Raw genomic sequence first — 72089 nt, 5'->3', positions numbered from 1 at the left:
CTTCTTCATCCTTCTTCCATTCATCCCTTGCTTCGTTTATCCAATCTGGTTGGATAATAGAAATAGCACAAAACAATGCTTCCACATCCTCATCCTTTCTTGAGAGTGCATCTGCAACAAAATTTTGCTTCCATTTTCTGTAGATGATGTCAAACTCATAACCCACTATATTTGTGACCCATTTTTTCTGTTCTTCTATAGATAATATTTGTTCTAAAAAGTATTTAAGACTATCATGATCCATTTTTACCTTGAAGTGTCTTCCCATTCGGTAAGGTCACCATTTCTTAAGTGCATGTAGTATTTCCAACATTTCCTTCTCATAAATAGCTTGCTTGAGATGTAGCAGTAAAAATACCCAATCACCTACATCAAAACATTTTTCACTACAATGTTGATCTACCCGTTGTTTCATTTGATTTTGCACCAAAGTGGCATTATCCTTTAAAAGTTGGAGAACTTGTTGTTGATGCTCGATATGATCTTTCATTGCTTGAACCTTTTTCTTCTTGATATGTCCTTCTATCTTGACAGTTTGAGGAGTGGTAATTTCTTCCAATGCTTTACAAGATATGGTCGGATTCATTTCTTGATGCTCGATGTGATCTTTCACTTCTTGAACATTTTTTTTCTTGATATGTACTTCTATCTTGATAATTTGAGGAGTGGTAATTCTGGCCAATGCATTACAAGATATGGTTGGATTCATTTCTTTTTTCTCGATGTGATCTTTCACTTCTTGAACCTTTTTCTTCTTGATATGTCCTTCTATCTTGAGAGTTTGAGGAGTGGTAATTCTTTCCAATGCTTTACAAGATATGGTGGGATTCATTTCTTCTTTCTCTGGGGTTGGTTCCTAGTGTATATACTCTTCTTTTGATGTTTCTTGATCCTTTTCTTCCTCCTCTTCATAATCTACATAAAATAAATTCTTCTCAGCACACTTATGACCTTTAGTGCATTTGCTATCATAATTGTAAAAAAGCCCTTTTTCTCTTTTCTCTTCCAATTGTTGTGGTGTAACCCTTGTAGGTTGTGGAAGGCTAGGAGAAACAACACTTTCATTATTATAGTTGTGAGGGGTAGTCTTCCTTATTGCCATAATTTTACTTTCCACTATGTAACAAAGCTCTTTTACTCTTTCCAATTGTTGTGGTGTTGCTTTAAAGAAGGTGTTGCTCTTTGTATCTTCATAATGTGCTACCATTTCCTCTGTGAAAATTGACGACATAACAAGTTGTTTACGAGAAAAAAGCCCTTTATACCATAAAAATTGATTCGGTTCTAAATATGAAGATGCAATACATACCTTTTGTAATAGTGGTACACCATGTAGATCAAAATATTGCTCCATCTGAAGTATCCAATTTACCGGATCCTTGCCATCAAACTTCCTCATATCGCCTTTTCTTGATTTTAAGAGCTCGATCTTGAAACGACTATAAATCTGTAATTTCAGTTCTTCCAGTTTTGAAATTGCAACCTACAGTAGCCCTCTATGTCCTCTTTCCAATGCCACCAGTCTGATCCAAATTGGATTCTCCAAGGAAGAGTTATGTCAATCTCCCAAGATGACCTAATTATAGACCTTTCCAGAAGAGCGAACTTGTATGAAGTGCCACCTATCACTGTTTCAACCTTTGGCTATGAAAAATATATACAAGAAACTACAGTCTGTCCTCTTTCTGTAACTTCTTACAAAATTTCAATCCGATGCTCAGAGAGAAAGTTATGACGATTTTCCCCAGGTCACTTGTTTGGAATGTAATTCAGGAGTTTGCAAAAAGACCAACTTCCTTAGATCATATCTCTGCAAATATAGCGCGAAACGCTCTGAAATTTGGACCCGAGGTTTAGTGTGATTTCGTCTCAAATGGTTTTTTTTTTTTTTTGCTTCTGAAACGTCGCAGAAAAAAATTATAGCGAAAATGCCATGATGACCTATTTGGAGCAATGAAACCATAGAATCCAAAGCTCTGATACCAAATGTTATGAAACATGCTCATAAAAAGATAGAAAAGATGGTTGAATGCCTTATAATTCAGCCTCTTCGAGGGGGAAACCTCCTTTACATTACACAAATTAATAATTCTTGGATGATACAAATGACAAGACATCCTTTCTATATATAGGAGTTTAAGGAGTCATAATATAATCAGAGCCGACATAACAATAATAATGTAAGGGCACATTAATAACAATAGTGGGCTTCTATGGGGCACAATAGTAACAATATGGGGACTATATGGGTACAACAATATAATAAGGGGGTTGTACTAATAAAAATAAGGGGTTACACTAGTAGTATAGGGGCCTAACAATGTTCCTATAATATTATCATATTCTCATGGCTTGTTTTTCACAATAAAAATCTTACCTGGGACAATTTGCAAAAGAGGAACTGGTATGGCCCTGCTATCTGCTTAATTTGAAAATCTGAGGAAGAATACAATTTACACATCTTCTTAAAATGTGTTCATTCCTAGGAGCTCTGGAAGAATCTGGCCTCTTATTTTGGCTTCAATTATATTACTCATTCCTCAATAAAAGAAGCATTTGTATGGTGGAGTAAACAGAAAGCGATTTGGAGACCTATCCCTCTATTAGTCTTTTGGTCAATCTGGAAATGGAGGAATAAGGTTTTATTTCAAGATAGAAAGGATAGTTTTAAAACTGTTTTTGAACTTATCATTTCCCAGTACAATGCATTTCCACCCCCCATCCCTCAGCAGAAAAATGAAAAGTCAAAGGAAATATTTCCCTCCCAGAGGAGTTTTCCTAGAGCTTATTTTGATGGGGCTGCTCAAAATGGAATATGTGCTTGTGGAGTCTTCATAAGTATAAAGGAGGATCAACATTTTGCCATCTATTGGAATGGGGGAGAAGGTACAAACAACAAAGCGGAAGCTATGGCTCTATCAGGACTACTTCTGTTCTGTAACTTCCTAAATATAGAATCCCTGCAGATCTATGGAGACTCCAAACTCATAATAGACCATGTTAACGGTAAGATTTCCATAAAAAATCACAATCTATCTGGCTAGATGAACAGAATCGCTTCTCTCTGGAAAAATTCAAAGGATTTCTCCATTAACCATGTCGACAGATCCCAAAATATATTTGCAAATGATCTTTCAAAGAAAGGGCTCCATACACAGATTGGAAAATGGAATATGAACATAACTGTGGGGAACAAATCACATAAAATCCAGGATTTCTCTATTCCGGGTACATAGTGATCATACTACAGGCCCTGGTATGTTTCATGAACCTGTTTATTCAGATTTTTCTTCTAAAACTGCACATGTTTCTCAGTTATTACAAGTATCGTCGGTTGTGGGTTTTGTCTCCTATCCCCAGGATCTATCTATGGTATGGTTTCTAGAGATTTGTTTTTGTATCCTGCATCTTTGAAGCATAGATTGTTTATCGGGCTACAAGTTTTGGCTCTCTATCATACAGTATTTTGTTTTGGAATCAATGATTTATAATACTATCAAGATTTTTTTGTACTGAAAAAAGTTTTTGAAAGTTTTTTTAATTAATTTTTTGCTAAATCTCATTGTCCTAAAATATCTCTTATTTTTAAGATTTCCAATAGGTTCATAATCTTTCAGTTATTTTTTATTGAGCCAAACTAATTCATTTTTTTGGCATTTTTCTAGCAATTTTGATCACCACATAGGATCTCAAAAAGGTGAAAGATTACACTTTATAAAGAGTGTGGAGTAGCCGCTAGTTTTTGGAACATTTTAGCTTTAAATTTTAAAATAATTGCACCCCACCGAGAGGCATTCTAGGGTAGATGAGTAAGCCTTAGATGTGAGATGTAAATTCAATTTTTTTTAGATAAAAGAAAGTATAATATACATATCACATTGAAATATATAACATATAAATAGTACTTATAAATTAACATACATTTTACCATATAAATTAAAATAATGATTGCATAACCATATTTAAATTTAATTAATAAGCATATAAAAATTTAATATTTACAATATAACAAGATTTTTAATCATGAATATCTACCATGGATATTATTAACTTCTAAATAGGTTTTTTTACAATACCATGGGCTAATACCCAGAGAGAGGGAGGGAGAGAGGGAGAAGAGGGAAGAAAATCATAATACCATGGGCCATCTATGCTTTTGATTATTATGTTATGGAGCTAGGATTTTAATGATTTTGTTATAATACCATTGGGCAATACCATGACTTATCAATGCGGCATGTCCAAAAACCATAGCTTATTTCAAAATCAAAATATTTTACAAATACTTTATTTTAATTTAATTTTATAACATTTTTTAATTAAATCTAAAAATAAAAAGGTTATTATTACTTTTCAGATATATCTAAACCCTTCATCCTCACATGTACTAAAAATATTGTGAGAGAGATTAAATCGAGGATAGATGCATTTTAACCAAGGATCCAAGAAAAGAGAGAAAACAAAGTGACTAACAATGATAAAGGTAAGATAGTGTATGATTTTTTTAAGTTTTTTATTATTGTATTTTCTTTGACATGATTGATACAAAAATATAGGTTTAATATTTTACAACCAATTATATATTTTTTCATTTAGATACTCTCTTAAATACAATACAATGGGATCATATTTAAGAGAGAGAGAGATGGAGGGGGAATAGAGTGGGGGAGAAAGACATAGAGGTGGGAGAGACAAGGAGAGAGAGGAAGGAAGAGAGAGAGGGGGCGGGAGAGAGGAGGAAAGAGGGAGGGAGGGAGGGAGAGATGGATTTGGAAGAGGAAAGAGAGGGAGGGAAGAACAAAGACATTGAGAGCTAAAGGTGGAGACAGAGAGAAGGTGTGATAAGGGAGAGATGAAGATCGAATGAGGGAGAGAGGAGACTAGGGAAGGGAGAGAAAAGGAGAGGATAGAGATAGGGAAAGAAAGGGAAGAGGGAGATAGGGATACATAGATATGGAGGGGGGAGAGAGGGTGAGAGCAATAAGGGGAGAGAGAGGGGGATAGTGACAAAGTTGGAGGGTGGACAAAGAGAGTGTGTTTGGTGGGGGCGAGAGATAGAAGGAGGTGGGAGAGAAAGGGAGAGAGAGGAAGGAAGAGAGAGGGGGCTTGAGAGAGGGGGAGAGAGAGATGGAGTTGGAAGGGGGGAAAGAGAGGGAGGGAAGAACAAATACATTGAGAGATAGAGGTGGAGAGAGAGAGGGAGTGGTAAGGGAGAGAGGAAGATGGAATGAGGGAGAGAGGAGACGAGGGAAGGGAGAGAAACAGAGAGGATAGAGATAGGGAAAGAAGGGGAAGAGAGAGATAGGGAGACATAGATATGGAGGTGGGGGGAGAGTGAGAAGGAGAGAGAGAGGGAGATAATGACAGAGTTGGGGGGTGGAGAGAGAGAGTGTGTGTTATGGGGGGAGAGACAGAGGGAGGTGGGAGAAAAATGGAGAGAGTGGAAGGAAGGGAGAGAGGACATGAGAGAGAGGAGAGAGAGGTGGAGTTGGAAGGGGAAGAAAGACATAGAGAGAGAAAGGTGGAGAGGGAGAGTAAGTGACAAAGGAGAGATGGCGAGACGATGAGAGAGAGAGAGAGAGAGAGAGAGAGAGAGAGAGAGAGAGAGAAGGGGAAGAGAGAGGGAGAGAAGGGGAAGAGAGAGAGGGAGGGAGAGAGATATAGATACATATGGAGAGAGAGTGTATGTTTTGGGGGTGAGAAGGAGGGATAAGGGGAGATATATATACAAATGGAGGTAGGAGAGAGGGCAAAAGAGAGAGGCAAAGAGAGGGAGGGAGAGGAAGAGGGAGGGAGGGAGAGAGATAGATAGATAGATAGATATGGAGAGAGAGTGTGTATGTTTGGGGGTTAAGATACAGATATAGATGGAGAGGGTAGAGAGAGAGAGAGAGAGAAGAAGAGGGAGAGGTAGATAGATAGTGATCCAAGTGGATATTAGTGGCCACCAACCTATTCCACCTAGACCTCCATTTGGTTCTATCTATTTCCTTGTTTATTTAAGCATTTATTATTTTCAGTATTTTTTCAAGTCCTAAACTTCCAAAGCATTTTTGACCCCCTAAAAAATGTTTTTTTGAGGTCAGCTACATGATAATAAGCTGCCACAAATCTTGTATTATTTGGAGATACCTTTCCATCAAGGTATCGTATGCACCAAATGGAGATAATATGACCAAGTTACGACCCTAGGAAGTTGGTTTCCCAACTAACCCCAATAGGGTCCACAAACTTTTGGCGTTCCATCTCTTGGGGTTAGGGTTTTGGTTTTTTAGGGTTTTCCCTTGTTGTTTAATAATAAATAGGCCCATGAGCCTCATTGAACACAGTTCAGAGGCATTTAGCCATCACATCTCTTCTTAGAGATAAGCTACCATTGCATGAGCTAGTTTAATTTGATTCTGTTTGTAAGCATATTTTAGTATTTTGATGTTAATGAAATGTAATCTTATTTCTGCTACATCTCTATATTTATGGTTATTTTTGTAATTTTTTACATACATGTTTAAGTTTGGATCAGTGGTATCCAAGCAGTTTACTCTTTCTCTATTTTTCTTTGCATGTCCCCAATGAGGTTAGGGTATAAGGAGTTAGGGATCGAACTGGTTGAACCTTTGCAAGACCAACCTCACAAACCCCGAAGGCTTCCCATGGCGGAAGAAAAGAAAGATGAGGGAGCAGGAGATCTTTTCAAAATACTGCTCATGGAATCCCTCAAGCGACAGAGGAATGTGATGATGGATAAGTTTGCCCAAATCATTTGACAGTATCTTCATCCAATAGCCACTCTAGAGGTGCCACTCCTATTAAGGTACAAGTTAACTTAAATATTCCCATATTTGAGGGTCGGATATATGAAGACGCCATAGATAAATGGTTAAATTTGTTGGAAGTATATTTTTTAGTTCATGACTTTTCCAATCGGGAAAATATTACTTTTTCACTTCTCAAAGCTGCCCCACACATCAAGGACATGTGGGAATCCTACTGTGAACAAAAGGATGAAAGGGAATCCTTGTTTTTTTCAGCCGCACCCACTTGGGATTCTTTCTAAGATGCCATTAAAGAACAATATTACCCTATCAAGAGCTATGAAGATAAATACATCAAGTGGACCAAGCTATGGCAGGGAAGGGACCAAGATGTGGCAGAGTTCATAAATGTTTTCCATACTCTTCATATGAAGCTGGTTATTAAGGATTCTAAGTGGAATTTGGTACTCAAGTACTGCGACTGTCTACACAAGTACATCCAAGATGAGATGGAGTTCCTAGACATCTCCTCACTCGGCACAATGTACTGATACGTTGTCAAGATTGAGCAAGAGTTTAAATAGAAGAAGCGAGACTTTGGATCTGCGAATCCAAAGAAAGGAAAAGGAGCCCCCAAACCACAGAGAAAAGGAAAAAGCCAAGGCGGGTCAACCTAGGACAACCCGCCAAAGCCACAAGCAAATGAAAACACCAAGAAGACAAAGAAGAACATGGGAAAATGGTGTGATTTCCATAAGATCCATAACAAAAATGAGCGTCGAGCCAAGCAGTCATTAGTGACCGAGTTGAATTCTTCTGAATCAGACGCATGTTCCGACTCTGAGTTAGAACCGGACAAGGGGAATGACAAAGGGAAGCAGATCATTAATGTGGAGCCCAGTGCAAGATCCAAAATAATGAGCCTGAAGATCCAAAGGAGGGGGAACGCCTCTTCTGCTCATAGATGTGGGTGAAGGGTTCTTCATTGTAGTTCATTGTTGATAGTGGGAGCCAAAAGAACCTCATTTCAGTAGAGGTCGTGAAGCATTTGGGCCTCTCGACTGCAACACATCTGCAACAGTACACCATTAGGTGGCTTCATAAAGGATGAGATCTTCGTGTCAGCCAATAGTATCACCTTCCCTACAACATCAACCCTTCAAAGATGAGGTAATATGTGATGTTTCTCCTCTTGAAGTTTGCAATGTATTATTAGGACAACCATACTTGTGGAAGTGACATGTTGTATATGAGTCTAAACCTTGCTTTTTGATTATTACTTTGGGCAATAAGTTGTATAGGATACCGTAGGTAGCCTCGCCTACCACCATCTCTTTGATCACTGCAAAGAAATGTAGTAAGATCATTTCCCATACCAGGAAATTTGTTTTCCTTATGATTCACCCTCAGGGCAAGAAGAAGGTTGTGGCCACGGATTCTAGACAGGGCTCCTCCACACAACAACAACAGATGGACAAGGTCGTGGAGGAGTACAGGGACATTTTCGCCTCACCTACAGGGGTACCTCTACACTATCAGGTCAAGCACTCCATCGACTTGACCCTGGGCACGCCGCTACCCAATGGACTAATCTATCGATGCTCTGTTCTCAAGAACAATGAGATCAAGAGGCAGATTCAGGGGTTTTTGCAGAAAGGGCACATCAGGTCAAGCTCATTAGCATGTGGGAGCTTGATTATATTGGTACAAAAGAAGGATGGGACTTGGAGACTTTGTATTGACTATCGGAAACTAAACAATATCATTGTCTAGAATAGGTATCCAATCCCACGGATTGATGACCTTCTGGACCAACTCAAGGGGGCCAAATATTTCAGCAATATTGACTTAAATTTTGGTTATCACCAAGTGCCTATCGAACCCTTTAGTGTGTGGAATACTACCTTCAAATCCAAGGAGGGCATTTTTGAATGGTCAATCATGCCTTTCGGGTTAACGAATTCCCCTGCAACCTTCATGAGTTTGATGGACGCCATCTTATGACCCTTCACCAATGCATTGGTCGTGGTGTATTATATGACATCTTGATCTTAAGCCATAGTTGGGAAGAGCACCTCCACCATATTTGATAGGTCATTCAAACCCTAAAACAACACAAGTTGTGTGCCAATTTGGAGAAATGCACTTTTGGCATGACCTAGGTTCAATATCTGGGGTACATCATTGATGAGAAGGGTGTGTATTTGGACCCAGCCAAGATACAAATCATTCGAGATTGGCCAACCCCAACCACTTTAACATATCTTTGCATATTTCTGGGTGTTGCCAATTTCTACCACAGGTTTGTGTTGGGGTTCTCTCATATCACTTGGCCTCTAAGTCAAGTCACCAAGGGCGGAGCGAAAGTTTTTTTTTTTTTGGCCCGAAACCTAACAAAAGCCATTTTCCTTATTGAAGCATTGCCTCTGTTCTGCACTAGTTGTCACATTACCAGACCTGCAACAACCAATTGAGATTGATACATATGCCTCCAACTATGCTATTGGTGCAGTTATTACTCAACAGGGGCATCCAGTGGCTTACCACAGTGAGACACTTTCAGACACAGTTCGAAAGTATCCCACTTACGACAAAGAAATGTATTCCATTGTGCAGGCCTACCATCAATGGAAGCATTACATTATGGGGAAGGAAACAATCATCCACAAAGACCACTGACCCTTGCAGTTCATACAGACTCAAGGAAAGTTGCATAACGATCACCATCAGAAATGGTCCACATATCTGCTATAGTTCCATTGGAACATTAAGTACAAGAAAGGACGCACCAATAATGCTGCAGACTACCTCAGTCGACCATCGGTCATGGTGCGTATCAATATGCTTGACTCTTATGGGAAAGAGACTTCGGGGTGGTCGCATCTTTATAAGAGCGATCCAGAATTCGGTAGCACATACCAGAAACTCCTGAAAGGTAAGAAAGTTCTGAATTTTCACCTCCACGATGCACTGTTATGCCATCTTGGACACATCTATGTTCCTCCAAGCAAGCGTGCAAACATGATGTGGGAGGCGCACTACAGTCGGGTTGCTAGACATTTCTAAGTAGAGAAAACAGTGGTGGTACTGCAGAAGTATTTTTACTGGCTGAAACTTTTTTAAGATGTTTGGAAGTACATCAGATCCTACACTACCACCATCATTGCCATACCAACCATCAAGAAGAAAGGCCTATATACTCCTCTGCCTACTCCTAGTTGACCTTCAAAATCCATCTCCATGGATTACATGTCGAGCCTTCCTTCTACTATGCATGACAATGAATACATTTTCATGGTCATCCACAGATTCTCTAAGATGGCCATCATGGCGGCCTGCAAGAAGAGTATAACACCAGAGGCCACTGCTAAGCTTTTCTTTGAGCGAGTGTGGGTACACTTTGGGATCCCATAGTCCATTATCTCATATTGGGACACAATTTTCCTAAGTGAATTTTGGTCAAGTCTCTAGTTGATGTTGGATACCAAACTTACTAAGTCCATGACGTTCCACCCCCAAACTGATGGCCAAATAGAGGTCATCATCAGAATGATCATACACAATCTACACATGTGCAACTCAAAGCATCCATGAAAATGGGATGAAATCCTCCCCTATGTCCAACACAACTACAACAGAGCTCTCCATAGCTCAACAGGCTATAGCACCTTTCAGGTAGGGTTGGGATTTTAGTAATTATGTCCCATTGATGTAGCCATACCATTTGTAGCTACTTAAGTAGATTCATCTCAAGTCCAGTCTGAAGCCAACAGGGCTAAGAACTTCATTGATAACATTAAACACATCCACCAACAAGTCCATTATATATCAGATAGAGCCAATGCTAAGTATAAGCAACACCATGATCAACATTGAGTGTCACACAAGTTCCAGGTGGGTGACAAAGTTTGACTACATTTGTAGAAGGAGCGCCTCGTTGGACCCCACCGCAAGCTTCGTCCGCTTTGGTATGGGTCATACAACATCACCAAGGATATAGGGGACAATGCCTTTGATCTTAGCATCCCACCGTTCCTTGGTCTGCACCCAATGTTCAATTTAGACCGCCTTCAGCCATACTTTCCACCATTGCTAGACACATCCAACATTGCAGAACAACTCACACCAACAGAGATAAACCCAAACTGCATGGAATAAGACACAACTGATCCGATCATTGACACACAGATCAAGAACACTTGGCAGTAGAGGATCCATCTATATCGAGTTGCCAAAGTAGGCCAACTCCTTCACGAGGGCAAGCCGTTCACCAGGGACCAGGTTTAATAAAAATTTCCTCACCTTATGGAGGCTCTACACGCAATTGGGATCATTTCTTCCTAAGGAGAGGGGACTGATCCAGGTGAATATTGGTGGCCACTTGCCTATTCCATCTAGACCTCCAGTTGGTTTCATCTGTTTCCTTGTTTATTTCAACATTTACTATTTTTAGCAATTTTTCGGGTCCTGAACTTCTGAAGGAGTTTTGACCCCACAAATCTTGTAGTACTAAGAGAGACCTTTCCATCAAGGTATCATGCATGCCAAACAGAGATAATATGACCAAGTTACAACCCTGGGAAGTTGGTTTCCCAACTAACCCCAACGGGGCCCACAAACTCTTGGCATTCCATCTCCTGGGGTTAGGGTTTTGTTTATTTATGGTTTTCCCTTGTTGTTCAATAATAAATAGGCCCTTGAGCCTCATTGTAACACATTTTAGAGGCATGTAACTGTCACATCTCTTCTCAGAGATAAGCTACCATCGCCCGAGCTAGTTTAATTCCATTCTGTTTGTAAGCATATTTCTATATTGTCATATTAATGAAATGTAGTGTTATTTTTGCTGCATCTCTGTATTTATGGTTATATCTATAATTTGGTGCATTCCTATTTAAGTTTAGATCAAATAGATATATATGGAGAGATAGAGTGTATGTGAACTAATATAAAGAGATAAAGAAGGAGAGACAGAGGGAGTTAGAGATATAGATGGAGGGGGAAAGAGGGCGGAAGAGAAAGACAAATAAAGAGAGAGAGAGAGAGAGAGAGAGAGAGACATGTGTTTAGAGGGCTAAGATAGAGATACAAATAAGGATAGATGAAGGGAGGTATAGATATATATGGTAGGGGGGGAGCAGGAAGAAGATAAATATAGAGGAAGGGAGGGAGAGGGAAGAAGAGAAAGATAGTGAAAGGGAGGGAGAGGTGGAGAGAGAGAGTTGAGGAAGAGAGGGAATGGGAGAGAGAGGATATAGGGAGGGAGATAGACATAGAATGGAAGGTGGAGAGAGAGGGAATAAGAAAGAGACACACACAAAAAAATACTGACATAGAAGTTAGATATAAAAAGTCATGAATATTTTGATTTTTCACTAAAATATATGTGTTGATTTTGGTGTATTTGTTTATTTCTAATCCTATTTGATCACTTGCACTAGATGCATTGATTTCAATGTATACGTTGATTTCTAATCATATTTAATACCTTACACTAGATGTATTGATTTTAGTGTAGACGTTGATTTCTACTCCTATTTGATTGCTTGCACTAGATGCATTGGTTTTAATGTAGATATTGATTTCTATTCGTATTTTATCACTTGACCTAGATGCATTGGTTTTAGTGTAGATGCCAATTTCTAATCCTATTTAATACCTTATACTAGATGCATTGATTTCATTTTAGATGTCGATTTCTACTCCTATTTGATTGCTTGCACTATATGCATTGGTTTTAGTGTAGATATTGATTTATAATCCTATATGATCGCTTGCACTAGATGCATTGATTTCAATGTAGATTTCAATTCTAATACTATTTAATACCTTACAGTAGATGCATTGATTTCAATGTAGATGTTGATTTGTACTCCTATTTGATTTCTTGCACTAGATGCATTGAGTTTAGTGTAGATGTTGATTTCTAATCCTATTTAATACCTTACCCTAGATGCATTGATTTCAATGTAGATGTTGATTTCTTTTCCTATTTGATTTCTTGCACTAGACGCATTGGTTTCAATGTAGATATTGATTTCTAATCATATTTGATCGATTGCACTAGACACATTGATTTTAGTGTAGATGTCAATTTCTAATCCTATTTAATACCTTATACTAGATTCATTGATTTCAATGTAGATGTTGATTTCTACTCCTATTTAATTTCTTTCACTGGATGCATTGTTTTTAGTGTAGATATTGATTTATAATCCTATATGATCACTTTCACTAGATGCATTGATTTCAATGTAGATGCCAATTTCTAATCCTATTTAATACCTTACACTAGATGCATTGATTTCAGTGTAGATGTTGATTTCTATTCCTATTTGATTGCTTGCACTGGATGCATTAGTTTCAATGTAGATATTGATTTCTAATCCTATTTGATTGCTTTCACTTTATGCATTGATTTTAGTGTAGATGTTTATTTCTAATCCTATTTTATTGTTTGCACTATATGCATTGATTTCAGTGTAGATGTTGATTTCTGATTTGATGCAACTAGATGTATGGTGTACATTAATTTCAAATAATTAGATTAATATGTGCATTGATTTCAGTGTAAGGAAATCTATGTTCCCTCCATATATATCTCTATCTCCAACTGTCTCTCCTTCTTTATCTCTTTATCTCACCCCCAAACATAGAAACTCTCTCTCCATATCTATCTATCTATATCTCTCTATCCTTCCATCTTCCACTCCCTCTCTCTCTCTTTCCCTTCTCTCTCTCTCTAACACCTCTTTATCCATATCTATATCTCTTCCTCCCTTCACGTCTTTGCCTCTATCTTCTTCCCTCTCTCCGCCTCATCTATATCTCTATCTCATCCCAAAACATATAAATTCTCTCTCAGTGTGCGCACATAAACATTATGTTGGGTCCCTATAATACTAGTGATTACCCCATTACTATTGTAGTTATACCCCTTATTTATATTGTTGTGCCCATATTACCCCCATATTGTGACTCCTTAGACTCTTATATATAGAAAGGAGGTTTTGTCATTTGTATCATCCAAGAATTGTTCATTTATGTAATATAAAGGAGGTTTCCCCCTCGAAGAGGTTGAATTCTAAGGCGTTGATCTATCTTTTCTATCTTTTCTTGAGCTGGTTTCATAACATTTGGTATCAGAGCTTTGGATTCTAGGGTTTCGCTGCTCCAAACAGGTCATCGTGGCATTTTCACTATAACGTTTTTTCTGTGACGTTTCAGAAGTCGCAAAAAAAACCATTTGAGAAGAAATTGCGCTGAACCTTGGGTCCGAATTTCAGAGCTTTTCGCGCGATATTTGCGGAGATATGATCTGAGGAAGTTGGTCTTTTTGCAGACTCCTGAATTACATTCAAAACAGGTGACCTGGGGAAAATCGTCATAACTTTCTCTCTGGGGATCGGATTGAAATTTCATAAGAAGGTACAGAAAGAGTACGGACTGTAGTTTCTTGTGTGTGTGTTTCAGATTCAAATATTGAAACAGTGACTCGTGACACGTCGTACAATTTCGCTCTACTGAACCAGTCTAAAAGCAAGTTACTGTGGGAGATTTCACATAACGCTTCCTTGGAGAATCCAATTTGGCTCAGAGTTACAGCATTGGAAAGAGGACGTGGAAGGCTACTACAGGTAGCAATTTTAGAACTGGATGATCCGAAATTACAGAGATACATCAGACTCAATATCAGGCTTCTATAAAGTAAAAAAAGGTGTGTAGTTTTTTTTTAATTTTTGTGTAAGCTTGGTTTAACGGAATTCAAAGGGCATAGTAAATCATTATTTTCGGTAACTGATGCCCCGAGGAAAGAAAATGCAAACACCTAGTAAGGAACCTAAAAGCTCTAGCATGACTCATGACGAAGAGGAAGAAATGCTACATGATATATCAAAATTACAAGAACAAGTGCAACAAATGTCACGCTCACAAAAGCTAACAGAAGCTAAGATAAGTGGCGTGGAATCTAAGATAAATGGCATGGAATCAAAGATAAATGGCGTGGAATCTAAGATAAAGGGCATGGAAGCTAAGATGGAGGATTCGATGGCAAATTTGAAGATAGATTTGAAGACAGACATGGAAGAATTGAAGAAGTTGCTACAAGAAAGGGTCACTGATGGTGAAAAGGTAGTAAAGGAAACTCATGATTAGAACATAAGAAATGTTAATCATGATTCCATAGACACTGATGTTGGATCGAAGAATCACCATATTCCAAAAATCGATATGAGGAAGTTTGATGGCAAGGATCCCGCCACATGGATATTACAGATGGAGCAATTCTTCGATCTCAATAATGTGCAAAACGCACAAAAGGTATGTATGGCAACTTTATATTTGGAACCAAATCAGTTTGTATGGTATCAATGGCTTTGCTCTCGTAAACAATTTATCACTTGGTCAATTTTTACGGAAGAATTGATAGCACATTATGAAGATACAAAAAGAAACACTTTTTTTAGCCAATTGATAAGTCTCAAACAAAAGGGTTTAGTAATGGAGCACATTGAGGAGTTCCAAAAATTGAACATAAGGGTAAAAGATATTCCAGAGGAGCATAGGATTGATGTGTTCATAGGGTCTTTAAAGGATAATATCCAACATGATGTTCGCCTTTGGGAACCTGATTCATTAGAGAAGGCATTCAGGTTAGCAAGAAAAATGGAAAGCAAAATTATGGCAACGAGGAAGCATACCACTCACAACTATAAAGACGGAAGTGTTGTTGCCCCTAGTCTTCCACAACCTATAAGGTTGACACCACAACAATTGGAAGAAAAAAGAGCAAAAGGGCTTTGTTACAGTTGTGATAGCAAATACACTAAAGGTCATAAGTGTGCAGAGAAGAAATTATTCTACATAGATTGTGAAGAGGAAGAAGAAAAGGAGCAAGAAAGGTCAAAAGAAGATATACTCCAGGAACAAAGCCTAGATGAAGAACAAATAAATCCGACCATATCTTGTAATGCATTGGCGAGAATTACCACTCCTCAAACCATCAAGATAGAAGGACAAATCAAGAAGAAAAAGGTAATAGTGTTGATTGATTCAGGAAGCACCCACAATTTTATTCATTGTAGGGTAGCAAAAGAATTGAATTGCTTCCTATATCGAGCACCAGAGTGTCAAGTGATGATTGCAAATGGAGGAACAATAAATTGCTCTGGAAAGTGCCATAATCTTAAGCTATCCATTGGAGAATATGTGTTGACTAGCCCAATGCTTTCCATTCCAATGGGAGGTGCTGATGTTGTACTAGGAGTCCAATGGCTACAATCCTTGGGTACAATAGCTTTTAATTTTCAAGAAATTTTCATCAAATTTTCTACAGAAGGAAAGGAAGTTGAATTAAGGGGTATTGCAGGGAAACCGGGAAAGATAATCAACTCTAATGGCATGACTAAGCTTCTTAAAAAGGAGCAAAGAGGTGTAATTGCACAATTATGTTCGCTAGATGTTTCCACATTGGAATCATCTATTTCTCCAGATCTCCAAAATGTCCTGGACAATCATTCCAAGGTATTTGAGACTCCCAAAGGTCTCCCACCTATGCGTGATCATGATCATGCTATTCATCTAATTCCAGGAAGTGTTCCTCCAAACATCAGGCCGTACAGATATCCCTATGCCCAAAAAAGTGAAATTGAACGTATGGTTGCAGAAATGCTAGAGGCTGGTATAATTCAACCAAGTCAAAGTTCTTTCTCAGCTCCAGTAGTATTGGTGCACAAGAAGGATGGATCATGGCGCATGTGTCCGGATTATAGGGAGCTCAAAAAGCTCACTATTAAAGATAAGTTCCTGATTCCTGTTATTGATGAATTATTGGATGAATTGCATGGATCAATTTAATTTACCAAGTTGGATCTTCATTCGGGATATCATCAAATCAGAATGAAGATTGAAGACATTCCGAAAATGGCATTTAGAACTCATGAGGGTCATTATGAATTTTTGGTCATGCCTTTTGGCCTTACCAATGCACCTTCAACATTTCAAGGTTTGATGAATTTAATTTTCAAACCATTCCTTAGAAAATTTGTGTTATTATTTTTTGATGATATACTAATCTACAGCAAGTCTTGGAAGGATCATGTTGAACATGTTGACAGGGTGCTACAACTATTGGAGGAGAAACAATTATATGCAAAAAGATCCAAATGTTTCTTTGGAGTCCAGGAGGTGGAATATTTGGGTCATATTGTATCTCATGAAGGAGTTAAGGTAGACCCTAGCAAAATTAAAGCCATTAAGGAATGGAAAATCCCCACATCCATAAAGCATCTGGGAGGATTTCTTGGGTTGACAGGGTATTATCATAAGTTTGTTAAGAATTATGGGAGAATAGCAGCACCTCTAACAACATTATTGAAGAAAGATTCATTTTCATGGACTCCGGAAGCAACAAAGGCCTTTGAACATCTTAAAGAGGCAATGTGCCAAGCACCGGTCTTAGCTACGCCGGACTTCACAAAAATCTTTATTGTGGAATTTGATGCTTCAGGAAATGGAATTGGTGTTGTTCTAATGCAAGATGAAAGACCCATTTCTTTTGGATGTCGTCCAATCAAGGGAAAGTTTTTAAGAAAAGCTATTTATGAGAAGGAAATGCTGGCAATACTCAATGCACTTAAGAAATGGCAACCCTACCTAATGGGAAGACACTTCAAGGTAAAAACGGATCATGATAGCCTTAAATACTTTTTAGAACAAAGATTATCCTCTGAAGAGCAACAAAAGTGGGTCACAAAGATGTTGGGTTATGACTTTGAAATCATCTACAAAAAAGGGAAGAAAAATGTGGTGGCAGATGCACTCTCAAGAAAGGATGAGGATGTGGAAGCATTGTTGTGTGCCATTTCTATTATCCAACCAGATTGGATAAACGAAGCAAGGGAGGAATGGAAGAACGATGAAGAAGTGTGGGCACTTATTCAAAAGCTACAACAATATTCAAGTACTTTTGATACATTTAGTTGGAAAAATGATTCGTTATGGTACAAAGATCACTTATACCTCTGTAAGAATTCCCAGCTAAAACAAAAGATTCTTATGGAATTGCACACTTCTCCCTTAGGAGGGCACTCAGGATTTTTAAAAACTTACCACAGGGTTAAGAAGGAATTTTTTTGGGATGGCCTTAAATAAGATATTCAAAAGTTTGTGGCGGAATGTTTGGTTTGCCAAAAAAATAAAGTTGAAACAATTAAGACACCAGGTCTATTACAACCTTTATCCATTCCAATCCAACGTTGGGAGGAGGTTTCAATGGATTTTATCACAAGTTTACCCAAGTCTGAGGGAAAGAGTGTCATCATGGTGGTAGTTGACAGACTTACCAAGTATGCACACTTTTGTGCATTATCACATCCATTTAAATCTAGTACAGTTTCTACTGCATTTATGGAAACAGTTCAAAAGCTACATGGAAACACAAAGATTATTGTAAGTGACAGAGATCCCATTTTCACTGGAAATTTTTGGACAGAATTATTTTCTTGTCTTGGTACTCAGTTAGCTCATAGCTCATCTTATCATCCTCAATCTGATGGGCAAACTGAGATAGTAAACAAATGTTTGGAAGGATATCTTCGTTGCTTTGTATCTGATAAACAGACACAATGGGTCAAATGGTTGCCTCTGGCTGAATGGTGGTATAACACTTCCTTCCATACAGCAACAAAAATGACCCCATTTATGGCACTTTATGGGTATCAACCACCATCCATCACATCATATTTAAGAGAAAATTCTAAGGTTCAAGCAATGGAACATCACATCGAACATCAACAACAAGTCCTCCAACTCTTAAAGGATAACCTCGTGTTGGCAAAAAATAGAATGAAACAACAGGCAGATCAACATCGCAGTGAAAGAAGTTTTGATGTAGGTGATTGGGTATTCCTACGGCTACAACCATATAAGCAAATGTCCCTAAAGCAAGCTAAGAAGGATAATAAATTATCACCAAAGTATTATGGTCCGTACAAGGTGTTGGAAAAGATTGGTACTATGGCATACAAATTGGAGCTTCCTACAGCTTCTTGATTGCACCCAGTTTTCCATGTTTCATGTTTAAAGAAGGTTATAGGTGACAAGCTCCCAATTCAAACAATATTGCTAGAACTTAACGAGGAAGGAAAAATTATATTGGAACCGAAAGCAGTCACAGAAACAAGAACTCAACATCTACGAAATCGATCAATTTCAGAGTATCTTATCAAGTGGAAGAACTTACCCGCTGAAGATTCCACATGGGAGGATGAGAATTTTATGTAGAAGTATCCAGAACTACTCAAGCGTTGAGGACAACACTTTTTTGAAGGAGAGGGGCATGTTGGGTCCCTATAATACTAGGGATTACCCCATTACTATTGTAGTTATACCCCTTATTTATATTGTTGTGCCCATATTACCCCCATATCGTTATTTCTGTGCCCCATAGAATCCCTCTATTGTTATTTTTGTGGCTTTATATTATTATTGTTAGGTCGGCTGGATTATATTGTGACTCCTTAGACTCCTATATATAGAAAGGAGGTTTTGTCATTTGTGTCATCCAAGAATTGTTCATTTATGTAATGTAAAGGAGGTTGCCCCCTCGAAGAGGCTGAATTCTAAGGCATTGATCTATCTTTTCTATCTTTTCTTGAGCTGGTTTCATAACACATTATTCATGATGTGAATTGATTTATTTGTTACAGTAATACAACCATAAATACAATACTTTAATTTTCAACCTAAATAAAATGTTCACTTACCTAAAATGTCTTCTTCTTAAAATTGTAAACTACCTGTAATTGGCTACATTCTTATTATTCCCATTTTCCATCATTCAACATTGTTAATCACACTGCATTCAAACGCGGTAATAAAAAATAACTAATAGGTGTGACAGTAAGAAATGTAGAAGAAAATAGTTTCAAATTGATTGCAATGAAGATTGTTTGTAATTCACTATATTCTTGTTATTCAGTTTTTCTATCGTTCAGCATTGTTACGTTGTCACTTTGCACTTAAAATTTTTATTTCATCATTTTTCATCATTCAAGTTACTAACAGTCTCTCTCATCTCAACAAATTGAGGTAGTTAAGCAAAGTTAAAGTTAAATTGACAAAATTAATATTAGAGATGTTTAGTATATTTAAAATGATTAAAATAATTATATATTCAACAAATTTTGTATGACTGTGGACGACTGAATCCAACCTAGATCCATATTAACCATGAATCTATCAAGCGCCAAGAGGGATCAAATCTCTTGAGGTGAAAACCTTTCCTCAAGTTTTGCACACAAAAAGAGGTTTGCACCTCGAGAGATTTGATCCCTCTCAGCGCTTATAGATCGGGGGTAAAGATGGATCTAGGCTAGTTATAAGAATAATTGAAAAGTAATTAGTCTTTGGTTGAAGATTATGTATTGAATTTTTAAAGGCAAACTATAAAGTTGAGATTTAAAATTTGCAAATGAAAATAATTGATCTTTAAATATAACTTCTTATTATGTTTAGATAGATTTATAGCTTTCCATTTTAAAAAAAATTAAAAATAAGTAAATATTTTCATTTAAAAGATTAATTAAAAAAATTAACATGCAAAATAACACAAATAAAAGATATTTATTAGTAAGTGCATTAGAAAGAAATTAAAATAATAAAATAATTGAGCTGAGAGGGTCATTCCACAGCCTAATATGATGTGTAAGGGTGTCTGTCTGTCATCAAAGTTGAAATTTTTCTCATATCGCCAAAAATAAAAATTAAAAAAAATCTAAAAATAAAAATATTTAAATAACTATACAACACAATTAAATAATGTCGGCTCATAAAAAAAATTGCACGTGAAGAAAATGGATCCCTCTCGGATCATGTTAGATATGTATTTAAGATGGTGGAATATTTTATCTTTAAATTGTAAGATAATTAGAGAAATAAATGCAAAGTAATTCATCTTTAGTTTATGAGTATGTACAAAATTTTGAAAAGTAATTTATTAAGTTGATATTTAATAAGACCATAAATTATCATAATATATTTTAGGAAATAGCATTAATGTAAACATTTGAACACAATTTGGTATTTCCTAGGTATAAGTTTTTACTGTAAACTCAACAAGTTTTTCAATAATTATTTACTACATTTCATGAAAGTTTTTAATTCTTAAAAAAGTTTTTACCTTCACGGACTTGATCTATCTCGGTGCATGAATATTTTAAAGTAAAGATAATCCATAGTAATTCCTTCCTTCATATACTCACACTCACATACATGAGTGCGCACACACAATTGAAATGTTTTAATCAACATCTTAATTGTACATCTAGTTTGGGCTAATAAGACATTTTTAACTTTAAAAAAATCACCTTGAAGGACTTATAGCTTTCAACGTATAATAGATTTAGAGTTAAGTTGGATATACAATGATTTCTTTTGTGTATATATGTGTGTCACATGTCAATACGTCTTGAGTATGAAATAGTTACACATTATATAGATTTGATATTTGATATTGAAATATATTTAAAAATGGTAGTTATCAAAAGAATACTAAACATTGAAAGAATTACATATTTCTCTTAAATTGAAAATAAAAAAAACAATAAAATAAATTTTTTTGACATTATATTTGTACATTTATTTTGGACTAATAAGAATTTTTTAACTTTAAAGAAAATTCCACCTTAAAGGACTTATAGCTTTCAACGTATAATAGATTTAGAGTTAAGATGGATATACAATGATTTCTTTTGTGTATATATATGTGTGACATGTCAATTCATCTGCTTGATGTATTCAACCCCTTTCTTGTGAAGTGTCATGATAAACACTCCCAGCTTCTCGAAAAACCCCTCGCTAAATAGATTTTCCCAAGAGCTAGTTGCCAAAATATTTTCATAACTTTCCTTCTTGTCTTTGAGAGCCTCACATTTTAAAATGAAGTTCTTTTTTGTTTCCACTTTTTCGGAAGAACAAAAAATACATACTCTTTCCTCCCACACATATTTTGACCTTTTCTAGTGCCCTATTTCACAACGGAGTTGATGAGAATTATTCCTTAACTGATAAATAGGAATTTTGTCTCTCTAAGAAATATTGGCCTCTATGTACGCTTTTTGTTGATGATTATGAGTGGGATTAAAAACTTTAATATAGTATTTTTTCTTTCTCCATAGTTTCTTATCCCAAGTACACATGTGGAACTTATCCATAACAAAATCTTTTATCTCTTTACTGTTTATGGGACACATGTTCAAGAAAATACCCCATCTACTAAACCATTTGTTATTTTGTTGCATCCAAGTCTTCTTTCTTTTGCATAATATGTCATTAAAGACAACCTTAGGCCATCTTCCCACTTCCATTTGCTCAATTTTTTTTAGATACCTTATGACTCGCACCATAGCAATTGCTTCAGTAGGAACAACTGTTAGAAAATTATATATTACAGAGCAATGGAACACATAAAATATTGCAGAAATATAAACACAAAAGATGCATAAAACAAGAGAGACACAGATATATGTAGTTCACCCAATTTGGGCTACGTCCACGGAGAAACAACCGGTCCTTCTTTTTATATTATCCAGTAATTTGAAGAGATACAACATACAATAGATTTGTTGTAATTCCCTTTTCACTCTCAATATCCTCTCTCTTCATCACTCAGAATACATATATACATAGATGCAATACAATTCCATCATATGTAGTGAGGGGTTGCCTTCTAGGGCAACAAAACCTAAATTAAACATAACTTCTAGCATCAGATATCCACCTAATGAACAATCCAGATTGAGTATGAAATTACAACATTTTACAAGGTAGTTTTACATATATTTTTAGCGTCGGGGGCGCACCCCGATCCGCTCGCCAGGGGGTAAGGATTTGCACTTTTAATTTTGATTTTTTTTTTGTAATCAAACGCTTTTGAATTTTCTAAATTTGTTTCTACTGCATGTCGGATGTACTGCTAGCCCACATTTCACAACCATAGAGAATCACCAGAATCACTAGAAGCCCCAAAAGAGTTTGAGTGGTTTTCCAATCCCATAACTCTGCTTCTCTACACCTATTCTAAAAAGGATAAAATGATTTCCACCACCCAAAGTTATTTTCTTTCTACAACCATCCCAACTTAGATTTTTGTTGAAGTTAATTATGAGGTATTTGTAATCCGCAACTTCTTCCAAAATGTTGCTTTCAAAGTAGAGATTTTGTTGGTTATGCTTTCTTTTTTCAGAGAAAACTACTACTTTCATTTTGCTAATATTGACTTGCATCCCCATCCTTATACAAAAATTCTCAAGGGATAGTAACTGCTCTTGCAAACCAAGAGAAGATTTAAAAATCAAAATAAGGTCATCTGCATACAAAAGAAGCCTTATAAAAAACTTTCCAAAATGGATATCATCACCCCCTTGCAAATTTAACCACTCATGAAGCTTGTCAAGATATACAAAAAAAGGGTAGGAGAAAATGGACAACCTTGCTTGACCTCGATATCACTTCTAAAAATTTCAGAAATGCCTGATGAAGTTCTAATTTTGAATTTCACCTTTTCACACAGCCTATTCAAAGATTCTTTCAAACGTTTAGGAACCCCAAGTTCCTCCATTCTGTGCCAAAGATTATCTCGAGGAACTGTGTCAAACTCTTATCTGAAATCAACAAAGAAACAAAAAACTTATTCATTTTTATCCAAAACTTTTTCAATGATGTGCCTTAAATTTTTACAATGATCAATTGTGGAATGTTTAGGTCTAAAACCTGCTTTCCCTTTAGCACGCTTATCTCTTTCTTCTGCCCACTTGATGATTTTATTTTCTAGCATGCTTCCAAATAGCTTTGCAAATAAGAGGTTTATCATTATGGTCCTATAATTGGATGGATTATTGACGTCACCACTCTTGAAAAGAGGTATTGCCAGACTAGTTGTCCAATCTGTTGGGAACCCCCGTTGTATGATGTTGTTGAATTTTTTTGTAATGTGAGGTGCAATAATTTTTTAGCCCCACTTTAGATACTCTGTTTGGAGTTCAACTAAGTCTTTTTTTTTCCAAAACCCAACTTCTTGATACCCATCTCTACCTCTTGCACTGTGAAGAGTTCAGTATTAGTGTTGACCAAGGGGGGAGGGTCAACCTTGGGATCTTTCTCATAGAGGTATCTTTCATAGTCAAACCATTTAGAAGTTGTAATACTATTTTCAGTTTGCATCTTTCTTGGTTGAAACTCCTTCCAAAATAATTTGGGATTATTTTTCCCAAGGAAGATTAGTTCTTCCCTCCTTGAACCATGAAATCAACCTTTTTCTTTCTTAATATTTTCTTGTAAGCTTTGAGATTTATGTTATCCTTGTTTGATTCCTTCCACAATCTCCTTTCCTTTTTGCATTCCTCGTCAAACCAAGCATTAACTAGAAAGAAATTTGTTTAAGACTTCTTAATTTTTTCTCTTTTTGCACTCTACAAGTGCATTTTGAATTAAATGTGTTAATTCATGACTATGAAGGTAATGAATTGGGATTTTCTCCTTCTCAAAGGGCCTCTCTAGCATCATTTTGAGGGTATTACAATTTTCTGGAGTCAAAAGAATTCTACCCTTTGGGAGACTTTGTTGAACACGCTGAGTTTTTGACTCTAATTGCTTCATTTCAATCCAAGAGAAACTTAATTAAATTGGCTTGTGATCTGATTTTAAGTCCCAAATTTGATCTCCAATGAAAAAATTCCTCCATTTTCTCACACAAATCATGTGATAAAATTACATAATCTACTACACTTTCTCCATTGTAAGTATTGCAAGTGAAATTACTAGACTTTTCCCATCTAGTCAAGCCATTACAAATGAATAAATCGAAGGCCCCACATAGAGTAAGCAATTGTTCACCAAAGAGATTTCATCCCTTGTCCTATGAAATTATTTCCCACTAATGGTTACTCTCCTTTGTAAGCCAAATAAGGTCGTAATCTTCTTTACAACAAAGAATTCTAGCTTGCTCACTTGTAGTCCTAGCATTGAAATCACCCATTATAAGGAATTCACCTACTGAGAGTATGTTGCAATATCTTCTTTTAAGGTTGCAAAGGGATCTTTGTGGTCAAGACCTCTATTTTTGTATATTTTTGAAACTTGCGGTGCAAGATAGCATGCTGCAATTCTGATGTGATTTCCATTTTTTGATATTTTAAACCAAATGATTTGTTTATTTGAGTCTTCTTTTTCTAACTGAATGAGACGACCTTCTTTTTCCCTCACTAACACCATGATACCTCCATGTTATTTTCCATTCCTTGTTTCCTTGTTCCACACTACCATCTTCTAGTATCCTTCAAACAAAGGTGTCTTGCACCCTTCATGCTCATGTGTTTATATGAGGAAAATTATCTCTCTATCTTCCTATTTTGGATAATTTAGCATCTACGGATAAATACTAATTCACTAGACAAGCAGTTGTGCCTAGAACAACAGTTTAAAGTGTTTTAGACTTTCCCTATAAGCAATAGATAGGAAGAGAGGATTGAAGGCCTACCTATAGTTCCACTTTCCTCTCGACTCCCTTATATCGATTCTGTTGCTCCTTCCTGTACTTAAACTGCTTGAAAGTACCCTGCCAACACAACAAAAGATGAAAACCGATCAAAGCATACAATCCATTGAATATAAATGAAAGGAATCAGAAGCATACAATCCATTGAATATAAATGAAAGGAATTAGAAGCAATTCATACATATAAGCATTATGAAAGAACACAAATATGGAAAAAGGTTCAAACACTTTATTAGATATAAGAAGGAATTACAACCATCACTGTTTGATTCAAAGTCATTCCTCCAACTTGGATCTCATCCACATCACATCAAAAGCAAGACAAGCTTGTGGCATCACATCATTTGCTCCAAAGTCAAGTCTCATAACAACATTATCTCCTTACAATTCAACATAGTCCAGCCAAAACTTGATCACTTAGATGAGTGGCCAATTTATAGGAGGATGAAGGAGGTTTTTTCATTAACATTGAATGGCCTTCCATACTTAGAATTAGTTCCATGGAGGAAGGGATGAGAGGATAGGATGATCCTTAACTCATTCCTCATCCATTTTCAAGCTCATAAGAGTTGATAAGACAGGGAAACTTCTAGATGACTCCACAAGATAAGAATATTCCCAAACTCTATGTGAATTTCGCTCATTCTCGCCCAACACAGGTGAAAGGAAGCCTAAGTGCTCTACAGAAAACCCTAGCAGTGGACTTAGCTACTCTGCAATGCACCTTCATAAGGGCTTACCTGCGCTGGTCCCTCTAGAGGCAATTTTTGGATGTCTTCAAGTCATGAAATAGTCTGGGAAGGAGGCATTCAAAGGGTTGACTTGTTTAGGGCATGAAACAATTGATTTTAGGGTTTGATGAGTCCTAAATCATTGATCTGAATGTTGGGATTTGATGTAACCAAATGGATCTGTAACAGTTTCCCCCTAAAACATGAAGTCGGAAAAATGCCAATGTCAAATGAAATGCTTTACAATGTGATGAGGAGGTATCGAAGTGGAAGGTGACCTGCATCAATTACAATATATATATCATGATATTTGATTTTACATGAATAGCTGAGGAAAAGAATACCCATGCTAAGCTTATAAACTTTCATTACATATACATAAGCAGTCGTCTACAGATGTAGACCCATGATCGGAATGACTATCAATGTAAAGCCATTGTACATTTGATTTAGTACTCCTGATATAGTAGCCCGAATGGATGAAACTAGATTCGGGGTCTTCAATATCGTTCAATCATTTGCTCAAGTACGAGTCTAACTGTGTGAATATGTGATCTGAAGACAAAGATGTGAAGAAACCATCTGATTACCAGCCGATGATGTAAGTTGTTAATAGATGTGAGAGAAATCACTGATAACGATAATGATCCTCAAGGTACTGTAGTACATTCTGCATGGTGTGAATGGATGATTTGATGTCGAACACCATACAAATTCTTTTGGTCAGAGGCCATTGACGTATGCCTATAGCCGAAAGCGAGAAACTTGCCATTGATGTATGCAAGCCTCAAGGTACTGAATGGGTGTTTCTAAGTCAACTTCTTGGATAATGAGTTCATGTCGACAAGAAGCGAATTGTCGCAGGAGGGCCTTGATGTATCCCACATCAAAGACACAAAATGAGTATAGTGATTTTAGAGATGAAATTTGACTGATGACACAAGGTTCAGGAATGGCGGTCATGAAAATGAAGGTTTACAGTATTGTAAAAGATGAATTTTGACTGAATGACTTCTCTTGAACATGTTGGCGAAACTAAGTGAATTGGTAGCATTGACCCAAAACAAAGCAATGGATGGTATGATAGACCAATGGTGTGAAAACCATCAAGATAATAACCGAACCTAGATAGTCATGGTGATGAAGTGAAAGTGTCATGTTCAAGAGCGACCTGCTACCATAAAGTGGTTTTCCCCTTTTTCCATTTTCCCTAGTCATTTCTAACTAGTACCTCTTTATTTTTATCAAGCTTCAGGATGATAACATATGCTTGTTGTATAATTTCACCCTTCGGGCGAATCCATCGCTATTTCATGTTTTAACGAGTCTAGCGAAGGTCAAACTTGGTCTTGTCTAGATTGACAAGTTTGTTGCTATTTGATGTTTTAATGAGTTTAACGACAAAGATAACTCAATCCTTTTCATGTTTAGATAGTTTGAAAAGGTACAAAAAGAAAACTCTATATTTCTTTTTCGTAAATTAATCTCTCAAGTCCGAAAAAAGTGTAAAATAATACAAGAGAGATATCATTTCCAATCCGTTAACGAGCTGGAAAGGATAAGCACTCAACAATCTTTTCATTTTTAGAGAGTTTGAAAAGAGCTTAAAGAGGACTCCACTTTGAGGAACGAGTGGTGCCTAGGATAGCAACTCATTCTGGTGATGTTGGAACTTCTCAAAACATGTTGATTTATGTGAACAGGCTAGCTAATAAGACCACTCATTGCAACTGTTCCTCAAAAAGGGTAAAACAACCAAGTGAGAGCGTATGATCAGCCAAAGGGATGGTGGCGATGGGATGAAAAAAACCAAGGCTCATCTAATAGAAAGGATGATAGAATGGCAATCACAAGGGTTAAAATGGAGATGGGTTCATTTTTACACAAGCTTGAACCATAGGGAACTATGCTTGGATTCAGTTTCATGTTTACACAAGCTTGAAATGAAAAAACTATGCTTGGATTTAGTTTCATTTTTACACAAGCTCGAAATGAAAAACTATGCTTGGATTCAGTTTCATTTTTACACAAGCTTGAAATGAAGAACTATGCTTGAGATTGGTTTACATGCCCCCAACATGATGAAAGGGAGAGTCTCCTGTAACTAGATGGAAGTCGTTGCGGTGAAGCAGGATGGTTATCCAACACCTTTTTGGCTTAGTCCAGATAGGGACAAAGGTGAATGGGGTGATTCCCTCCACATAACCTACAGGGAAACTTAACTTTACCACTAGGTTCATGCCTCCCAAGCTTCATTACATTTGCCTAAGTAGACTACTCGTGGCTATCAAGTGGATGGAATGAAGGTTCTTTTATGAGATCAAGTGAAAGACTCGACTGGGAGTTTACGAGATCTAATAAAAGAATCAACTTGGAACTTTGTTCCAGGGGACCTTGTTTCATTTTTTAAAGAGCTTGACATAAGACAAGGAACTCTGCTCTGATTCCTTGTTTCATTTTTAACGAGATTAACACAAGACAAGGAATTATGCTCATTTTCCTTAGTTTCATTTTTTAATGAGGTTGACACAAGACAAGGAACTATGCTCATACTCCTTGTTTCATTTTTTAAGGAGGTTAACACAAGACCAAAAAGTATCCTCATGGGAGCTGTTTCATTTTTTAACGAGGTTGACACAGTAAAAGAACTATCCTCATATTCCTTGTTTCTTTTTTTTTTTTTATGAAGTTGACACAAGACAAGGAACTATCTTCATGGACCTCTTTCATTTTTAACGAGGTTGACATAGTAAAAGAACCATCCTCATGTGCCTTTGATCACAACTCATAAGAATTCATGAAGGAGAGATTTGGTTCCAATGTCCCCAGTACATGATGTACAACATCACTGAATTGATCGTCAGTTGATGTAGGTATGGAACGGGTTTCCACATAATTAACTCATGACGGGGATGATACCATTGGTACAAAAGGACCATTTAGGGAAGATGGTTGAATGGAAGCTATATTTGGATTGGGAAATGAAAGCTGGTCAACGGTGACAATTCTGCCTTCATGCGGGAAACAAATCACTCGAAAGAGTGTTGAAACAATAGCTCCCATGCCATAAACATAATCGCGCCCAAGAATTAAATTATAATCTAAAGGTCCTGGGACTACCATCACGTTCAGATAAATGATGTTTCCTCCCAAAGTAATAGACAATTGAAGAAGGATCCTTAATGGTTGATTGGTTCCTCTATTAAAAGACAATAGATTCTAGGTAACTGGCACAAGTGGCGGCGAACTGAGCGCTTGCCAAGCAGTTGAGGAAAGGATACTCACTGATGCCCTTCATCTATAATAGTGCCTGATACAATCATATTACAAACTTGTACTATGATCTGGAAAGGCACATAATAAGGAAGATGGAATCCTTCCAGTCGATTCCAATCAAAGGAAGCGATCAGACTACTTGGAGGGGGTACCGGAGAAATAGGAGAATTAACCCCTTGAGTTACGAGCGCGGGAGGATTTTCCTCCTGTCTTAATGGAACAGGAGGACTGCCCCCAAGTTCATTGGAATCTGAAGAAACAAAAAGAACCTGAGTGGTATTATATTCACTCTCTTCGGGAAAGGTACGATTAATTGAAGGTGAAATTTGGTCAATTTTTTATTCGACCTATTGATTTGGGTCGGGTATAGACTCATAAGGTTCACTTTCAGAGAGAGTGGGTTTGACCGACAGTTGATTTGAGTCAGCCAATTCATTAATTAATGAAGGATTAAGGGAGAGTCTCCTGTAACTAGATGGAAGTCGCTGCGGTGAAGCAGGACGATTATCCAACACTCTTTTGGGTTCATCTAGATAGGGACAAAGGTGAATGGGCTGATTCCCTTCACATAACCTATAGGAAAACTTAACTTTACCCTTGATTCCATGAACTTTACTACCAGTAGTTGATGGTGTGTCACTAGTATGATCTCTAGAAGTTAATGACATAGGATGATGTGAACAGGAAGGCCATTCTTCTAATATATGAGGAATATCATGACAATTTCGAATAAGATGGTCTCTCGTACAAAGTTTGCATGGATATTGAACTTTGTGAGGCTTGAAGAATGGTTACTCATTAGATGTTCCATTCAAAGCAATGGTTGCTTGGTTGCCCCTCTGTTGAATTTGCTTCTTCTTCTTCTTCTTCCCTTTCTTCTTCTTCCTAGCCACCTGGTTACTAGTACCAATAGTTTCACTAGGCTAAGAGGAAGAAGGGGAGGAAGAAACAAACGAAGAATAAGGCAAAGGGTCAACTTTAGGATCAACTGGAGGTTGATTTTGTCCAGTTGGAGGTGTACTTGATTGTGGATAAATCATGACATTTTGAACCAAGGAGGTTGAAAAAAACCATACCGGCAAGCGAATGGTAAATCCCGTAAGGGACATTGTAGCCATATAAGGAGCACCAATATTTCCGAAAGGAGGAAAAGGACTAGGATTCCCATCAAAAGGAATTCCTTGATTGGTGGAATCTTAATTTGTTGCCATATGTTTCAACCTAAGATCAACTAAGGAGCGAGTGTGGAGGATGTTATCCGCAGTCAATTAATTTTATTTTAATCAAAGTAACATAACAAAAAAAAAGAGGGATGATCTAGGCAAAAGGATTACCAAGTAACTGTGAATTGTAAAATACCTCCTGGCAAATCAAAAAGTATGGGCAGGCAATCTCCCTAAATGTTGTGTTCGGTGTATCACAATGTACAAGGCGGCCGACTCGGTTACCTAAGGATGAATAAACCTAGTGTTTTCCTCCCATATATACCCAAAAGTACGCAGCGGCCCAATCCATATAAGCGTTGTCTAATGCAAAACTGCACAGTGAGAGCATTCCCATATACTTTACGTACTGTAACACCGCCCTATATACCCGAAGGTATGTGGACGAGCTACGATATACTCATGTATGTGGAATGAGGTATCACACTTGGAATGTATTCTAGACAAGTTAGCAACAACTGCTTTGTTTTACAACACCGGAACACATCTCTAGCCTAGACCTCTAAATGTTTGTCGTTAGGTGACAATGTTCCATTAGGTAAATTCAGATAAATTTTAATTTGATCTTCTTTAGAATTTTCCTTTCAAGGTTCACCACGTGATGTATGCTTGCAATTCCTAAAATGCAACTGGTATGATGAGCATTCTTTCCATTCAATTTAACAATGAAAATCCTTAGCTAGTAGGGATAGAGCAATCATATCTTTGACAAAGAGCAAAGAGCACATCTAACACAATTTCCCTAGCTATTCCTTTCAAGCATTGACAAACTACAATATGAACGGTGCAGGTTTTTCTTTTCGAATCCCTTAATGTTATGATGAACGAAAAGGAAATATGCACATATAATCAATCAATCTTTAATAAGAACGAAGACTTTGACGACAGTTATAATACAAAGGAAGAGAAGACTTTACAACACTTTCTTTCGAATGAAGATTAATCAACTATATTCTAACTTTGACTATAGACTTATAATGACAAATAAAACATTAAAGAAACATTAATCAATCAAATCAAAGTAGGGCTAGCAAAGGAGATAGAAACTCATTTTCTGAGACATAACATTCATTGATCAATCAACAAACAATCAAACAGAGAAAACTTGGTAAAAACTCTTTCCAAAGGTGGGAAACTGATCTTAGGAGGATCAGCGCAGCCCAGAGTGGGAGACAATGTGCTTTAGAGCACTGTCCCTAAGCCAGGGATGCTCTGCAGTGCACTGTGTCCCTCACAAGCCTGTGCTAGTGACAGTAAGCCATTTCAAGAGGCAATTTGACACAGTTTTGACCAATTTTTTCAATGTAAACAACTGAATTACAATCTATGAACACAAATAGAGTCTACAAGGATGTCTTAGGAGGTGGATAAGCTACTAGGAAAGAGGATTATTCCCCAGTGGAGTCTCCAATTTGTTTTGGAGAATTTAGCATCTACGGATAAATACTAATTCACTAGACAAGTAGCTGTGCCTAGAACAAAAATTTAAATTGTTTTAGACTTTCTCTATAAGCAATAGATAAGAAGAGAGGATTGAAGGCCTACCTGTAGTTCCGCTTTCCTCTCAACTCCCTTGTATCAATTTCTTCGCTCCTTCCCGTACTTAAATTGCTTGAAAAGTACCCTGTCAACACAACAGAAGATGAAAACTAATCAAAGCATATGATCCATTGAATATAAATGAAAGGAATCATAAGCAATTCATACATATAAGCATTATGAAAGAACACAAATATGGAAAAAGGTTCAAACACTTTATTAGATAGAAGAAGGAATTACAACCATCAGTGTCTAATTCAAATTCATTCCTCCAGCTTGGATCCCATCCACATCACATCAAAAGTAAGATAAGCTTGTGGCGTCACATCATTTGCTCCAAAGTCAAGTCTCATAGCAACATTATCTCCTTACAATTCAACATAGTCCAGCTAGCCTTTGATCACTTAGATGATTTGTCAATTTATAGGAGGATGAAGGAGGTTTTGTCATTAATGGTGACATTGAATGGCCTTCCATACTTAGAATTAGTTCCATGGAGGAAGGGATGAGAGGATAGGATGATCCTTAACTCATTCCTCATCCATTTTCGAGCTCATAGGAGTTGATAAGACAAGGAAACTTCTAGATGATTCCACAAGATAAGAATATTCCCAAACCCTATTTGAATTTCGCTCATTCTCACCCAGCACAGGTTAAAGGAAGCCTAAGTGCTCTATAGAGCACCCTGGCAGCGGATTTAGCTGCTATGCAACACACCTTCATAAGGGCTTACCTGGGCTGGTCCCTCTAGAGGAAATTTCTGGATGTGTTCAAGTCATGAAACAACTGATTTTAGGGTTTGATGAGTCCTGAATCACTTATCTGAATGTTGGGATTTAATGTGCCCAAATGGATCTGTAACACTTCGGAAATAGGCCCTAACCGAGATCCTCGTCTCCATGGGTAACCTCTACATTTCCAACAAGCTAATCTTAAGGAAACTTGGGTATGACTTGATTGCTATTTATTTGACATGCAAAACTCACAATTGAGTATTTGTCTTTGCTTTCCCATACTGACATTGCTTCCTGATTTCCTGTTGAAGAGTTTGTTGCTTCTTCTTTATTACCATCTTGCTTCTCTATTTTGGAAGGAGGTCCAAATTGCGCTATCACAACTTTACCTTTATAAATCCATGTTCTCTTTCCTTCATCTCTTGCTGCCTTAACATTTGACATTTCCTCCCTCCTTTCCTCCTATTGTCTTACAGTTAAATCTTCTTCTAGAAAAAAGAGAGAAACCCTCAAGAGATTCTTCTTGCTTAGAATGATATATTCATCACGCAAGCTAGGCATGATGATTTTTATGGTTCTGGATTTCTTACCGTTAAACTTACCCACCCTCCATGCTTGGCATATTTTTCCTTGCCATAGCAAATTTTCTTTCAAGAAGTCCCTTGCAATGTCAAGAGTACATTCATTTTTCTCATAGCCTTTCACCCCTTTAATAATTATTTTTGTTGCTCTATTTTGTGTTTCCTTTCTTTCTCTATATTTCCTGTTGTCAACCCAAATGTTTGTTTCTCCTTCCCTATTAGAAGAATTGCTAATAACTTGATCCCAAGTTTTGGAAACTTTTGTGGAATCTCCTTTCCTTTCTTCTCTTGCTTTCTCTTCATGGTTGTTTATTTGGGCAACCACTTTCCCTTTATCCTAGGATGGTTCCACATTCACCACTTCTGTACTTTCCACTACATATTTCTTTATGTTTTTCACATCTTCCTTCATGTGTTTCCATGATGTCTTCCCTATCGTAAGAGCTTCTTGTAGCAATGCTAGTTGTTATTTCAAAACTTTATTGCTTTTAGCTAAAGCCTTGTTTTTAGTTGTTATTATATGAATTTAATGATCTCTTTGCTGCTCTTTAGATTCTAAAACCTCCAACCTCTATTTTTCATTTAACAGTTCTTTCACATAAAGATCAGATGACCAGGTGAGAGGTGTGGATGTGGGACTATAGAAGGTAGCATCATCAATGAATTTTCCTCTAGACTTGTTGTTGCCACATGCTTGCAGAGGGGACTTGTTTGAATGCGTATTGCAAAGGGCTCGAGTACTTTCCCTTTGAGACTGTTTTTTCCTTGTCTGCTCCCATTTTAGATGGCTAGTCTTCATTTTAAAATTCCCCGATACTATTTGGCATTGACCCAAACCCACTCCCCAGCTTTGGTGGATGAGGCAATTTTCACTTGTCCTAGATCATTTGTTTCCACTGGTTGTGAAATTTCTTGTCCCGATGTCCCTTGTTTGTTTTGGGCCTTAACCCTCTCGCTTGATTTATATTTGCTCAATTCAGCCATCTTGTGACACCCCCACCCCCAAATTCATAAGTATTTATTTGTCTAGGTTTTAGAAGTATTCTTTTGTCTTTTTTTAGTTTAGTGTTTTGGCAACCTCTGCTTCTGTGTCTTCGAAAACTTCACTTATTTGAAAAACAACTCACACAGAACTCTCTCATAACCTCTCGCTCGCTTACGAAAACCGCTTACCTCTATCAATACCTTAAAAGAATACTAATAGACTTAGAGTTAAGATGGATATACAATGATTTATTTTGTGTATATATGTGTGACACATGTCAATTCGTCTCGAGTATGAAATACTTACACATTATATAAATTAGATATTTGATATTGAAATATATTTTTAAATGGTAGTTATCAAAACAATGCTAAACATTAAAAGAATTACATATTTATGTTAAATTGAAAATAAAAAACAATAATTTTTTTTTTAACATTATATTTGTACATTTATTTTGGGTTAGTAAGACTTTTTTAACTTTAAAGAAAATTTCACCTTAAAAGACTTATAACTTCACCGTATAATAGACTTAGAGTTAAGATAGATACACAATGATTTATTTTGTGTATATATGTCTCACATGTCAATTCATCTTAAGTATAAAATAATTACACATTATATAAATTTGATATTTGATATTGAAATATATTTCTAAATGGTAGTTATCAAAGCAATACTAAACATTAAAAGAATTACATATTTCTCTTCAATTGAAAATAAAAACAATAAATTAATTAATTTTTACATATTTGTAAATTTATTTTGGGCTAATAGAATTTTTTAACCTTAAAAAAAATTTCCCCTGGAAAGACTTATAACTTTCAAAGTATCATGTTGTGTGTGCGTAATAATAATAACCATGATTATATTGATGATGTAACCGATGCTGTGTACAGAGACAACCTTGGCCTTGGTGGCTACTCGAATAAATCAACTCGGTTTCCATTTCTGGAGCCACTAACTCACATGTATTCATTCATACAATCTGTTCATGTAAAATGAAGGACAAGAAGAATTTTGATATACCTTCCCCGCGTTCGTATTCACTTTAATAAATATATTCAAATTTCGTATTGTTTAAAAAATGTTATCACACTCGATGGTATAAGGAATATTTATTTATTTATTTTATTATTATTATTATTATGTTAATTTTTTTTTAAATTTTGGCTATATATATTTTTCAGTCTATAAGCTTATTAATGTAGTAGGATTGTATATGCCCACCATTAAATTAAACAATTATATAATTTAGCAGTGGACATATACAACCTGAGCGCATTAATGGGCCTATGCCCTGTGAAATATTGATTGCCTTTAAAATTAGTCATTTCATGTAAATGAACCAATCAAAAATAGAAACTCAAATTTCAAAATTGATTTTTAGTTTTCAACATATTTGTTTTAATATTTTAATTTTCAAAAACTTTTATAAACTTTATAGATTATTTGAAAAAATTGAGAGATAAAAACTCTTTGACCATAAACTAATTACAATATAACCTGTCTTTAAACCGGTATTATATATATATATATATATATATATATTTCAATTTTTATCTATATGGTTAGATAAGTGGCTTTTATGAATTAAAGAAATGTTATATCTAGTTTTCTGAACTTTTATATTTAAACATTGGAGGTGCTTTAGAAAGTGGAGCTAATTATAATATGTATAAAAAATAAAATATTTAAACTTGTTGTTTTTATGGTAGGAATATATACTCTTAAATTTATTAATTGTTTCTTATTACTCTTTGATGATGTAGCATATATAGGCATTTTTTTTTAATCTTGATTTGTTAAAATTTATGTTAAAAGTGGTTAAAAGTGTCATTAGGATCTATATTCGAGGATATCTGCCAAAACAAATTGTGAGAGACAAATGAATACATGTTAAATTCAATTTGTTAAGATGTAGTATTGAAATTATGATACCAAATAAAATTGTTAGTTTCATTCTTTAGAGAGACAAATCTCATATACATTAAATTTTTGAATATATTTCTTCAAGGATTTGTGATGTTTCGTCAAAATTCACATACAACACATGCATTCTATAACATAATGCTTTTTGATTTTCAGATGATTATGACTTGTTTTTTTTTTTTGTATAGTTTTAGTTTTATGTAAAATTATCTTACTGTTACATATTTTAAACATAAAATTTCTATTATATTTAAAATAAAGACGCTGACGCTTCCTCCATGCTCAATATTTGTGCATTTGTTTCCCTTGTTATCTTACACAAACAATTACAATCTATGAAGCTTAAAGTTGGTCTTAAACATAAGATTAGAAGTGAAAAGTCACAGAAGTTTAAGGTTTATGTTTTGGTAGCTTTACTTTAGTAAGCCAATTTTTCTTCTCTAGTTCTTTCTTACAATATGCCAAGCATATTATAGATCTTAGGTAAAAATGTTCTAAATATTTAAATTCAAAAATTATAAAAATTTCTCCTATTATAGAATTTATCACATCCTTATCTTACTTATCTAGTCTCTAATCATAATTTCATATGTGACTATTAATAGTTTTGTGTGAAAAAAAATACCATATTGTTTAAAAATTTATATTTGTAATCCCTAATTATAAGTTCATATATGACTATTAGTAATCTTTTGTGAAAAATCTACCACATTTAAAAAAAGTTACATTAATAATTGTAATTTTGTGATTCCAAATAATTTTATAGCCCTAATCTTAATTATTTACCTTCATATAAAGGTTTATTTTAAGAAAAATAAATACCCTACATATGCACTCACCTACTTTTTACTTGTGAGTAGTTACTTTACCTTAGATATATCTTAGGACGTAGAATGTGCCCCTAAGTTCAATGGAAAAATATTAATTAAATATAAATATATATGTCATATAGCCTATATAGAATACATGGTCTAATATTTCAATACCATGTTTAATATAGTTTACAAATTTGTGGTAGAAAATTTCAACAAACTAGTACTTTAGCATCTTCCTTGATAGATGGATCAAATAAGGATGATTTTATTTATAGAAATTACATGTCATATATTTTAACATGTATAGACCTTGTTATTCATGAATTTTTAGGTGAAAAGAGAATGACATAATGCAAGCTAATGAAAGCATGTCTCTATATGTGATTTAACATGATGTAGCTTAAGAGTGGGGTTTGCATTCTAGGCCTATAATTATCTTTAGAAACATGCATAGAAACATATTGAGAAGATAGTGGGTCCAAGGAAATATGAACATGAAAGGAAATTTTTGACTCTAGCTACTTAAACTTGGGCATTGTTTTAATATAGTATATGCGTTCTAAATTTTTGAAATGTGTGAAATTGTGCATAGATTATAAACAAAAAGGAAATTTTATGATGGAATATTACTGAATAACATAAAAGAACTCTCAAAATAATTGGTATACTTTAAATATTTTTCAAACAAATGACCTTATTCACAAATTCTAAAATATATTTTAATACTGAGAATTTAATGACATCCCTTTTCACCATCAAATGTAATTTTTACTTTTATTATTTCTCTCATATATGTTTATTTTAATTGATAGCTTATCATCAAAATGCTTAGGGATACATACAATCACTCCCAACTATGTTGGAAATCAATAAATCCCATAAAAAGGTATTTTACATCTTCGGTTGTTAGATGATACATGCACACCCATCACATAATGCCTAACTCTTTCTCAACCAATCAACATACAAAAAACCCCTTAAAATCTAATCCCTACACCCATCCCCAATGCTATGAATGACATTTTTTCATCTAGATGACTCCACCATCCCACTTTAACATTATTAATATTACTATTATCACCATATTCTCTTTGAATTTTCTTTTGGTTACATGGTTGCAAAGGTTACCCACATAAACACTTATTCATTTGAAAAGAAGTCACATTCTGTTGGCATTATGATGCATGTGTTGTACTTGATGGCAACCCCCCTCATAGAAGACCATCTCACTTATATACATTCAGAAGAGATATCAGATGTAACATAATACATAGATGCAGGACAGCTCAAAGGAATCAAATGGCAAGTTCTTAGTAAGCTTTGCCATCAAGTCCAAAGGGGGAGATTGTTGGCATTATGGCTAAAGTGTTGTCCTTGATGGCAACCCATTCAGGTGGTAGTTCACTATTCTTCAAGTCAGCAGCAGAAGTTGATGATCAGCTCTCATTTTATTGAAAAATTATGAAGGACGCAGGAAGCCAGTTCAGAAGGTGCGTACCCGCAGGTACACCATGTAGAAACTGCGTCCAGGGACGCAAGCCAGCCGTTCAGGGGGTGCGTCCACCCAGTGCACACATTTCAAGGCAAAGAAAAGCACGTGGGGGTTTCTTGTGTGGTATCTAGCCGACGGTTTTATGTTTCTATGGTGTCGGCTCGTGGTATTGTTCCATGTTTTGAGGAGGAGCTTGCCTATATAAAGCAAAGGAGATCATTTGGATTTGGCAAGTCTTGAGTTGAATATCTTATGAGGGTTAGATCTGGTCTAGATCTAAACAAGGCGAATCTACTGATGGACCGAGATCTCTTCGGCGCATGTTCAGATCTGTGTATCTGATTGTCTTGGTTACTTCTGAAGTCTTGAAATCATCTATGCCCGGAGGGACGCAGGTGCAGTAAGGGTTCAAGTGCGTCCGGGACGCAGGAGCGAAGAGTTTCAGGTGCGCCGGACGCAGGCGCAGAAGGGTTCAGGTGCGCCGGGACGCAGGCAGTTCAGTAGACTCAGTGCGAGGGACGCAGGCTAGCAGTTGAGTAGAGTGCGTCCGGGACGCAGGCCAGCAGTTGAGCAGGGTGCGTCCAGGGACTCAGGCCAGCAGTTGAGCAGGGTGAGTCTGGGACTCAGGCTAGCAGTTGAGCAGGGTGAGTCCGGACTCAGGCTAGCAGTTGAGCAGGGTGCTTCCTTCTCTTAAAATCTTTGTTTATCATTGTTGTGTTCTGGGTTTGGTCCTATTATTGTTGATCTGGTTACTTCAGTTGATTGGGTGTTTCAGAAGGTTGTTTGAGCTTCAATGTTGTTGTTGGGTCCAGTATGAAAATTGGATGAAATATGGCCTTTCAGTTTATGGGTTGTGCTTCAGTGTATCCAGTATGAAAATTGATGAAACGTGGTACTTGAAGGAGAGAAGATTGTAGGCCGGCGCCTATGTACTAGTATCTAAGCTAGTACAAGAGCTAAAGGAATTCTTTGGAGCATTGTAGCAGGTAGTAGCCTGCGTACTAGTAAATGGATCGGCTAGTACAAGAGCAAAGGGGGTTGTAGCTCCCGTACTGGTATAAGGCTGCACCAGTACAAATATTGTAAAAGAATTTTCTTATTAAGAAGAAGATTGAGATGACTTGCAGCAGGTGGTTTTTCTCCCGCATTGGGTTTCCACCTTACATCATTGTGTTCATGTGTGTGCCTTATGTGTGATGATCTACTTTATGTTACTGCATCTGTTAACTGACAATATGGTTGATAATGTTCTAATGCACTCATTGAAGATCGATTAACTTAATCATAAGAAGTTGTGGAAGTAGCATATATGAATCTGATTATGGAAATGAAAAAGTTTTATTAATATGATAATACTGATTCACCCCCCCCCCCCCCCCTCTCAGTATTATTTCCAACAATTGGTATCGGAGCAGGTCCTTTGATAGAAGCTTGATCGCTTGAAGGAGATCCGTGGAACAATGGGAAAGAAGCTTAAGAAGAAAGCTCATAAGAAAAAGAAGTCATCTCAGAAGAACTATGATAGTGGAAGAATCGATTGGGGATTAGGCATAAGAAGCTCTTCAGATTCAGAATCAGATTCAGAATCATTATCAGGTATGAATGTGTTATCATCTGATGTTCCAGCTATATTTCCTTGTGAAAGAGATGAAAGTGATAGTGAGACTACTGAACTTGCTCTTATGGGTGAGCAAGAAAGATGTCAAATAGAGGCAGAACTTAACAGGTTGACAAATAAAATTATTGAACAAGAAAAACGTTTTGACGTAAAGAATGGTGCCCTCAAGTTATGCAAGGAAAGGTATCAAAAGTTGCAGGATGAAGCAACATCTCTAAAGAATGAAGTCATTGAAAAGAACACAACAATCAAGGAGCTCAGAGATCAATCCAGTTATTATGAAAATATTGAAGCTACAATCCTCTCACTAAAAGGAGATCTTGAAGAATCAAAGAAGCAGAATACATACCTTCTCCAAGCTATTGAAAAACAAGAAAACGAAGTCATCAGCTTAAAATCTCAACTAGAATGTGCCTTCCGAGTTCGTCAAATGCAGCAGGATCTGAATGAAGAACAAGAAAAGGAGATTCTCAAACTAAGGGAACAAATGGAAGAAGGAAGGAATGTTGAAGAAGTTTTGAAAAAGAAATCTCTTGAAAAGGAAGAACAGCTTCAGGTTGAGGTAAATATCTTGAAAGGTAAACTAGAAGAAAAGGATAAGCTTTTACGATTTCAAGATAGCTCTAAAGTATTGGATGATATTCTTAGTAGTCAAAGGTCCCCTGCTATAAAGACTGGTCTTGGTTTCCATGAATCTGTTGAAGGTGAATCTAGTTCACAAGGTGAGGCAAGAAACTCTAAAAGAAAATCTAAAGTGATCAACGAAGAAGTGAAAGATCAATCTCATCATCAACCAAGGAAAGAGATTCCTCAAAGAAAATCCTTTACTCCTCCTATGAATAATGTTGAATGTTATGTATGTCATAATCTTGGACATGTTGCAGCTAGATGTAGAAGAAGAAGAGTTCAAGACCATTATGCAGAAAGGTCATCTCAATCAAGGTACTTTTATGGATATTGCTTTGCTTGCAATATGTTTGGTCACAAAGCTACTGATTGTTACAGGAGGAACATGAAACATGTAAGATGTTATGCATGTAACAAGCTTGGACATATAGCCAAGGAATGCAGGAACAAAGTTTGGGCACCATATCAAAAGGAGAAAATGTCATCATCACGCTTGAAGATGTGGAGGAAAAAGGAAGTACAGTCAGAAAAGGATGGCACAGTACAATGTACAGACATACCAGAATCAGAGGAAGCTGAAAGTACAAGACGCAGTGCAGTAACAGGAGACCTGCGTGCGGACGCAGGCCAGACCAAGTCCAGGTGCGTCCAGGACGCAGTTCAGTAACTGAAGATCTGCGTGGGGACGCAGAGCGACTGAGGATCAGGTGCATCCTTGAAGCAAAAGGACGCGGCACGATAGTAATTTTGGGTGCGTCCCTGAGTAAAAGTACGCGGCGCGATAGTGTTTTTGGGTGCGTCCCTACAGCAACAGGACGCAGCGCAGCAGAAGATGAAGTGCATACCTGTCTCAAAGCATTTATTGGCTGATTCTTCTTGATATGCATGATTAGATTTAACAGATGGCACTGGTTCAGGGGGAGCATATGTCCTAAATTCATTGTTGGCATTATGGTCCTTGGTGACAATGCTTATGATTCATCTTGCTATTATGAGTTGGTCACATGATCAGATGTATGGTTGATTCTCTAATGATGCTTGCATGAAGTCTTTATTATCCTTGGCACATATATGGATGAGGTTGGCTGATTTCGTGGATGATTATTCAAAGTCGCATTGTTGGAGACATGATGATGATGAGTTACTCATATGCATTTCATGATGATGTTGACATGAGCAAGATGCATGATTTCTTTCTTGGCACAAATGGATGGGGATTGTTGGCTGGATACAGGGATGATTATTCATACATATGTTGATTGATGTTGATGCTTTCATTTGATGGCTCTTGATTCATATAGATCTGGATGGTTATGAGTTGATGTTGACAGATACTATGGAGCAGATTATACAGTGCTGTTGTTTGTCATGATCTTTAGATGTTTGGAAGGTCGTAGCAAGACTCATGTTGTAATAGTCTATCTATTATCGTCATCTCTTCAGGTCATGTAACGGCCTATGTCCCCCCACTATGCATAGGATGAAGATGTAATGTATTTGGTTTTCATATTTCTGATGTATTCCCACTTGGTTGGATGGATGATCCTTATTGTGATGGGTGATGGATGTATGTATTTTATAGAGTCATGTTCTTCTTGTAGAACATCTTTTTGCAAACCTTGCTTACAGTCAGGGGGAGCTTGAGCATGAACAACACTATATAGTAGAGCAGACATCTCAGCTTGTTCTCAGAAAGACCATTATCAGATTGGAGCACCATGTCATATTCAAAGGGGGAGCTCATTCAGAGACTTCAGCAGATCTGGTTTATAGTCAAAGGGAGCATGTTCTTAGGGGGAGCATACCCCTTTGCCCTTGATGTCAAAGGGGGAGAGTGATCTGGTGTTGTTGCCATCAAGTCCAAAGGGGGAGATTGTTGGCATTATGATGCATGTGTTGTACTTGATGGCAACCCCCCTCATAGAAGACCATCTCACTTATATACATTCAGAAGAGATATCAGATGTAACATAATACATAGATGCAGGACAGCTCAAAGGAATCAAATGGCAAGTTCTTAGTAAGCTTTGCCATCAAGTCCAAAGGGGGAGATTGTTGGCATTATGGCTAAAGTGTTGTCCTTGATGGCAACCCATTCAGGTGGTAGTTCACTATTCTTCAAGTCAGCAGCAGAAGTTGATGATCAGCTCTCATTTTATTGAAAAATTATGAAGGACGCAGGAAGCCAGTTCAGAAGGTGCGTACCCGCAGGTACACCATGTAGAAACTGCGTCCAGGGACGCAGGCCAGCCGTTCAGGGGGTGCGTCCACCCAGTGCACACATTTCAAGGCAAAGAAAAGCACGTGGGGGTTTCTTGTGTGGTATCTAGCCGACGGTTTTATGTTTCTATGGTGTCAGCTAGTGGTATTGTTCCATGTTTTGAGGAGGAGCTTGCCTATATAAAGCAAAGGAGATCATTTGGATTTGGCAAGTCTTGAGTTGAATATCTTATGAGGGTTAGATCTGGTCTAGATCTAAACAAGGCGAATCTACTAATGGACCGAGATCTCTTCGGCGCATGTTCAGATCTGTGGATCTGATTGTCTGGGTTACTTCTGAAGTCTTGAAATCATCTATGCCCGGAGGGACGCAGGTGCAGTAAGGGTTCAGGTGCGTCCGGGACGCAGGAGCGAAGAGTTTCAGGTGCGCCGGACGCAGGCGCAGAAGGGTTCAGGTGCGCCGGGACGCAGGCAGTTCAGTAGACTCAGTGCGAGGGACGCAGGCTAGCAGTTGAGCAGAGTGCGTCCGGGACGCAGGCCAGCAGTTGAGCAGGGTGCGTCCAGGGACTCAGGCCAGCAGTTGAGCAGGGTGAGTCTGGGACTCAGGCTAGCAGTTGAGCAGGGTGAGTCCGGACTCAGGCTAGCAGTTGAGCAGGGTGCTTCCTTCTCTTAAAATCTTTGTTTATCATTGTTGTGTTCTGGGTTTGGTCCTATTATTGTTGATCTGGTTACTTTAGTTGATTGGGTGTTTCAGAAGGTTGTTTGAGCTTCAATGTTGTTGTTGGGTCCAGTATGAAAATTGGATGAAATATGGCCTTTCAGTTTATGGGTTGTGCTTCAGTGTATCCAGTATGAAAATTGATGAAACGTGGTACTTGAAGGAGAGAAGATTGTAGGCCGGCGCCTACGTACTAGTATCTAAGCTAGTACAAGAGCTAAAGGAAATCTTTGGAGCATTGTAGCAGGTAGTAGCTTGCGTACTAGTAAATGGATCGGCTAGTACAAGAGCAAAGGGGGTTGTAGCTCCCGTACTGGTATAAGGCTGCACCAGTACAAATATTGTAAAAGAATTTTCTTATTAAGAAGAAGATTGAGATGACTTGCAGCAGGTGGTTTTTCTCCCGCATTGGGTTTCCACCTTACATCATTGTGTTCATGTGTGTGCCTTATGTGTGATGATCTACTTTATGTTACTGCATCTGTTAACTGACAATATGGTTGATAATGTTCTAATGCACTCATTGAAGATCGATTAACTTAATCATAAGAAGTTGTGGAAGTAGCATATATGAATCTGATTATGGAAATGAAAAAGTTTTATTAATATGATAATACTGATTCACCCCCCCCCCCTCTCAGTATTATTTCCAACACATTCCATGTAGTAAATTATGTTACTTTGGAATTGGTCCTCAAAGATACAAAGGATACCCACATAAACACTTATTCATTTGAAAAGAAGTCACATTCCATGTAGTAAATTATGTTACTTTTGGAATTGGTCCTCAAAGATTGTTAGGTGAAATGTTAAAATTGCCAACATGGATAATTTAGAGAGCATTCGTGGAATCTCTTCACTCAAATCATGTTTTGACAAATCCAACTACTTAAAAAGTAAATATCTCACTAAGAAATGTTGGTATTCTCCCTTCTAATTGGTTCCCTGATAAATTCAATGAGCGAAGGATGCTCAACTTTCCCATGGTTGCAAGTACATCCCCTATAAGCTTATTGGTAGACAAATCAAGTATGGTGTTTGCACTTAACAAATATGGAATAATATACTCATATCCTTTCATATTAGTCATTAAAAGTACATATAATGTATGATGACTCAGTTGTGAAGATGCATTGATTGTAAATCCTTATAATTTATCAATATTGTGTGGTATTCTTCCACTAAATTTGTTATTGGGTAGATCTAACACCTGAAAATTTGTGAGATTAGTGATCCATTGAGGAATTCCACCATGAAGTTCATTATAACTAACACTTCAACGCTTTTAGCTCATGAAATTTTGCAAGACACACATGAAGCTCATATGTCAATATGTTTTTCCTCAAATCCAACACTTGAAGATGAGTACAATTGGCCAAAGATGCAGGCAAAGTCCCAACGAAGTTATTAGAATGAGAAAATAAAACATCCATAAAACATAGCTATTGAATATAGATATTTCCACTAAAATTATTGTTGGATATGTTAACTAAATTCTTTATTTTTGTCTCATATACCAAAGTATACTTGCTTTCACTTCCATCTATATGTTGATATAATGTATCACCATTGAGTATTGAAGATTCATTCATTGCAAATCTTGGGAGCCTTCCTATTGAGAAATTTAACTAGTTTATGTCTTCACAATTATTGTACTTGTTTCAATATGTATCCTATGTAACAAACAAGAAAAGAAAAAATACAAATTATTATTATTAAATCATGGGTTTCATGCTCATTATTTATGGTATTCTAGGTAGAAGCATGTTCTTCATGCTTCTAGGGTTTGTTAGGTTTTAAGATTTATTTTCATGAGTCGAATAAGTCAACATCATGTTTATAAAACCATTTTGAGCAATTTGTAATTGTAAAAATAATTACTTTTGAGTCTAGAATGTCTTGGAATCTCGAAGAATACAAGTCGGTCTTGGGATCCTCAATTCAACCTAAATAAGGGAATTTGACCCCTTAAGAAGGCTATAAAAGGAGGCAGCTCGACCTCATTTGAAGACACAGTCACAAGTTCGGTCTATCAAGAAAGATTTTGATTTGTAGCTGGGATGGAACACAAAAGGAGAGAAAATACCTAGAAGAAGTTAGGAGGCCAAAACATCTTGTCTTTGAGCTCTATCTCTCTCATACGTGTGAAAATATATGGTTTCAGGGCTGCAGTAGGAGGCCAAAATTGCAGGTTCGAGTTGCACGAGGTCAAAGTGTAGAATATGTTGTTGGAAGAAGGAAGAACCCTTGTCTGAACCTGATTTACCTTAGGAGATTTGTATTTCTCAATGTAGGTCTCAAGAGGAGGTTGTATTAGGGTTTCCAATAAGTTTCTAGGATGAAGTTATTGGGTCAAAGTTGTAAGATGAGTAGAAGTGTTGAAGCTGACAAGTCAAAGTTGCATGGAAGAGTAGTTTGATGATGAATAAAGGAAGGACTTAAGGAAAGAGATGACTTGGTACTGGGAGAATGACTTGGTCTAGGGATTGGGTCTATGTATATCATTTGAATCAAATTATAAGAAGATAAGATTTTTTGGGTTTTCCCCTTGGAGGGGTTTTGCCTTGGCTGAGAGCCTATATATGTCCCTCTTTTGTTTTTGTTGTTTTTGTTAAGCACACATGGAATGTGGACAGTAGTTTTGGGGTTTAGATATACGTTATATATTCAATCCCTTCCACATTTATTTGTCAATTTGGGGTTTGTTAATTATTACAAGGTTATTGTGAAAATTCTATGAAGGCCATAGGCTCCCTACATAGTATTGAGCATTGATCCAGGTGGATCTTCAGATACAATGGCATGGAAAAGCTCAAAATTCAAAGTGGCAAGAAAGCAAGTATCCTAACATCAAATCGAAGTGCTCATCACCCTGATTCCAACGGTGCGAATGACACTTCAATCCAAGTCCAGATGATGAAGTTATGGCATAAAGAAGTTCACCTTGTTCCTTTGGAAAATGAGGGTCTTTTCCCTAAAAATGGCTTTAAGCCTTTAAAAGGAAAAATCGTAATTGGAGAAGTCAAAGGGGCGGACATAAGGAGGTACAGCTAATCCCCCAATTAGCGATCTCTGATCAATTGGAGTCAGGGGCCTGCTATGTGCGATAGCGACTACCGATATTAGCATCGACGAATGCCAAAGGCAGGACCCTTGGGTTGTGCCGATGCGACAGGGTCGATGCGATATGCCGATATCGGCGATTGATGTATTGGTGATCGGTGATCCTTCGATACACAAGGCCTTTGACATCAGCGATAGCCATTTGCGATCAGTGTGGACCCGACAGGAAAATAGGGTTGATTTAATATATTTTGAAGTCCGACTTTATTGCTTTTCGGTTGGAATTTTCAATGTTTCCTTGTATTGTCTGTTTTAATAGAAAAAGGCTATTCTGAGGTTTTTGTTGTGCCCATCGATCCTTCTATAGAATGGCTGCTATTCTAAACAAACAACCCCCGATTTTTAAGAGGCATTGTACTACAAAACCTAATGCACGCAACAAAGTGTAGGGGGAGAGGATTTTGGCATGCAGTTCGAGGCAGCAGCTTGCAGGAGGGGAAATTGGTCATTTTGTTTGAATTGGGCAAATTTTATATGGTTTCTGCCCTTCTCGATGCCACGGATGTAGCAGTGCTATCCATTTCTCCATCTGAGTTCACCATTTCTTAGCCATTTTCCGGAATGGACGTATAAGGCTCCTCTTATGTAACTGATGATTGTATTCTCTTATTTTCATGCCATTTAATGAATGAAGGCCTCTCCATTGATCGAGCAGGGCCCGAAGACGTAGTTCGAGTTGGACGAACTCCATTATCAAGTCTTGTTGTCTTCTTTGTTCGTGCCTTTATGTGTGTTTATTTCTTCTTTCTTGTTTGCACATTAAATTTCTGTGTTAAGCTGCAATTTTCATTCGTGATTCTTTTCATACATCTATAAGTGAAAGATCCCTGGATCAAGTGGTATCAGAGCAGGGCTTTTTAGATGTGAATTGCATATTCTGATCAAATGCACTATGGAAAGGATTTGACCATAAATTGATCGAGCTTTGTATCTAATAATAAATAGGATCCAAAGAGGCAAAGGGGACTAGAGCCTTTCGATCCCAAAGTGGGGCGTGCACATCGAAGGAGAAACATGGAAGATGAGGTTCATCTTGAAGAGGAGCGTAATTTCAGAAAGACCTTCTATTCAATGGCAGAGAATGCCAGTAAGTTGGTTTTAAGGCTGGAAAAATTAGAAGAGAGAAACCCAGAAGAACAAGGTTCAACGCATGGAAATGGTGGAGAGGAACCCCCTCCTTCTCCTTCCATGAGTGAAAGTTCTCCTTCCTCTCACCACCATAATCGTAGAAATCCCAGGGATGCATCTAAGAAACCTTTCTTTAAATTAGATGTTAAATTTGATCTTCCCATGTTTAATGGTGAAAGTAATGCAGAGAAGCTTAATAATTGGATTAGGTAGATTGAGGTCTACTACAGGATTCAACAGATCGTGGAGGATGAGGCAAAGATTCAGTTGGCCTCTCTATGGCTGAGCAACACCGCTCTCATTTGGTGGGAGAGCAAATTGCAGAGTAGTAAGAATGTGGGTAACCTCTTTTCCTCATGGCCTGATTTTATTTCTGCATTAAAGGAACAATTTTATCCCTTGGGATACAAGCAAAAAGCTTTAATGAATTGGCAGTATTTAAGGCAAGGCAAAGGTCAGGATGTTCAGAGTTTTATAGAGGAGTTTAGAAAGCAAGCACTTAATTTGGGTATTGCACTTGATACACCTGAAGTAGTAACTAAGTACATTGGATCGCTACATAGTTAAATTAGGCATTCATTATTGTTGTTTGAACTAACCACTATTGACTCAGCCAGCGTAATGGCAATTCATATTGAGAACAGGGGAACAAATGAAAGAGATGATCATTCCAGCAAACCACCGTCCAAACCTCCCAATAGAAAATCTAAAGCAAAATGGAAAGGAAAGGAGAAGAAAATAGCAACAGTCAAGGAAGGAGAAAGGTCGTATTGCAATCACTGCAAAAAGGAAGGCCATGATGACGATCACTGTTAGAAACAACACCAGAAAAGCGTCCAAAGAAGTATGGAGGAAAAGGGAAGAAGAAGACAGTGGCGAGTGTGCAGCAAGACCTTGGATCAGATTTTGGAGATGAAGCATTAATCACAGTTGCGGGAACAAAAGGTACTCTTACACCTCATGTTAATTCTGAATCGCATGAAGGAACTAGTTCTATAAATGAGTCCCTTCCTAATGATCGAAAGAGAATTGAACTATTTCATATCAGAGTTGTTATAAATCATACTAAAGTTGAAACTCTGTTTGATACCGGATCCTAAGCAAACTTAATCGCAAAATCCTTGGTAAAGAAACTCGGCTTAGAAATAAAACCACACCTGAAACCTTACCCGCTTGGATGGATACATGATAAAGCAAAACTGAATGTAACCAAGCAGTGTAAAGTAAAATTTGTGATTGCTTCTAAGCTAGTGGATGAAGTAGAATTGGATGTAATCCCATTGGATATCTGTGGCATGGTGTTGGGGAGTCTGTATCTATATGATAGAAAGGCAGTATTTTTCCGTCATGAAAACAAATACCAAATCACAAAAGATGGGGTAGAATATATAGTAAGGGCTCATCAAAATAAAATCAATGCCAGCCTTGTAAGCGCTGGACAAATGAAAAGGCTGGTGAATTCCAGTAAGGGTTGCATGCTTATTGTTGTAAGGGAAAAAAAGGCAGAATTAGTTGATGCTTTCTAGGGTTGTGATCAGGAACATAAATAGGAATTATTTGAATTAATTTCTAATTATGATGAGTTGTTTCAGGAACCAAAGGGATTACCTCCGAAGAGGGAAATCCAACATGAGATCCATTTGTAGCATGATGCTCCTTTACCAAATATTGGCATGTATAGGATGTCGACCATTGAGATGGAGGAAATTAAGAAACAGGTGCAGGAATTGCTGGACCAAGGGGTCATCAGGCCGAGCACTTCTCCGTGTGGCTCACTGATTGTCTTAGTCCCAAAGAAAGATGGCACATGGAGGATGTGCGTGGATTACCACGTGCTAAACAAAATCACGGTGAAAAATCACTACCCCCTTCCACGCATTGATGACTTATTAGATCAGTTAAAGAATGTTGTTTATTTCACCAAATTGGATTTGCGTAGTGGTTATCACTAGGTCTGAATTACAGAGTAGGACGTGTGGAAAACCACCTTCAAGACCAAATAGGGGCTGTTTGAATGGATGGTGATTCCATTCGGACTTTGCAATGCTCCAGCCACTTTTATGAGTCATGAATGATCTCTTTCAGCCTTTCATTGATGAATTTGTTCTTGTATATTTAGATGATATACTTGTCTTTAGTAAAATTTGGGTTGAACATGTGTGTCATGTAAAGAAAGTGCTTGATGTATTGAAAAATGAAAAACTCTATGTAAAGTTGTCAAAGTGTGAGTTCGGGAAAACCTCTTTGGGTTACCTAGGTCATATTGTTGGTCATGGTCAATTAAAAATTGATCCTTCTAAAGTTGAAGCAATTGTAAATTGGCCTAAGCCTACTAGTGTAACTGAGGTCAATAGCTTATTAGGTGTAATCGAGTATTGGAGGAGATTTATTGCTAATTTCTCTATTATTGCAACACCTTTGCACACATTGACAAGTGTGAAACAAGTCTTCCAATGGGGAGGAAGACAACAAAAGTCCTTCGAAACATTGAAGGAAAAGATAAACACTGCGCCAGTCTTAGCCTTACCCTATCTCCAACAACCATTCGAGATAGAAACAGATGCCAGTGGTTATGCCATGGGAGTTGTACTGATGCAACAAAAGAAGCCGATTCTTTACCATTCTAAGAAATTTTCTCAAGCTGTGATAAACTATCCCACTTATGACAAGGAGCTTTATGCCTTGGTGCAGAGTGTGAAAAAGTGGAAACACTACTTGATCGGCAAGGAGACCATCATCCATACGAAGCTTCATCCCTTGCAGTACCTTCAGTCACAAATCAAGTTGCAGCAATCTCGTCATTTCAGGTGGATGGGTTTTCTTCAATAGTTTCATCTAGTAATAAAGTATAAGAAGGGCACCAGCAATAAAGTGGTCGATATGCTATCTCGCCCTCCTATTTCTGCTTCTGTTATTTTTCATAATGCTTCGTTGTATTTTGAGAGTTATGCTGAACAATATGCTAACGATGATGACTTTAAAGAGATTTATGAAAAACTAACCCATGGTTCACATGTGGACAGCTATCACTTGCAAGGGAAACTGTTGTATCACCTTGGTAAATTGTGTATTCCCACAGGGGAAAGAGTACATGTAATTCAAGAGGCCCACACCTCTCTTGTGTCTGGACAATTTGGTGTCGAAAAGACTTTATGTCATGTACAAAGATTTTGTTTTTAGCTTCATATGAAAAACATTGTGACTCACTATGTAAAGGGTTGTGTGATGTGTTCTGTTTCAAAGCCCTCTAATAGAAAACTTGGGCTCTACACACCACTCCCTATTCCGATTCGTCCATGGGAAAGTGTGTCAATGGACTTTGTAGGAGGTTTGCCTTTGTCCAGAAAGAGTCATGACTATTTGTATGTTGTCATTGCCCATTTTAGCAAGATGTGTATTATGATGCCTTGTAAAAAGAAGATCACTACAGAGCAGACTACTATTTTATTTCATCATGTTTGGGTAACTTTTGGGCTACCCACATCGATTGTGTAATATCATGACTCTCACTTTCTTGGAGAGTTTTGGAACAACTTGTGGAAGATGATGGACACCAAATTGAAAATAAGCATGGAATTTCATCCACAGACTGACGGACAGACAGAGGTTGTCAACCACACCGTGGTACACTTATTACGAGGCTATTGTGGGAAACATCCCAAGTTGTGGGATGAGCATCTCCCATATGTACAACATTCCTACAACCGAGCAGTGCACTCATCTATGCAACATTCACCATTTGAGACATGCTTTGGTTACCTCCCAAAGGACCCTTTTGATATTGTCTTTGGAAGGGAAGATGGCTCCAGTGGACGTAATGATAGGGACAAAGCTCAGCAGTTTCAGCGAATCCAATTGATTCACCAAGTAGTACAAGAGCAGTTGGAGAAAAGTCAAGCCCGTTACAAGGCTCGACATGACAAACACCGAGTCGACCATCAATTCCAAGTGGGCGACAAAGTGTGGTTCCACATCAACAAGGACATGATGAAGGGTGAAGGGAAGAAGTTGTGACCAATCCAGTATGGTCCATTCACCATTTTAGAGAGGATTGGAAACAATGCCTTTCATCTTGATTTGTCGATATATATGCAGATGTACTCAGTAGTGAATGTGGAGAACTTAAAGTTGTATGAACCACCATTGATTATGGACACCAATGAGATGGGAACAGTTCCTACAGTTGATGATTTTGAAACAGAATATCTCGATGACTTACCTGAACACATCATCCTTGAGAGAAGAACCAGGAATTCACGGCGAGGAGATGTGGAATACCTTCGAGTTGGTTTCAAGGGAATGCACCCCAGCAAGGAAAAATGGCCAGAGAAGGAAAGCGTGAGGGAACAATTCCCTCACTTGCCAGTTGACTAATCAAAGCTTTTGGCGGTCCAAAAGCTCCTTAATGGGGAGGATTGATCCAGGTGGATCTTCAGATACAATGGCATGGAAAAGTTCAAAATTCAAAGTGGCAAGAAAGCAATTATCTTGACATCGGATCGAAGTGCTTGTTACCCTGATTCCAACGGTGTGAACGACACTCCAATCTGAGTCCATATGGTGAAGTTATGGCAGAAAGAATGTCACCTTGTTCCTTTGGAAAATGAGGGTTTTTTTCTCGTAAAAATGGCTTTAAGCCTTTAAAAGGAAAAATCGCAATCAGATAAGTCAGGGGCGGACTTAAGGAGGTGCAACTGATCCCCGGATCAGCGATCTTCAATCAATCGAAGTTGGGGGCCTACTATGTGCAATAGTGACTACCAATATCGGCATTGGCGATAGACATCGGTAGATGCCAAAGGCAGGACCCTTGGGTCGTGCCGATGCGATATGCCGATATCGGCGATCAGCAATCCTTCGATATAGAGGGCCTTTGACATTAGCGATAGCAATTTGTGATCAGTGCCGACCCGACAAGCAAATAGGGTCGATTAACTATATTTCGAAGTCCGACTTTATTTCTTTTCGGTCAGAATTTTCAATGTTTCTGTGTATTGTCTGTTTTAACAAAAAAGAGGGTATTCCGAGGGTTTTCTTGTGCTTGCCAATCCTTCTATAGAACGACTGCTATTATAAACAAACAACCCCCGATTTTTAAGTGGCATTGTACTATAAAACCCAATTCACGCAACAAAGTGCAAGGGGAGAGGATTTTGGCACATAGTTCGAGGCAGTAGCTTGCATGAGGAGCAATTGGTCATTTTGTCTAAATTGGGCAAATTTTATATGGTTTCTACCCTTCTCAATGCCATGGACGCAACAGTTCTATCCATTTCTCCATCTGAGTTCTCCATTTCTTAGCCATTTTCCAGAATTGAGGTATAAGTCTCCTTTGATGTACTGATGATTGTATTCTCTTCTTTTCATGCCATTTAATGAATGAAGGCCTCCCCATTGATCGAGCAGGGCCCAGAGACGTAGTCCAAGTTGGACGAACTCCATTATCAAGTCTTGTTGTCTTCTTTGTTCGTGCCTTTATGTGTGTTTATTTCTTCTTTCTTGTGTGCACATTAAATTTCTGTGTTAAGCTACAATTTTCACACGTGATTCTTTTCATACATCTATAAGCAAAAGATCCCTGGATCAAGCATATACAAAATGAAAGGCCCAACAAATGTTATGTAGACTGAATAACATTAACAACAACCTAGAGTAACAACAATTAGGAATCGTAGCAAGATTATAAAAGAGTAAATAAAGAACAACAATTAAAAAACATTAACATCATAACCAAAACATCTACCTATTCACACGATTAAATCCAGCAACACCTGATGAGGAGAGTGGACCCAACTCTCTGATCAGGGTTGTGGCGAAGAATTAGAAATCACACGAGATTATAGAAGATTGGAATTTTTATTAACCAAAAGGAATTGCAATTAAATTTTTGTTTTTACACGCCCAAAGGGAAAAGTCTCCCATTATGCTCTTTTGAGCCTTACTTATACATTTTATCGTTACATGAATAACAAATAATAGACTCATAAATTTTGACAATCATGCATGCCCACAAATATACAATGATTGTTTAGATAGAAACAAAGTGAAAAGATAGAAGTCAGAGTCGATTTATCATCTCCTCGATAGTTGAACAGTTTTAACTATCCCATCCTTGAATAGCACTGCCAACCCATTAAAAGCATCATGTTGGCTTATATTTCCTTTAGCATCACCCGATGTGAATCTGCAAGATAGTTCTGTTAGCAAGTCATCTAAGCATTATTTCCCTAGGACTACGCTTCATTAATTAACATTTCAATAAGACATGCCAATTTTATATACCTTCATTGATTTTAGATATAAATCAACCTCATAAAAGCTATGAAATGGATAAAAAGGAACTAGTAAAGGTGGGTGAAAAATGGTAATTTTATCGGCCAACAAGTAGATAGGATAGATAACCATGAGATTCTTTATTATTCACAAAATGTACATTTATAATACATTGGTGTGACTCTTGGATTCATCTTCCAAGATATCTTGGAATCCCTTTAATTGTTCAACTTCCACACCATAAGCCTTAGCAAATTAGGTGTCCAACATTCCTCCCCTTAATTTGAAGATCTACATACGAGTCCAAGAAGAGAGATCTATTATAAAAAAAAAACAATTAATGAAAACAATAAGTTGAATGTGCTCTCTGAGATGATGGCATAAGGTGGGATAACTCTAGGTTTCAATTGATAGTGGTTTAAGAATGACCGCCAACACTGGAATGCTTATTGCAATTCCTGGAACTCTTCCAAATATAGCAAGAAGTTGAAGTCTTCTGCTAGAGGAAGTGCTCCTTAATGCTTTGAAGAGGGAGACCTTCAACCTTAAAAAGGGAGGTCTATAACCTGCAGTGGTTTAATGAAGGCCACCAAAGAAAGGCATTCTTGGGGGCTTCTGTGTGTCTAGATACAACTTTGAATCTAGGTATGGTTGTCTCTGGCTGTAGGCTCAAGCAACATGTTCAAGTTGTGGCTCAGGCTTGCTTGATTTCTCTTTGAAGCTTGTGTATGACCATAAATTACCTCCTATCAAATACAAGGTGAGAATATGAAGAGATCTCAACTGCAAGACATTTTAGTATTCAAGAAAAAATCATGTCATATAAGTGAAATATATTCTTGGTTGTTGAATCCCACTACCACGAAGTGATCCATCGAAGGTGAATCTTTGTTTTGTAGGAGGATTTTTTTTAAGCATATGTTTGAGTAATGATTGTGTTGAACAAAATTCTTGCATGAGTGAAGATCAAAACAATGATCTTTCACATGGTCAACTCAGTCACAATGATGGAATTTCACAATATGTTGTCGTGGAGGAGAAGCAGGGACATATGAATATGAAATATCATGCAAAAACCTAACACTATGAAACTGGATGGGATTGGAGTAGTCTGGAGTGTCAAGAGAAGCCTCATTATCATGTCCAAGTCTTCTTTTATGCTTATTGTCAACAAGCTCTTCCCAAGGTTTGATGATGGGCTTGGGAAGTGAAGACTGAATTTCCACACCAGCATGCAAATGTGCTCCTGAAATGGGCATATGGTGGGAGTCAAAATAAACTTTACTGACATGATCACTTGTTGGCTGCTGATGGGTGTTTGTTTCAACCTCATATAAAGGATTGTTCTTAACCAAATTAAGTTTATAATGATTCTTACATTATTGTAACTCGTCTTGCTGAAGTCGTGACTCAAGCTACAACAACTCTATCTTTTCCTATACATTTTGCAAACAGTTCTAACATCGGAAAGAGTGTCCTTGCTGATGTTTACCATTCCATCAACAGTGGAATGTATTAGAGTATTAAAAAACTCTAATGCATAATCTAGTCTAGCCATCTTCTCAAAAACTCAAGGCAGGTGTTAACTTTGACAAGAAATGAGCTTATAAAGACATATTGTTGCAAATGTTAGATCACTGCAATTTAGTAACGTATTATGAAAAAAATGGTGAAAATATTCTCTCAATGGTGAATCAAGTGAATCTCACAAAAGCTACTCCCTACACTTTTACCACAAATGGACAAAGAGGGACTTATATCCTTGCTCCATATAGTGAAAGAAGAATCTGGAAAAAAAATCTATGGTGAATACAAGTATTTATATAAATACTTAGGATGCATTTGATGCCTCTCCAATATGCCAATACACCATGAGATTACTCAACTTATAATTTTTATCTGAAGTTCACAATTGAAGGATTTTTTCTTTCTCTTTTTAAAGTGTGATTGCAGCCCTACCAATAAAACGCATATACTCTCATCTAAACCAACACATATGAATATAGCCATTCAACACATAGTAGCAAGAGCATGAACATATATACGCAACATAATCAACGCAAGATTTTAATTAACATCAATCTATGCATACCACTGTTTCAACATTCTAATCCATGCTATTTCAATGCATTGTTCAAACAAACTTCCCAAATGAGCAATCAATGTAGGCACAAAATATGAACTTCGCTCAACTCGCCATGAGTTGAAACACACATTCAACACATATAGACTAGTCATTATTGCACCATTCAATGCATAAGGTGCAATTTCAAATGAAATACTCAATTAACATAGCACCATGAATTAACGTAAGATTTTTATGCACTTATACTTCCAATGCACCTATGAGTACATTATGTCTTGCCTCTGTTGGTCGTAGATCTAGTGGATTGCCAATTACCACTCAATCGAATTAAAAAACTATTGCATTATTATGCTCTTCCTGATTATCTATTCCAACAACAACATAAAATAAAACACCAAAGGAGAATCCAACACAATCAAATGTTATCTTCAACAAAGTCATAAACTTCCATGTGAGCAAGTTGCTTGCATTAGACAAGACACAACCACCTCATTAGTTGTAGTAAGCATTCTCTACTAACAAATAGTGTCACATGGAGTGTATTAACCATGATCACTATAGATTTAATTTCTACAGTAACACATGAAAATACGCAGTGCCTGTAATTGGAGAAAACCGAGGAAATTGGTGGCAAGGGATGCTGCCTATCAACTTCAAGATCATATGCATTCCATGGACCATTGATTTTTTCTTCCGTCAACACAAACAGACAATTACCACGCTAGCCTTATTGAGCTTTAGCACGAGCATACTCATGGCTTCTAATTAAAGAATTCCATTTCTTACACATAACTTCTAGCAACTCGTGGTATCCATGAGATATCTTTGCTAGGAATCTCAATGTTAAGTCTTGGTGCCCAAATTATAAATTGCACAGATCAACCAGAAGTAGTGAAAAAATAATAGGGTCATTGGGGCGCGCTTAAGAGGCTAGAAAGAAATGCAGTGAATGAATGCTCATACTAAATATGTAGCAAGGGAAAATTTAGTCTAGTAATTGGAACAACAGTCCTTTATCAAAAAATTCGCAGACCACAAAAACTCAATTGGAAAACCATAGAGGGAAGTTGGTCATCGCTACAAGTGGCTTTTTTTGTGTTGCCAACAAACATGTCCACATGAATACTTCTCAGCAAAAGATTAGGCACATAAGAGTAACAGGTAGGGTAGGCACAAAAAAAATAGGTACTAACAATTAAACACTCAACACATCACTCTGTCTAGATTTTCCATTATAGGAAAATTCTATAAGTTTCCTACCTCTTAGACTTGCTATTCATGCCAGAAGAATTATGCTTAATTAGTGGAGTGTTAATATTTGTATGGTTAGGTGTACAATGAGGAATATAATGATCAATTATGAGAAGCATATAAGGAAGCATTGAAGAGCACAAAACTAGTGGCTCACACTTTGTGTAGGGTAGGTATTCGCGTGCATCTATGATACCATGTTAAACACACATTGAATGTGGACAATAGATAGGATATATAATCATGAGATGATTTCTTATTCACAATATGTACATTTATAATACATTGGTGTGACTCTTGGATTCATCTTCCAAGGTCTTTTGGACTCCCTTTGAATATTCAACTTCCACACCATAACCCTTAGCAAATTAGGTGTCCAACAGTTTCTTGATATTGTTTAATGAAAAGATCTAACTAAAGAACATAAAGAAGATAAATAAGATTAGCAAGAAAGTATTAAGGTTAAAGAAAATAAGTATAATAAGCTGCCACTTTACATTTTCTATCATGTTATTAGAGCTGAGGTGAGCAAGGAAGGAAGCTGGAAGGACACTAGAAAGAATTGTTGATCAAGGGATAGAAAGCTCTCAAGGCTTAAAAGAAGAATACTACAAGAAAATTATCTCTTGAAAGGATTTGGTTATAGACTTGTTGATGGGAGACCTTCAGGTCTAGGGCTTTTACATTGAAGAATATCAAGACTACATCAATATCACAAGAAGGGTGTGAATCTCATAAGAACGAGTCTACTTGAAAGACATCAATCTTAGAAGTTGTTGTAGAACATATTTCAAGGACATCATCAAGGATTCTCCAAAGATCTTGAAGTCATCAAGAAGATTGGAGACATCATCAAAATGAAAATCTTAGTCATCAAGTAATTATTTTACTATCTCATAATGGTTGAATCTTTAAGTCATGTAAGTTCTTTCTGCAAGGAGAGAAGCGAGCTCATTTGGGAAGCAAAACTATCTAGCATGGAAGAAGAGGATTGATTTGATACTATCAGAACAAGAAGTGATGGAATATGTCACTCGAAAAATTACTGATCCAACAAAATAAAGGACACAAGAACTAGCAAAGTATAAGAAATGGGAAGTAAGGGAACAAAGGATCATAATCGAATAAATCAAGGATTCTCTTGTTCATTTGTGTCAAATCTAAAGACTTCCAAGGAAATGTATGACAAGATAGTTAATTTGTATAAGTAAAATTGGTCAAAAGATGTCATTGTGGAACAAGCTATATAGAATGAAGAAATTGAAGGATGAGGATATTGCATCCTTCCTCATGAGAGTATCTTAGTTAAGGGACCATTTACAAAGAATTGGGGAGTTGATCACTGATTCAGAGGTGACCATATGTGTTCTAAATTCATTTCCACTAGAATGGAGCAACTTTGCTACAAGTATCTACTCCAAGAAATATTCAACCCGCTTTGATGAGTTGTGGGAACAATGTATTCTCAAATCAAGTTCAAGGATGACATTGGAATAGATGAGAAAACTCAAGCATTTCTAGCCCGAGCCAATAACATGAAGAAGGGAAAGTTTGTCAAGTTCAAGAAGAAGGATATGTCCAAAGTACAATGTTTTGGATGCAGCTAATTTGGACACTTTAAGAGGGATTTTCCAAACAAAAAAAAATAAGATAAAGGATAGAAGTGAAGCTCATGTAGTCGAATCAATGGGAGAACCTGAGAACAAGGAAAAGATGGAAGAAATGAAGGATATTTACTCCTAATGAAGTTTTACTAACTTCTATGTTCTCTATGATTATTTGTCGTTCTTAAAGGATGATATGTTTTACATGAGCAACATAGGATAGAATCATATCATGGTAGCATATATGGAGTTTATATGATTAAATTACTTAGTAGAAATCATCTAGGATAGAATTTTAGACCATTTTTCATATTGTTCATCTAGATATTATCTAACATTGTGTTAGAGGTTGTCATTTTCCTTAAATAGATCATCGTGATCTAAGAAGGACCATCATCTTGAAAATTCCTTGGAGAGAGCATCATGATAGGAACAATATGTATTTTATGTAATGTGGAAACATGCTGGTAAAAGGAATGAAAGGTTGCAATGGGTCAAGATGAAAACCTTTTGTGAGAATATATGGATAGTTAGATGATTGGATGAAATCATAGAAATGTATGTTTAAAGTAAACTTTGGATAAGATTCATATGTATGAGAATCTTCTAGAATAAAGTTGGTTATAAAATTTAGGCTTAAGTATTTATGATGTTGGTATAGGTATAGAATTTGACTTACTTAAGGATGTATAAATAATTTAGGACTTTCTCTAGAATATTTATATAACATCTAGTATAATCTCCAGAAGAAAAGTTGTAACTTGGTAATCAAGTTCAATCCTTGGGCACTCTGATTCAAGAAGGAATGTTTCAAGTGGATATGGTTGATGAGGATGTTGATGGAACAATAAGGCCACCATGGTGATGTAAGTCTATTTAATTTATTTGTTTATCTAATTAACATATTATTTTGGCGAAAAGACAAGGAAAGGATTTTTCAATGGACCACGGCACCTGCGCTTCTCTCTTACAGGCCTGTGCCAATACCAGAACTCTGGCAGATGGCAAGAAATCGCATACCCGAATACTCATAACTGGAATGAAGCAGACACTCATTTTAGGCACGAAGCTCGTAAATTTGTATGCCATATGGGGTTCTTTCAGGGATGCCGAGATTGCGTACCAGAGGATACCGAAGCTGAATGTTTATGCCTGCAATGCCCTGATCAGAGGATATGTTAAGCACGGATATTGTGGCGAGGCCCTGGAGCTTTATGATCAGATGCAACAGGAAGGCGTGGCTCCAGACATTTTCACATTTCCCTTCGTTCTGAAAGCGTGCACGGAGCTCTCCGCTCTGCAGCAAGGGATTGAAGTGCACGATTGTATTGCCAGATCAGGGTTCGAGTCCAATGTTGTTGTGGCAAATGGCCTGTTAGACATGAATGGTAAATGTGGCCTTATCGAGGATGCACGCCAAGTGTTTGAAAAAATGCCTGAAAAAGATGTTGCCTCATGGACAGCGTTAATTACAGGGTATATTCAGAGCGGGCAGATTGATGAGGCCTGGAAGCTTTTTTATGGAATACAGAAGGAATGTGTCGAACCCAATTCGGTGACCGTGGCAACCGTTATTTCAGCGTGCGCAGTCCAAGGGGCTCTGCAACAGGGTAAGGAGATTCATGACTTTTTGCTTAAAAGGGGGTTTGAATGTGATATATTTGTAGGGAGTGCTTTGGTAGACATGTATGCAAAAGGACCTCCCAGACGGCCAGATCCAACAAAGCAAGGGTTCAACAAGATCCATCCACTTCGCATGGACGCTGATCTGGTACAGCGAGGGCTCCACAAGACCAATCTACCTAGCACGGAAGCAGATCTGATTCAGATTTTTATCAAAGTGGTTGAGGGCAAACACTTTTGCATGCGGCTCAGTAAGGCAATGAGCATCCATGCATTAAAAAAGGAAATCCAGGATCGCCTTGGAACCCCTGCACGCTTTCAAAATCTCATTTACTCAGGGTACAGTATGCAGGACAACAAAACCCTCCAGCACTATGGCATAGCAAAAGATTCAACCATTATCCTAACTCTCCGACTGCGTGGAGGAAGCACTGGGACCAGCTCTAAAAATACAGGTTCCTTTCGGGATGCAGTAAAAGGGAAGGAGAAAATGAAAAATAAAGCAGCTCCGCCATCAGAGTTACCAGGACCCTACATTGTTGATCAAAAGTCAGAATCACCATCTCTACAAGTATCTATGCCAGAGGTAACTAGTTTACACACCGATTTAACTAAGAACGCAGTTATTTGTAGATTTAACGGTTTCTGGCCAAAATCAGATGCCCTGCACCAATGGATCTTTTCAACATGGACATCTAACTGTGAAATTTACCTATGCCCCAAAGGGTTTTTCATAGTTAGATTTAACACAGAACAAGATAGAGACAACATTATCAATCAGGGGCCTTGGTTTTGGGGCAGTGCTGGCCTCTTTATCACCCCCTGGTTTTCTGATTTCGACGCCAATACAATGATAGTCTCAACAATGCCTATTTGGGTAAGGCTACATGGGCTCCCACTACATTTTTGGCATCACAAAGTATTAATGGCCATTGGGAATTCCCTTGGGAAATTCCTAAAAATGGATGAAGACAGAGCTATCAGGGGAATATTTACATTTGCCAGAATATGTGTAGAAGTGGACTTGAGTCAGGGACTACCTGACCACATCACACTGAACTTCAATAATACCCAATGGATACAGCAGCTTGACTATGAGAACACAACGTTTCGGTGCAGAAGCTGCATGCAAACAGGGCACCTTCAATATGATTGCCCATTTGCCCGAAAGGACCTCAGGAGAACCAAGAAACAACAAAAAAATCCCAAAGGCTGGCAGCACATCGACCCATTGGAAGAAGAAGACATCAATGTGGAACATACAGAGAACCAGACAGAACCAGACTCCCAAATGAGCCAGAAACAACCTCAGGAAGTTAATACCCCAGCTACTCATTTGGGGTCGCACATTCCAGATCTGCATCAAGAGTTACAAATGGAATTAAGTGGCATCAAACGAACTCATGGCTCAGAAGGCTCGGAATCTGACAAAGAACTTCAATTGATCCCAATGGAAAACCAGCTAGCTAATATTACACCCACACCTGACTCTGGAGGATGGCGGCGGGTGGAGAAGAAGAAGGGAAGGAAAGTTTAGGCTTGCTAGAACTCTTTTTTTCTGTTATTCTATTTTTGTTGTTTCCTGTCATTACAGGAACAATCATCTGCTATTTTGTGTTATTTCTCTGTTTTGCTGCCTGACATTACAGGAACAGCCATCTGCATATGCCTATGGCATCTACAAAATGTAATTTTATCAATATGAATAAAATTACGACTTTTTTCTTACGGGAAAAAAAAAAAAAACATATTGTTTTGGCTACTTGGAAGAATGTTGTAGGAATATAGGATGATAGTTGAGGTAAGATATATTGTATGAATGGAAATTATTAAGAAAAGATCAATGTGGTACCTAGAAACTATGAAGGCAAGATGTATCCATATTAGGATTAGGAGGTAGTTGTGCAAGAATATAACCTGAAGGTCAAAGACACCACTTTCACAAATGATCAATCTTGAAGTGTGGGAAGGTTCGATACAATGTCTTCGTGTCAGAAACGAAATTAATGAGAAAGAAAGATGATCTATACCCTGTAACAAGATTGAAGATAGAAGGTGGTTCCATGATACCTTGAAAGGAAGAAGGCTCGATACAAGAGATATGAAGTAAAGAGGGAGCCATGTGGCTATGAAAAACCAATAGTTGATATTCTGATGAAAAAAAACCTATAACGTGTTGAATTCCCCAGTCTAAAAGGAAGTTAAAAATCTCCTCTGGTTTTGAGAGGGAGAAAAAGAAGTCTCCTTGAATAGAAGTAAGGTTCTATTCTCAAGGATAATGGAGAATAGGGATGTACTCTCTAGTTGAGAGGGAGTAATGTTGGACATCATATGTGCATTCTCATCTTCATGTGTCATGCACTTGACTAGGAATAACAACCATAAGTCTAAGTGAAGGTCATGAAGAGAGAATGATGGAGGATTAGATAAAAATTTGTGGTTTTATTAAGGATATAACATCTAAGAAAGGAAAGGGACCAACACCCTTTGAGGATGGGACAGGAATCCAAGATAAGAGTGGTCAAAGAGGACCGATATTCTTTGAGGACTCAAGTATGGAGATCCAAGATAAGAATATTCCTAAAAGGACATACCTTGTGGACATCTGGATGAGGTATGTACCTTAGAGAGGTAGTGCAGTATCACACATAAAGCCTTCCAAAATAGTGCTCTTGATTAAAGAAGAGCTTGTCTATTTAGCCTTCAGACATAGTGTTGGTCATGATGATGATGCTTACAGTATGGCTTATCAATCCAACTCTTCTTAAGAACTCTTCAGTTTGAGATTTGAAATTGTACTAGTTGTACAATTATGAATACCTCCCTAGTTAAGAGGGAGTGTTGAGAAATGTAACTAGTTTCAGTCTTCATAATTGTTGTACTCATTTCAATATGTATCCTTTGTAACAAACAAGAAAAGAAGAAAGAAAATTTATTATTATTATTAAAGCATGGGTTTCATGCTCATTATTGATGGTGTTATCGGTAAAAACATCTTATTTGTGATTTTATATTTTATTAGATCTTAGGATTTATTGTCATGAGTCAAAGAAGTCAACATCGTATTTATAAGACCCTTCTGGGCAATTTGTAATTATAAAAAAAGAATTATTTTTTTATTTTAGAAAGTCCTAGAATCTCTAAGAGTACAACCCATCCCTGCGATCCTCAAGTTAGCCTAAAGAAGGGAATTCAACCCCTTGAGAAGGCTATAAAAGGAAACAATTCAACCTCGTTTGAAGACACACACTCACAAATTCGATCTATGAAGAAAGAGTTTGATATATAGCTGGGAAGGAGTAGAAAAGGGGAGAAAAGATCTAGAAGAAGTTGGGGGGCTGAAATATATTGTATTTGGGCTCTATCTCTCTCACACATGTGAAATTCTATGGTTTCTGGGCTGTAGTAGGACGCTAAAATTGTAGGTTCGAGTTATAGGAGAATGAAGTGCAAAATCTATAGTTGGAAGAAGGAAGAACCTTTATTAGAACCTCATTGACCTTAAGAGAGGTATCTTGCTCTAAGTAAGTCTCAAGAGGAGGTTGTATTAGGGTTTCCAAGAAGCTGCTAGGATGAAGTTTTTGGGTCGAAGTTGCAAGTCGAGTAGCAGTGTTGAAGCTGTCAGGTTGAAGTTGCAAGGAAGAGTAGTGTGGTGTTGAAGAAAGGAAAGAATTGAGGAAAGGGTTGAATTGGTATTGGGAGAAGGAATTGGTCTAGGGATTGGGTCTATGTATCTCATTCAAAGTAAATTCTAAGAAGAGAAGAGTTTTCGGATTTTCCCCTTGGAGGGGTTTTCCCTTGGCTGAGAGCCTATATCTGTGTCCTCTTTTGTTGTTGTTGTTTATTGATATTGTTTGATGAAAATATCTTACTAAATAACATAAATAATATAAATAAGATTCACGAGCAATTATACCAATGTAGACTATCAAATTGGAATCGTACCAAGTACCCATTTTTCTGAGATAGCAAAAAATCAACCGATTTTGAAGTGTTGATTGAGAATACACGTTTTTTTTTAGCATATTTTTTACACTTTAAATTTTCGTATGTATCAAGTATGAACATTACTTTTAAAATGTTAGTGATTTTCATGTCGATTTTGAAAAGTGTTGATGCAACATCAACCACTTTTTTTAGAAGACTTATTATCGACACTTTAAATGTTCTAATGTATTAAGTGCGGATAATTATTTTTTAAATTTAGCAATTTGTAAGTAGTATTCTTCTTTTTCTTCTTCTTCCCTGAGATATTTATTTTTAAGTATTTTTCAAGTTTGTGTTTTTTTTTGTTTTTTTTTTTTTTTTCATTTTTTTGTGAGATCTTCATTTTTTGCATAGTATATTTTAAAGTTAACATTTTATTTATATTTATCTATCATTAATTAATATTTCAATGAACATCAAATAATTGTCACTAAAATAGCAATGATTTTTAACATTTGACATAAAAATACACATTTTGAATAAAGATATAACAAAAACAATTCACATTCTCAGACTTTTTTGCTAAAAATGACATATCAAATAAATGATTTTTATGGGAAAATTTTAACAAAAAATGTTTAAAAATGGAAATTTTTATAATTTTTATGTCAAATAATAATAATAATAATAATCACATTTTTTTTCAAAAAATAATGATTCGCATAAAAATTAAAGTTAAAATCACATAATACAAATATTAATAACAAAAATAATTGAATACGTATTCCTCTCATAAAATCTCAAAGTCAAAACATTACAAGTATAACTAATGAATAGTTCCAAAAACTGAGCTTGATTTGCAAGCATGACTTAAATTTAATCAGGAATATCATATAATCCATGCTCATCATCTTCTAGAGTTTCATTATTGTCATATTCCATAATATTTTCTGCTTCAGTTTGGTCATTTTCCTCTTCTGATGAATCTTTGATGCCTACAAATCTCCCAAAGTATCCCTTTCCAATCATTCCATCTAACAATGGTTGAAGTCCCTTTTCCTTTTTTTGCCACACATGATTCATTATAATCCCCTTTCCTAAAACTAGCTTCTTGCATTGCATCTTGAAGAAATTGAATAACATTAATTCTTTGCTCAATAAAATTGCATTGTAGTGAGTCTTTTTCAATGAAATTGAAATTTTGTCCTTTTTGTAGGCAACATGCTAGTGGTGTACCTAATCATCAAGTAAAAAAGAAATAATTAAGTAAATTAGTATAAACACATAAAAATTTAAAAAAAAAAAATATTGAAATTCAATTTTATATAGTAAAACTTACCTGAACCTGAGAATAAATCCAAAACCCAGTCTCCTTCATTTGAACATGATCTATAAGATATTTAATCAATGACTGTTGTTTATAATAAATGTTAACTATCTCTCCTTTTGCCTCTTTATCTTGATATGTTAGTTTTTTTACAACATCATAAACCAGTACTTGTCTATGACTCTTTGCATCTACCCGATTACGAAGCATAGGTTTATAGCTATCATATTTTTGTCCAGCATTAAACATGAATGAATTAAAAATCACTTATAATTGGCTGATCTCCATAACCAATAATATTTGACTTTTTCCTGCAACATGAAATAATTAAAGTTCAATTAAATTGTACATAAATAATTTTTTTAAACATTAATCAAACATATAGTTTCAATTTCTTACCATGTAACCTGCATCCTTACGTTTTCTTTCCCCTTGAAGCTTGTTAATAACATTCCAAATTGTGTGTCTGAATTAAATGTCAAAATCACCAAAATGGTGATGTTGCGACTTCTAGAAATCTCGTACCCACTTTACTAAAAGCTTGATAAGTATAAGGCTCACTATCATATTCAATGTTTGGGATATTGAAACCATGAGGAATATCTGCACTAACTAGGGAATAATCTATTTTAGTTATCAGTTTTGCAATGTCTTCACAATCGCCTAATATTATTTGATATTGGGTAGTGTCGAACCCATTCCAAATGAAATATTAAGACTAGGATCAAGTTCAACATTCCTAAGACGCTGCTTTCTCAACCTTTCCAACTTAGTTTTTCAATAAAGTTTTTGAAACTATCTGGTACTCCATTTGCATCCTTCTTCTACATCTTTAATGAAATAAACAAATATTTGTGTTAAACACAACCATGGTGAAGACAAAAGATATGAAATATAAGCATTAGATGCATAATTATTCACATGATATACATTTATAATACATTGGAGTGACTCTGGTATCATCTTCCAAGGTCTCTTGGTCTTCCTTTGGTTATTCAACTTCCTCACCATAACCCTTACCGGATTAGGGGTCCAACATTCCCGCCATTAATCCGAAGGGGTATGTGTGAGTCCAAGAGGAGAGTTGTAATACAAAAATGTGCAAAAATTCATGGCAGCACTAGGCTAAATGTGTTGTCTGAAATGTTGGCATAAGGTGGTGGTTTAAGGATGACCACTAACAGTGGAACACAATGTAATTCCCGAAACTCTTCCAAAACCGGAAAGAAGCTGAAGTATTCTGCTAGAGGAAGTGTCCCTAATGATTTGAAGAGGGAGATAATAAGCTTGGAGAAAGGGAGGTCTACAACCTGTGGTGGTATAAGGATGACCACCAACTCTGGAACACTTAATGCAATTCCTGGAACTCTTCCAAAACTGACAAGAAGATGAACTCTCCTGCTAGAGGAAGTGTCCCCAATTATTTGAAGAGGGAGAATCTCAACCTGAAGAGGGAGGTCTCAACCTCGAATAGATGGTTTAAGGTAGACCACCAACCAAAGGCATGCTCAAGGGAATCTATATCTCTGGCTACAACTTTGAATTTGGTATGGCAAGTTGTGGCTCAAGCTCGCTTGAACTTATGTGTCTCTGGCTATAACTTTGAAATAGGGAGCAGGTTCAGGTTGTGGCTCAGGCTCCCTTGATGTGGCTTTGAAGGTTATAGACTACCATCACTTCCCCCCCTATTAGATACAAGGTGAGATGATGGAGAAAACTCAACTGCAAGACTTTTCAATATTCTAAAAGAAATTCTGATATATGACTGAAATATCTCCTTGGCTTTTGAAGCCCATTACCAATAAGCGATCTGTCCAAGTTGAATATTTGTTCTTGTAGGAGGTTTGTTTATGAAGAATTTGTTTAAACAATGAGTGGTTTTATGACAGTTCTCACATGGATGAAGATCAAAACAATGATCTTTCATATGGACAATTCTGTCACAATTTTGAAATTTAACAATCTGTTGTGGCTTTTGTGGAAGAGGAGAAGAATCTAAAACAATTGAAGGTGAATTTTCATGAATAAATCCAACACTCTGAAATTGGATGGGCTTTGAGTAATCTGGAATATGAAAGGAGACATCCTTGTCATATCCAAGACCGATTTTCTTTATGTTATGGACAAGCTCTTCCCAAGGTCTGATGATGGGCTTGGGAAGTGTATGTTGAATTTCTGCTTCTTTTTGCAAATCGGCTCCTTCATTGGGCACTAGATCTGAATCAACTTCAACATTATTGACCTACTACTTATGGGAGTCTGTCTCAATGTTCTGAACAAAAATAGGTTCTGAAGGATGCCTTTTTTGTTGTAACTCATCTTGCTGAAGTTGAGATTCAAGCTCCAAAAATTCTTTTTTCTCCAATATATTATGCAAACAAGTTTGAATGTCAGCAAGAGAAGCTTTATTGATTCTTACTGTATCATGATTAGAGGAATGTATCATAGTTTTCAAGAACTCTAATACTTCACTAATTCGAACCATTTTCCAAACAAATCAAGCTGAGCAAAGAAAACTTCTACCAAGATTTCAATTAACGAGAAGAACGTTACCAATCAAGATATAAACTAAAATTTAGGTAAGTTCAGGGTGTCCAAAACCCGCTCATACTTCAATGCTCCAATTAACTAGTGTTTGATGCACATACTATAGAAATTGTGCATAGAGATGGCGTTCAACAAATCAAATTTCTAATAAGCACTCAACGTAGAGAATCACACCGACTCAACAATTGATAAGAGGCAACAAATTTTAACAACAAAGGACTTCAATGTTGAATAATCAATGTACACACCAACCATGAGCGGTAATGGTTAGCTAGATCTTAAACAACTAGTATAGAACTAGAGCCAACCTAAAACTTCAAAATAACATCTTTGTGGGTGTCAATATTTGTGAGTTCAAGTTGTTAATCCACCCTACAGTCGACGCCAAATACACTTCTCCTATGGCAAAAAAATCATTTCCTTCTCACGGTCCACGACACTTTTGCCTGATGCTTCAGTTCCCACGGAAACAACACTGATAGTTTAGCGGGACCAATAGTGGAATAAGTAGAAGAAATAATGGATAAATAAGATAGAGATGACGGAGAGTTGGAGGAGAGTGGGTGGAGGGTAGATAAAGGGTTGGTGAGAGAGATAGGCGTTTGTGGGTGAGGTGTAGGCATTAAGTGGTTTAGGAGGGGGTTGATCCAACAATCAATGAAAGGAGGACACGTAGACAAAGGAAGGATTAAAAAAATAACTTTACGGACCCACCCTTTGCATTAAACTTTGGATGGGAAAGCGGTCACGTAATTTATTTTTAACTATTCATATTTCAAGCACTGATCTTCACCGTTGAAAGTTGTACAAAATTTAAGTCTTCTTGGAATTCCCCCCAGATTTGACTGCGGACTGACTATTTCAACTTCCAGGTAACACACTTACGATTTCATTGTTATATCAATGTGTTCAACATATAATATATGGTTCAATGCTCATACATATCATCGAACATGCTGAAATCCACACTCATGTATGCATTTAAAGAAATAGAGTGACGTTCAACAAGTCAATCAACACATATCAACCTTCAAAGAGAACTCAACGCATACATACATCACACAGCCAAAACAAGAAATGCACAGAAGAATGAATGGTATAACATAATGACCATGGAGTTCAACATAACAAACGTATAATTCAAATGCAACAACAGGAGTCTCATATAGATAATTAGAGCCAAAAGAACACATATAAATCTTGAGTCTCATTTAGTATTTTTGACACCACACAAGATAGCCCACAGTATAGATAATGCAGCAAACCACCAACCAAATTCAATGCAATCCATATGGTATACCACACATAATAGTAACACATCGAATGTATTCAACGCAAACATGCACTAGGGTTACTCACAAAATTGAATACCTGAAAGTGTGAAGAAGGTCCAGTGACACAATGACTTTCATTGGATTTCATGTCGGGTTGACCAAATGCAAAACAGGTTAATGTGAACAAGCCTATAGTCTTCAAATTTGAGTGACTAGAGAAGTTGCTGACAACTATACGAGAAAAGGTGTAGGCTTGACAAGTCTATAGATATGCAAAGGTGGTTCCAAAGAAGTTCCCAACAAAAGTAAAAAAGGTCTATGCCTGACCTATTGAAGTAGGTGCAACTTCATAGGGTAATCTAAGGGTCGTTTCCTATCAACAAGGCACTAGGTCTCTAGATTTCAAATGCAATAAGTGCATAGCCAGCGGTCTAAAAGAGGATATCATGGGAACTACCTCAACAGAGAAAACAATGACGTTTTCAAAAAATCAAGAAAACACCAACGTTAATTTATTCCTATACGAGTGAGCAACTAAATGTTCATGCTATCACAAGCACTGTCTAAGTGATGAGAATTACAAAGTTAATGAATGGAGAGCATTAATTTTTCAGAAGAGAAGGTAGATCAATGATACTGAAAACGTTCTTTCTGTAATGGACAGATGCTAGGGAAGCGGATGGCAGGGAGATGATGACAGGACTGCAACAACAACAAGACTCAGACAGAGGAGTTATGACTAAGAAGATAAAAATACTTGGCAGATAGGTACCTTGAATTTAGCTCAAAATAGTTTCAAAAGTGCAAGTCTGATGGCAAAACTAACATACATAGGAAGGCCACAAAACCAGTGGCTCACATTGGAGGAGGGCAGGAATACACCTGCAACTCTGATACCATGTTAAACACAACCATGGCGAAGATAGAATATATGAAATATAAGCATTACATGCATATATTATTCACATGATATACATTTATAATACAATGAAGTTACTCTTAGATTCATATTCCAAGGCCTCTTGGACTTCCTTTGACTGTTCAACTTCCACACCATAACCCTTAGCAGATTAGGTGTCCAACAATATGTATAAGTTATAAAATAACAATAGTATACATATGAATAAAAATGAATGTATAAATCAACATACATTTTTAAATGCAAGATAAAAATTGTTTAGTGTTGATGTAGAACTTGAATCTGGGTAGTTTCATACAACATCATCCCAACTATCTTCATTCAACAATTTAACCATTTGTTCTTGTATTTTCATATAAACCTTGTGACTGAATAAATAAAGTAAAAAATGTTAATATAGTGATATGTATAAAAAATACTATGAACAACAATATGTTATATTTAAAAGAAAATTATAATCCAAAAATAAGTAAAAATAATTCAACAAACTTACTTTTGAAATTCCTCGCACATTTCGTCCAATGATAATTCACCTAACTTCACATAGGATAATATTAATTTGATAAGTTTTTCATCCTTCACTCCTTGCATTGTTCTCCAAGGTGTGATAGTCATATCATCTGGAAGGTGCTTCATTTTAGGACCTGATTTACTATTGGTACATATCAATGGTTTAGACTTTTTAACCTTCTGGTTTTTTATGGCAATGTTCTCCCACATGTTGAAAACATCATTAATAAATTCCCATATCTCTCTAGTTCTAAATGTCAATTGGAAAATGTTATCCATACCTCTGAATATCTCTGAATTTACTTTTCCACCTTTTTAATTGATTTTTTTTTCAATTTGATAAGCTATTTCCATACAACATTCATTTTGAAAGGCTAAACTAGCCTTTTTCTTATGCCCACCAGATTTTTCTTCAAATTCACTATGAACAAATCTAACCCTTAGGATGAAATTCATAGAAATCCTATACCCATTATCTATATTATGATCCCATGCCAATATCTTTGCTTTTGTATCTCCTAAACCATCATAAATGATACATTTCATTGTTTCAAAACATGACTTAAGTGGGATATTCCTCCATTAATTGTCTTCTAGCCTCTACATAATGGTTCTCCCTGATTACATAATATTTGTATTCAAAACATTTTGACTTCCCAAATGCCTCTCTGTTTGGAACTTGAATTGGATGAACAAGA

Source organism: Pinus tabuliformis, chromosome 2_1 (assembly GCF_031772625.1).
Source record: "Pinus tabuliformis cultivar Carrire ecotype Pingquan chromosome 2_1, CPIR1, whole genome shotgun sequence".
Lineage (NCBI taxonomy): Eukaryota > Viridiplantae > Streptophyta > Pinopsida > Pinales > Pinaceae > Pinus > Pinus tabuliformis.
Note: the sequence above shows the minus strand (reverse complement) of the source record.